We start from the raw sequence: 72089 nt of genomic DNA, 5'->3' as shown, positions 1-72089 counted from the left end.
AGAAACATCTGAGGAGGGCCAGTTTCCAGCAGTTATGCTGACTTGAGCTCATGACATAGCTTGAGTGTGAGACAGAAGCGTGAGTTAATACCCTTGTCGCAGACAGATAAAGCCTGAGACTTGGGTTAACAATTGTTGGAACATTTTATAAAATCACGAGGGATGGAAAATAACAAGGATAAAGTTGATGGGATAAAAATAAGCCATTCTTTAGATGTAAAGTTTGAGCACTAATTTGGTTTGGAAAAGTAAGCATAGCATCAGTATTTAATAGCGACGAGACTGAATTTACAGTGAGAAAAATTCAAGAACGTGGTGATGCAGTTCCCCATAGGGCTTAATGTGGATTACTGGACTTAAGCCTTCTAATTCAGAATTTATTACCTAAGCCAATTCCAGGCAGTGCCTGTCAGGTGCTTGGAGTTTTGTGCAACATACTCAGATAGAATCCATTTCTGTTCATGTTTGGTTCTATAATCTTAAATGTAAGATCACCCAGAGCTCCCTTTCTTGACTAACTTATTTAGTGAGAATTAGGAATATTTTCAGCCTAAGTTTGATAGTGCCCAGCCTAAATGTCAAGGACTGATAGTTGTGTCATTAGCATTCAAACAGAATTTGCACCAGAGAGGCAGAGCGCCTGGTGGAAAGGTCCAGAATTTTGGTCTCAAATGTTCGCCCTGCCACTTCCTAGTGGCCAAAGCTTGAGCAATTTGAACTTTTTATCTAATCATGTGTACAATGAGGGGTCTGCCTAGATGATCCCTAAGGGTTCTAGCTTAAAAACTCTATAACGCTAGCGTTTGGCTATTGGCTCGGAGGAGGCGAGAGGGCGACAGTCTTCGGTTCGGACGAATCCTGGTTCATCCAACACCAACTGCCTCCACCACGCTGCCTTTCACCCCAACGAGATCAAAGTCGCATACCTGAGGTGCACCCTGGCGAAGTCACTGCCACATCTGCCCTGGCCCCGAAGATCAGCCTGCTGGGTCTGTCTCCAAAAAAGGTTGATGGACATCGTCAAGGCAACCGGATATTGGAAGGGTCTGAGGATTACAGTGAAACTGACCCATTCAGAAGAGACAGGCCCAGAGTGACGTGGTACCTTCTGCCTCTGCCGATTATCAAAGCCCTCAAGGAACCACCGAGAGACAAGAAGCAAGATGGTACCTCTTACTACTAGAATAGCTAAATATCTTAAAATTAGCATAATGAGGAAACAATTTACATCTGTGTAGATGACAAAAAAATCAATAGAAAAGTCCAACCTCACATGCTGGCAAAGCTGTAGGAAAATAGTAATACACACGTATTGCAAATGGTACGGATGAAATCTTTTCAGAGGACATTGTGACACCCATATCAAGTATCAGAAACTTATTTCGACTCAGTAAACCCTCTACTCTGATTTTCTATTACAGAATCCTTATGTTTCGCCAATTCTAAGACAGTGTCAATTTTTAAGAGGCAATATCAGTTTAATTGAGGAAATATGAAAATTCAAAAGGAGAAAAATCCCTATGTATGAAGATATTTCCAGCAGAGTTATTCAGAATGTAAAAAAAAACCCAGCATTTGCAGCCAATAATAAGGAAACGGTTAAGTACACATATTAGGTATAAATAAAATGGGATGGTGTATGGTTACTAAAATTTTTGTGATAAAAATATAAAACCGGGGCACAGCGTTTCTAAAATAATGTTACATGACGTATAAAAATTTATGAATTTATAAAACATAGACCGTTTGATGGACATTAGAGGCATATGTCTGTATGGATATATTGAAAGACCTCCAAACAAACGAAAATCATTCTGCTATTGGCATAGTGGAAACGCGTATGTCGTTAGATGTCCCTCATCTATTTCAAAAGCACTTTAATCCCAACTAAAAGTTTCCACAAACACTGCTATCGCGATCGCCAATCTCTGCCCTGTTTCACCTTAGGTCCGGTTTTCTACCTGCCTTGGCAGAGCGGGTAATTTAGATACTCGGTGGGGTGGCCAGGAAGGAGGCACATTGCGATTTTCGGTAATGACATGTCATGTGTTTACACAATCGCTTCCTTCGTGAGGAAAGAGTATAATTATGTAGCCACTGAGGGGCAGAGCCAATAAAGCAATCACTCTCGTCTCTACCCAAGAACCCTGCCCGGGCTTGCAGAGACTAAATATTTTTGAGGGAGGGAACGGGGACTGGGGAGCATTCAGCTCCTGATAGTTGGGGGAACAAGCCGCAGCATCTCAGGGATGCTGGTTCTTTGCTTGCCTCACAGGGGCTACTGCTCTGCCAGAATTCCAGTTTCAGTCCAGTCCAGTTGGACTTTCCCGTTTAAACCAGTGACAGCCCCGGGGGCGTCTGGCTGGCTCAGACGGTAGAGTGCGCAACTCTTGAGCCTGGGGGTGTGAGTTCAAGCCCCAGGTTGGGTGTAGAGATTACTAAAAATAAAGTCGTAGAACGAAAATAGAACAGTCGGAGCCCTGCACCATTGACGTTCCGTTCCGTTATGGCATGGGATAGATGAGCGCGTATTAATCCCCGAATTTACGTATGTGATTTGCCCACGAAAACCAAAACTATGAAAACCCAATACTCAAGCGGGTAAGATGTTTGTATTTCAGGACCAAGGGTTACCTATCATTTGCTGTACTTTCTCATGTCTGGCTCCATAAACGCACTCCAACTGGATTCTGTCCCAACTATCACATCGAAATGGCTCTCACAAGAATATTTGTGACATCCTGATCCCATACTTTTAAAGCGATTTTTAAACGTTGTCTTTTGAAATGGTTTCAAATGTACAGAAGGTGGGCAAGAATAGTACAAAACACTCCCGTGCGCCGTTTACCCGGCGTCACCACTGTTATACCCCATTTGCTGTCTCCCTCTCCCCCTCTCCGTCCCTCTCTGGCTCTCTTCCCCTCCCTCCTTCCTCACTTTCGTGGACCCCCTTACCCAGCGACACTTGACTATTTTCCAAGAACAATGCCGTTCTCTAATGTAACCCCAGTGCAATTCTCAAATTCAGAAAACGTAACAGGGAAACAGGGGACGCCTGAAGTGACTGCCTCTGGATCTCCGCTCAGTTCATGACCTCAGGGTTTGTGAGTTCGAGCCCCCGCGTCGGGCTCTGCGCTGATGACACAGAGCCTGCTAGTTGAGATTCTGTCTCTCCTTCTCTCCGCCCCTCACCTCCTTGGGCTCTCTCTCTCTCAAAAGAAATAAATGAAGATACAATAACATAAAATAGTTTTAGGGAACCAAAACGGGTGAAGAGTTGAATCTTTAAGAACATTTTTGTGCTTCTAGACCACATTTGCAATAATTATTCGGATTTCCTATTTTCCGTGTTTCTCACCCTCGCCATCGAAAGTCTTTCCCTTGATTAAACACTCAGTCCCTTACAGAGTACATCTGTGGGTGAATTTGCTTAGGCTGGAGTCTTTATAGCTCGCATATAAATGAGAGTGACTTCTGCAGCTTTCGCACATGACTTGACATAGAATTATCGAGCCACACACAGCCTTCCTCTTCACGATACTATATAGTCCGTCTCGTGTATCCCGTCGATGCAGGCTGGCTGGGTCCGAGGACCCAGAGGGGGTCCCACAGCACCAGCCAAGAGGGTCTTGGCTTCACAGAGAATGGAACTGAGAGCAGCGTTTACCGAAGACCTAGAGAGAGTGCAGGTACAGACTGGGCAGCTGGAAGACCTGGAAAAAAAAGGAGAGAGTCTCGTCTTTGCTCGGGGTCTGGGGTACGTGTCCCGTCAGGAAAACCAATGGTTATATAAGGCTCAGGTGGCCTCCATAAGTCACTTGTGCTCTGGAGTCAGGGGTCTTGGGGTTCATGAGGAACCCCCCCCCCCCCCCGTCACTCCTTAGATATTATCTGTTGTGCTGGAAGACTCCAAAGAAATCGTTAACTCCTTGACCTTTACGAGGAGGACGTGCGTTAAGGCACGTGTAAGGCCGGGGTGGGGGTGGGGGGTGCAAGTCCCAGCAAGAATAGAAGTGGGGAAAGGAGCAAAACATCACGTGGTTTTCATGGGGCCCCTTCAGTGTCCCTGTCTCACTGTTACTCTGCGACACCCCGGAGAAGCCCGATTTTGTACTTTGTGGGTACTCTTTTTTATTCTAAAAATCCATGGCATTCTTGGGGCGCCTGGGTGGCGCAGTCGGTTAAGCGTCCGACTTCAGCCAGGTCACGATCTCGCGGTCCGTGGGTTCGAGCCCCGCGTCAGGCTCTGGGCTGATGGCTCAGAGCCTGGAGCCTGCTTCCGATTCTGTGTCTCCCTCTCTCTCTGCCCCTCCCCCGTTCATGCTCTGTCTCTCTCTGTCCCAAAAATAAATAAACGTTGAAAAAAAAAAAAATCCATGGCATTCTTTATCTTTGAAATATATCCCGGATATGGGGCAATTTTAGGCAATTTTGCTTTGACTGTGACAGAATCTTCCCGTTTGGAGACGAAACTTTTCTCTTCAGCTCGAGAAAATTGTATTCTTTTCTCCAAATATTGCCAATCTTCCATTTGTTCTGGAATTTTCTTTAAGACATGTCAACAATCCACGTGTTGGATCTCTAGTCTCTGTATCTCATATCTGATTTTCTTAGGCTGCTACTGCACAGGTCTTAGGATAAACCTGTTCTTACTTTTATTATTTTTTTTATTAAATTTTTTTAACGTTTTATTTGTTTTTGAGACAGGGAGAGACACAGCATGAACAGGGGAGGGTGAGAGAGAGGGAGACACAGAATCTGAAACAGGCTCCAGGCTCTGAGCGGTCAGCACAGAGCCCGACGCGGGGCTCGAACTCACGGATCGAGAGATCATGACCTGAGCCGAAGTCGGCCGCTTAACCGACTGAGCCACCCAGGCGCCCCTGTTCTTACTTTTAATTTTAAGTCTCCATGTACAGTTCATCTCCTGGAAAATGCTGGACTGCCCCGTCAGCAGTTAAGATCAGCAGCTATCTTTCCCTCCCTTCGTGAAGGAGGAAAAAATCATTTTCCCTCTACTCTACTGGGTTCTTGACTGAGACACTCCTGTAATCAAAAGACAGACGCACAGGAGAAAAGCAAACAGTTTAATAACATGTGTACCGCCCGTATGCATACGAGAGAGAGAGACTCTCAGAAAGGGCCAAGGCCTCCACCTTAAATGCCATCTTCAGGTGAAGGACAAAAGAAAGATGTCGGGGGTAGGGAGTCAGTTATGGGAGGTTACCCAGCAAAGCCCAGTAAGCCAGCTAAGGTTACGGTGCAGATTTGTCCGCGCCTCGTTCATTGAGAAGGTTTCTAGAGATTTGGTCAATCTCACTCTTCCCGGTACAGTGAGGCAGACACCCTTACCAATGGAGATTTGCCCTTATAAATGTCACTGTCTCTTACAAAGGGTAACTTCTATTCTGTTTTCAGAACGTCGGTGTCTGCTGTCTCTTAAAAACAGCCAGGTCCAGAAATGCCTGGGTGGGTCCGTCGGTTGAGCGTCTTGGTTTTGGCTCAGGTCATGATCTCACACTTTCATGGGTTCGAGCCCTGAGTGGGGCTCTGCACTGCCCTGACAGCGTGGAGCCTGCTTGGGATTCTCCCTCTCTGCCCCTCCCTCGCTTTTCTCTCGGTCTCTCTCAAAATAAATCAACAACAACAACAACAACAACAAAACAAGAACACACCGCAAGCAGCTCAAGACAATTCTTATGCCAAAGCGGCATATTTTGGGGTGACAAATTCTACTCCCCTTCACCTGTTGATGCAGGATCTCAATAAAATATGCAAGGCTGACGGGGAGGCAAAGTTTTTGAGGCTCTATTTTATGCAGTTGGGTGGGGCCAGGGAGGCCCAACCAAATGTCTTTGGATATGGAACGTTTGTTTGCTTCTGATACATGTGGCCACTAGCCGTCCAATCTCCGTCTGATGAGGGAGCATAAGGCGGGCTGAGGGCAGAGCACAAGCTAGCGCCCCCCAGCCCCCCGCGGGGATGTGTGGGACACTCCTCAGGCACTCCTGGCTGCCCAAGAACAGAGGAAAGGACGGAAAACCAATGGTTAACAGGTAGAGATCACAGTCATACAGGCCATGAGTCTCCATCAGTTTACAAATGTCTTAGCAAATTACAAGAAAAAGACAATTTTACCAATAGCCTCCGCTCTAGAAACTCATAGCCCCAACATCACCCTCCCCTCCATGGTGATGTGGGAACAAAGGCAAGAAGGAAATGGCAGGTACAACTACATTTCCATGTCATCTACAGCCCATTGACAAATACTCAAGGCAAATAGAGAGTAGAGCATCTCTCTGGAACCCCCTACTGGCTTAATGTTAACGCCTTCCTCGAGGGAAACCAACCTTAGCTGGACAATAGCAAGTCCTCCTGTATTCTGTAAATCCTCTTTAGCGTACGAAAATCCCTTTGGAAACTTCCCCTTAACTTTACCTCCCCCCACTCCGGAACCACTCACTCCTCACAACCCCAGTGCCACTCTTTCTGTCCACGGGTCCCGTCCCCGGGCTTCAATAAAATCATCTTTTTGTACCGGAGACGTCTCAAGAATTTTTTCTTGGCCGTGGGCTCCAGACCCCACCACCACTCCAGACCCCGAAACTGTATCACAACCACATGTGGGCCAGCAGGTGGGTTCCTGCAGGTGCACAGTAAGAAGACAGTGTCGGCCAGCAACGAGCCCCAAAGTCTAGTCGCGCGGTGCCCAGACGTTGTGCACGTAGTCAAGGTGCGTGCAGGCGCGGGAAGGGGCAAGAGGACCCAGCCCGGGCTTTTTTTGGTCTTGAATGGCGTTGACATTGTTGAAGAGTACAGGGCACCATGCAGCGGGACAAGAGCTCCCGGCTCCAGGGGTCCCAGACAGGCCAGGTGCGGCCACTCACTGCTGACAAAATCCAAAGGCAGAGTATTGAGCGGTGGCGAAACAAGAGGGAGATTTACTTCAGGGAGGCCAGCACCGGGAAGACAGCGGACTAGCGTCTCAAAGGCTGTCTCCAAAGGACTGAAAACACTTCCGGGTTTATATAAGGAAAGTGTGGGGCAAAGGCGGGTGCAGGTGGGCAGTGAAGGTCAAGTTGATCGTTGTCTTGGGGTCCATCACTTGGGGTCTTGCTGGTTTAGGGCAGGGGTTGTTGCTTGAGAGGGTAATTTCGGTTCCCATCAGGGGATGCTCTGCCCTCAGGGTGCTCTGCCTGAGCCAGGAGACTAACTGGAAAGAACCCAACTAGAAAGTCTGGGATCAAAATGCAAGGAGCTGAGGTTTTCTTTCAGTAACGTGTTGGGGGGTGTTTCGTGTTTTCTCAAGACCACAATGAGGTTAGGAAATTTCTGGCAGGAGAATTTCCTAAGTGGTGTTGTGTCCTTATCAGCGTGTTGGATCAGGAGACATGACCTTGGTGCTGACTAATCAGTGGGTTGAGGCAGTGTCTTCCGTGCTTCGTCCCTGCCAGTCACCTTTCTCCTTTTGCAATTAACATGAAGTAGTACATTTTGAGACTGTAATCCACCGTGTAGTTTTTTTAGTTCCTGCTCTGCCTGGATACTCCACAGGCACTTTTATGACCGCATGTCAAGAACCAGTCTCATTAGGGGCGCCTGGGTGGCTCAGTCGGTGAAGCGTCCGGCTTCGGCTCAGGTCACGATCTCACAGTTGGTGGGTTCGAGTCCCGCGTCGGGCTCTGTGCTGACAGCTCAGAGCCTGGAGCCTGCTTCGGATTCCGGGTCTCCCCCTCTCTCTGCCCCTCCCCTGTTCACACTCTGTCTCTGTCTCTCAATAATAAATAAACGTTAAAAAAAAATTTTTTTTTTAAAAATAAAGGAACCAATCTCTTTAGCTTCACCCTGTGCTTGGCTTTTTTAAGTTTCCTCTCTCAGCTAAGAGTGTCCCCATCCACCCAGAGTTCCCAGCTAGAAACCTCAGGCGGCTTGAACTTCTTCTCCGTTATACTTGCAGGGAAGGAAACATTCTTCTCTACTCTTCATAGGTCCTCTAATTGGACAGAATTAGACTGACACGAGATACAGTAACAGGAGGGGAAAAAAATCCATTTTCTTACATGCGCACAGAAGCCCGATCGTGACACTGAGACCCAAAGGAATGACCAAGGCAGGCAGTTTTTATACGCTTTAGACAATGAGACAATTAACGTACGCGGAATTGACAGGGCAAAGAAAGCCGAATTTGGGGAGCTTCAATTAAAAGGAATTCTAAACAGAATTGGGACCGGGGTAGTAAATTAGTAAAAAGTAACAAGGGTTGCGTAGAGGCTGATTTTAGGCAACAGGCTTGAGCAACGGAATGTAAAGGAAGACGAAAGGGCCCACAGCGACCTCCGACCACCGACCACCCACCGCCGAGCTGATACAAACAGGCCCATTAGGGGACCCGCCTCAAAATATCCATAAGCCCTAGCTGAACGATGGGTTACTTACAGCCAGGCACAGGTACCAAAAAAGGGAAAGTTCCGTACGTTTCCCATACCCCCCTCACGCTCCCCATCTAAATAAGGCCCCCAGCCACTGCAACGGGACAGACAGTCTCTCCTCGGCTGTCCCCGCCCGCCGCTCCCTTGTGGTGTAGTCAATAAACTTCTATCTCTCTTCTGCCTCGGGTGAATTCTTTCACCGTCTGTTCCGGCGGGCTTCCATCCGATCGGGTCGCCCCACATTTGGGGGCCCCCACCCAATCGGGAGGAGACACCACGGGTTGTTTATATAGCCTCCTGGGCTCTAAATTTCCCATCTCCGGTGATAAGGATGTCTCTTTACTGCCTGCTATGGGAGGGGACCTCTCGCACGGGAGACTTAGCTCCTGCTTTTGGGGGGGGACAGAGAAGGGTCTGAGTGTCCTTTTTGTGCAGACTGTCCCTTAAGTAACTTCTGCTTAGAACAATCAGTATTCTTGTTATTATCAATGTACTGATGCAACATGCATACAAAGTGGCACATTTGGGGTCAGCCTGCCCTTGGCCCCTACGCCCCCAAACGGCCAACAAGTCCTACTGATTCTGTCTCAGAAACTTCTCCTGAATCAAGCGCCTCATCCACTCTAGTACTCCAACAGCCTCCTAGCCGGCCTCCGTGCTTCCAGAATGTCGTCTCTACTCTAGGCCATCCTCCATGCTGTGCCAGAGACTTTCCCTAAACCTCACATGATTAGGTCACCCACTGCTCTGCTGAACATCTGCCCTCTGCTATTACCTCTGCGTGTTGACCTCTCTTTGCACACAGAAAGGAAATGTTCCGGCTGCATAGCCTGTCACTCAAGGTTCCCTAACTTGACCCCAGTCTACCTCCCCAAGCCCCCATTCTGTGCTCCCGATGTTTCCCCCGCACGCCAGCCAAAACGAACTCCTCGTTCCGCAAATGTTTCGCCTCATTCCGTATCTTCCGTCTTGGTCCCCGGTGTTCTCTCAACGTGGGATGCGTTCCCTTCATTTATCCTTATGCTCTCACTCATCCTTGCCAGACTTCTATCAGGTATAACCTTGTCTTTGAAGATTTTCTCATCCCCTTCCTCACAGGAATTAGTTGCCCTCTGCCCAGACCTAAAAGCTCTTCCGCCATCAAGTCTCCTGCTCGCTCAGCGTCGTGCCCCAAGCATCTAGACAGTTCCTGGTCAGGGCTTCCTGAATGTTTGCTGCCTGAGTGAAAGTACAGTACCGCTCGAGTTGTCTGACAAGAGCACGACCCTGAAAAGGTATAAAGCTCTTCATATAACGGCATGAACATTTCATACCCTCGTGTCCTACGAACCATGATTCAACATATCTAGCCTCGACTGCATGATGGGTTCCACCTCTGCACGTACTGACACACGGTGGGAGAATCTGGGGCAGAGCCAAAGTTGTATCCTAGTTGTAAAGCAGAAATGTCACTGAAATAGTGCAGCATGTCTTGGGGGCCTGAGAAAATTGTAATTCCCAAGGCTGCTTAAGTCACTGTGAGTTAGTTTAGTCATTAGCATAAAACCTTTGTCATTGTTGAGACATTAATTAGAATAAAGCATCTTTAAAAATTTTTGTCTATGTTTATTTTTGAGAGAGAGAGAGAGAGACAGACAGACAGAGCATGAGCAGTGGAGGGGCAGAGGGAGAGGGAGACACAGAATCTGAGCAGGCTCCAGGCTCCGGGCTGTCAGCACAGAGCCCGACGCGGGGCTTGAACTCACGGACCGCGAGATCATGACCTGAGCCAAAGTCGGACGCTTAACCGACTGAGCCTCCCAGGGGCCCCTAGAATAACACATCTTAACCGAGGGAGTCTTTTTTTGCGTGTGTTTTTTGTTTTTACTTTCCATGTTCAGGAAAAAGAAAGGATGTTATGACTGACAAAGTTATTATCAGAGATTTATTTCTAAAAGCATCTTTCAGGTGACATTAATGTGCCAACATGGAGTATTTTCCAATAGTAAACGATGAAAATATATTGCCGTTATTAGGAGGAATATAACACTATTTTTGAGTGTACTATTTTTGAATGTGCTATTTTTGAGTGTATTTTTGAGTATAAATGTGTACTACCTAAGGTAAAACTACGTTGTAACACATGCATCCAAAATCTCAGTGGCCTAGAAAAATGAGAAATTTCTTTCTTTTTCATGGAAGGTCCAAAAGAGGGTATTCCTGACAGGTGGGTGACACTCTTCCCAGTGGTAATTCTGGTACCCAGCTTTCTTCTCTCTTGTGGTTCTGCTGTTTTCAACTTATGGCCTCCAAGGTCATGGGTGATAGGAAAGAAGGACTGAAATGGGCTAGGCCTGAAATTCATCCACATTACCTCTGTCGGCATTTCATTGATTAGAATGTAGGCACATGGCCACACCCAAGTTCAAGGGCAACTGGGAAATGTGGGCACTCAATGAGGCAGAGGAGAGGGGTTTATTCAACATCTGGCCAGTCTATGCCAGGAAGGTCTGGTTTTTGGTGTCTCCTTTAGCAACTCCTGGAGGCCTAGTCAATGAAAAGTTACGATCGTAATTATGAACCCGTACTACAAAACACTTAATTGTCAAAATGAACACATTACTGAATGAGCATGTGGTGCTTACTAAAGCGTAAAACTAAGGACTGAAAACAGAATGCTTTTTTTAAGTTCATCCCGAGTTGGGGTAAAAAGTAAATAACAGTATACTTGTGAAACCGCTTACAAACATAAAGTTGAACAAAAATCAAAATGGCTGCACTAATGCTCCCGCGAGGCCCAGTTTTCAAGCAGCCTTTTCCTCTCTTCCGCACGCCTCCTCTCCTGCCTTCTTAGCCCTTCTGTTTCCAGAACCCGGTGGCACCCTGAAAATGACTGAGGAGGTACAGATGCAATTCCTGTGGAAACCAGCTAGATGCTGTATCTCCCTGTAAACCACTCGGCCCCTTCCTCCGGGAAGACTCGCAGGATTTGAAGGCCACAGCCTGCTTGCGCGGCCAAGCAATAAAGCCATCGTTCCTCTACATCCCAGACTCCGTTTTTGCGTTATCTTTCGGCTCTGAGGCGCAGAGGTCGGTGTTTGACAACAGTTATTTGGTGAGAGTCGCAGTTAATTCAGCTTGTACTGTCATCATAACATGGAAAGCTCTCCCTTTAATTTATGCCTGAAACATCACAAGAGGCGATTTGTACCGCGGATACTAAAATGCTATGGCATAAAAACACGTTGCTTACTGCTTGACAAAGGCAGCCTGCCCCAAGGCAGTCATTCAGGTGGTGGCAATTAACGTGACCGTGTCGGAGTGACTCAGCCGGGGGTGGGGACACACAGAACCCAGGAGAGAAGGGACCGCGTGGACGCGGAGCTGTGTGATTAACCCTGAGACGTAGCCGGCTAGTCCTGGAACAGCCAATTGGAAGGCTTTTTGGGTAGATGTCAAGCCAGCATTTTATGGGAAAAAAGAAGAGTAGAGAAGCAGGCGTTACATAGCGGTAGCCGAATGGAGGGAGAAAACGTGGAACGGAACTTTTTTTTTTTTTTTCTGTGTCATGGGTAGTGTAGGGGCCAGGGCCAGGCCACCCCAGGATGGGCTTTATCTTTGGCATAAAGATTATTTTGAGTTAAAAGCCATCAGAGCCCAGCAGATTCAGGAAAGGATCTTTGCCTCTCTCTCTACTGCCTACAAAGAGTTTCGAAAGAGGACCTGTTCCAGGAAGGGACCTGTCCCCGTAGCTATGCTATGATAGGAACTAGGTACGATAGAGGGGATGAAGCTGGTAAGACCTGTTTGATCGAAGTCCCCTCTGTCCCACTGCTTCTGAGCGGCCCCGCAAACATTTGCTTCCCAATCATTTACTCTTCGTCATCGTCCTGTGAAGCTCATTCCTCCCCTTTGAAGTCCTACACGCCTCCTTCCTTTCCTTAGCTTCGGATGACATACGTATTTCATTTTGCCTGTCTTGGGCATCTTGTGGCTGCGTGGGTTCCCCGTGAGTATGAAGTTAAATGTGATTGTCTCCTGTTAATCTGTCTCATGTCAGTATGATTCTCGGTCTGGCTAGAAGGACCTGGAAGGGCACAGGAAGTTCTCCCTCCCTGGCAGTAGCGTATCCAATGACTTCGTAAAGCTGCGAACGCCTCTCTGTTTACGATGAACGCTCAGGAAATCTCATGGACTGTACTTAAGTGATAAGAAGCGTTTGGCAAGATACCTTGTTTCCTTTTGGAGTGTCGTCGCCAGATGGCTTTGTGTGTGTGAGGTGGGTCATGAAGGCAACCTTTCCTGGGGTGCCGGGGTGGCTCAGTTAAGCGTCTGACTCTTGATTTCGGCTCGGGTCATGATCTCACAGTTCATGAGTTCGAGCCCTGCATCGGGCTGTGCTCTGACAGTGAGGAGCCTGCTTGGGATTCTCTCTCTCCCTCTCTTTCAAAATGAATAAATAAACTAAAAAATAATATAAGGTAGGGGCGCCTGGGTGGCTCAGTCGGTTAAGCGTCGGAGTTCGGCCGAGGTCATGATCTCGCAGTTGATGGGTTTGAGCCTCGCGTGGGGCTCTGTCCTGACAGCTCAGAGCCTGGATCCTGCTTCGGATTCTGTGTCTCCTCCTCTCTCTGCCCCTCCTCTGCTCATGCTCTGTCTCTGTCTCTCAGTAATAAATAAACGTTTATATATATATATATATATATATATGAAAGGTAGCCTTTCCTCAAAGAGGAAACACATAATGATATCAGCCGCCATCACTGAGCATAAGTCAAGGACCAGGTACAATATTGGACACTTACGCACGGTGTCCCCACTGTAGATGGAGATTGTTTTTGAAAGGAACTAACTTGCTAATCTTCTTTTTCATTTTTTTCTGATTGTGCTAAATGAGTGAGATGTGTCAAACCACACTGTACAATAGCAGTTTTGGAATGACAGCCCCCTTCCTTCTCTAAAAGCGAGGGAATGTGGTTTGCAAAAGACAGATATATTCAGAAATACAACAATTAGACCTGTCGATAAGAATATGAAAACAGTTCGATTTGGACAAAGCACTTTTTGCTGCTTCCTAGGGTTATTGTGTAAAGAATTCATTCGTGACTGGAAAACATTTCGAGGAGAGTTACCGCTCCGGCTCTATGTATTTGTCTGGAGTCTTCTATTTGGGAAGAGAAAAACCCCAGTGGCCCTCAAACATTGGAATCGCTTGGAGAGGTTTAAAAAAAAATACTGACATCTCAGGGCACCTGGGCGGCTCAGGAGGTTGGGTAGGTCGGCTTAGGTCATGACCTCATGGTTTTCAGGTTCGAGACCCGTGTTGGGCCCCATGCTGATGGTGCAGAGCCTGCTTGGGATTCTCTCTCCCTCTCTCTCTGCCCCTCTCCCACTCTCTCTCTCAAATTTCAATAAGTAAACTGTAAAAAAAAAAATAAAAAAAATACTGATCTCTGGGTCTCACTTCCGGAGATTGTGATGTAATGAGCCCAGGGCGTGCAGCCAAGGTTGAGAACCTTTGCAGACAGACGTGGAAGAAGCGTCTGGAGCATAGGGGAGAGGATTCGTTGGCCTGGGACGATAGGATATGAAGGTTTGGAGGTTAAGATTTGAAGAATGAATGGGAATTTCGCAGGCACACAAATCAGGGAAGTCATTGTGGGGAAATGGTATGTGTGAGGGTCCAAACAAAGGAGAGAATGGCATTCTGAGGGCATGACTCTCAATGAGTCCCGCTGGCGTGTGCCATGTAATGGGACAGGGCGGGGAACATGACTCAGAAGCCAGAGCACAGAAGCTGTTAAGTCCAGGCTCAAAGGTTGGGGTTTCCCTCATAGGCAGCGGAGAGGTGTTGCATTTTGAGTGAGAGATTTTTCATTTCTGAAGAAATGGGGAGACCACTTGTCTAAATAATCCAACCCCCCCCCCACACCGCGCGCTTTTATACCAGGTTTCATTCTCACAAGGAGGAAAGTCCTGTGAAAACGCTGTCTTGTACAGAAACAAAGGCTAGGACGACGGGTTTGTGTCTATATTGGTTAATCCTGCCGAGCTGAAAATGTGACAACCGTACGGGCACAAATGTCACGGGAGCCCAGAGATCTGTGGGGTGCAGGGGGCACAGGAAGCTCCCGGTGTCTTCGTTGACGAAAGTGTTAAGATGTCTACCCTCAAGTCGTGAACTTCTCCAGGGAACTCTTAACAGCTTTCTTCATCCTTGGCCCCAAGGGAAGACCATTTTAACATCTGTGAAGGTCATCCCGCGCCCTTGCTGCCTGACCAGAGGGGACACGTGGATTTCAAAGTGTTTAGGCCCTGATGGTTACCCAAGAAGCCCATGTGGCATGACCCATGCTTCTGCTTCAAGTGTGGAGGTAGAAGAACGGAGCGAACAATTAAGGATGGTCCTGCCTCTAGGGAGGAGTCATGTATTGTCGCTGTCCCTTTCATAGAGGCAGAGGAATGGAGAACATATTTAAGGATGGCCTGGCTTCCAAATTGGAGTCACTCTCAAGCTGAACAGAGAAGAAAATTACACCCAAGGCATTTGCTAAATAAGGACGAAGAAAAGTATCGTGCCCTGCTTATCCTCTCCCTGGCTGTCGTGTGAGGCCCCTTTCCCACCCAGCCAGTAGATTTGTTATATAGCACGCAGGCAGTACATGGAACTTCGTAAATCAGAACGAGAAGACTTCTTCTGTCACTTTAACATCTTTAAAAATAATGAATATATCACTCTTCTAATTTTTCTCCCTAAGCCTCGAATTTTAAAATTGAAATCGATCTAAGAAAAAAAAAAAAAACCATCACGTTTAAACGGGGGTGGAAAGATTAGAACACGAAGACGTCTCATGGCATCACCCGAGATGAACTCTGGACCCTCTGCCGTGTCCTCTGACGACAGGACACAGGCATGTGGGGCTCCAGCCTACCCAGCGCTATTCTGCATTGGAATATTTTTCCAAAGGCAATTCCTATGTCTGCTGGAAACCACTCTCTCTCTCACATAACAACAAACCCATAGTCAACGACAGTGCGAATTAGTTCTAAACCTCATGGTTGTTATTTACCAGGGTTTGCAAATATTTGAAAACATGACATTGACAAAGAGCTTGCGCTGGCTTCCCCTCCCCCCCCCCCCCCCCCCCCCCCAACCTCAAGGTAAACTCTTCTTCCTGATCATGAATTCATCAAAGTGTTCAGATCCTGGAAGATCCTGGAAGAATCCAATTTGTGGTACGTATGTGTATATTTGAAGGAAATAGAGTTGGTGGAAAACAACTAACTGGAACCGAGGATAGAATTATCCACATCAAATTAAAAAAAAATTTTTTTTTTAATGACTTTGAGGGAGAGAGCGAGAGAGCATGAGCAGAGGAGGGGCAGACAGAGGGGGAGAGGGAGAATCCCAGGCAGGCTCCATGCTGTGAGTGTGGAGCCTGACCCGGGGCTCGATCCCAAGAATCATGAGATCATGACCTGAGCCAAAATCACGAGTCAGATGCTTAACTGACTGAGCCACCCAGGTGCCCCTCAACCGTCTATATTTATCATGCATGGCCTTACTACTGATTAATTTAGTAACATAAAAGATACACTTCATATATCTATATCTGTATGTAGATATATATATATAGAGAGATACAACTGTTTTTTAAGCCTACTTGTTTGTTTTGAGAGACAGAGAGAGACAGAATGTGAGCAGGGGAGGGGCAGAGAGAGAGGGAGAGAGAAAATCCCAAGCAGGGCCCGCACTGTCAGCCCAGAGCCCGATGCTGGGCTCAAACTCACCAACTGTGAGATGATGACCTCAGCCAAAACCAGGAGTCCGACGCTTAACGACGGAGCCACCCAGGTGCTCCCTATCCACATGAAATTTTAAATCTCCAGAATGTTCCAGAGAGAAGAGAGAAACTCACTGGTGTTCCCTTGAGCAGGGGAGTTGGCTTTTTCCTAAACTACCCACCATTCTAATGCCTCAGAATTGTCACAAGGCACCTTCAAACCCTCATGTGATGGACAGATTAGATAAAAAAAGTCAAACTGCTGTACCTGAAGGCCATTTCAGCCTTTCTTTAGCAAGGAGAGCATAAACGAAATTTTCTTTGCACACCTGAGTGATATGAGGTTTGATGCACGCATTATCCTTAGAAGATTCTATTCTTTCTGCCTGCCTGCTCACGTGTGCTTTTAGCTCCGAACCTCCTTCTGAAAAGATGTCATTTTCATCTGTCCCCAGAAATAAAACCTTTCACCCTTGTCTTTCCGGGCTTTAGTGTCTAATGCGTTGACTAGTTTTGTCAGCACACAATGAAGCAGTAAGCAGGTACTGGGGGGCTAGGAAAGATCACAGGGTCCGGAGATCAAGACCGAGATCCTCACGGTGGCTCGGCAGCCCCGGGTGCGATGGAACAATGACTCGTATTTTTGTATTTATGCCACACCTCTCAAAACACACGCGCGCACACCCTAATTTCCAATAAACACACACACGAGATTGGCTGTGTATAATAGGAGCCGTAGACGAAAATTGTAAAGCAGCAGAGAAGTTGAATACGCAAGCTACCAAGGTTAATACAGTTACTCTTAAGAAAAAGAAAATTTAACGTGGCCGAAAATGTAAGCAGGACAGTTACGCGTGAAGCTTCTTAGTTTGCAGAGGCGGTTTCTCTTAATGCTAAAATCTAAATCCTTTATTCGGGAGACTTTGCATGACACGTTACACGATGATTTAAATAGTTTCACAAAAAAATCAAGAATGTTATGGTCAAATGGCTACTTAGCGCGAATATTGGCCAAGAACGGGTTCTAAAATGGAGATTGTTAAGCAATATCATGGATATTTTCTTTTCTTCTTTTTTAATGTTTATTTATTTATTTGGGGGGATGGGGGGAGGAGCGAAGAGAGAGAGAGGGAGAAAATACCAAGCAGGTTCTGTGCTGTCAGCACAGAGCCCGACGTGGCACTTGGTCTCATGAACTATGAGACCATGACCTGAGCTGAAATCAAGAGTCAGATGTTCAACCGACTGAGCCACCCAGGTGCCTTTATAGATATTTTCTTCTTCTTTTTCTTAATGTTTATTTATTTTTGAGAGAAAGACAGAGTCCGAGTGGGGGAGGGGCAGAGAGAGAGAGGGAGACACAGAGTCCGAAGCAGGCTCCAGGCTCCGAGCTGTCAGCACAGAGCCTGACTCGAGGCTCGAACTCATGGACTGTGAGATTGTGACCTGAGCGGAAGTCAGACGCTTAACCGACTGAGCCACCCAGACGCCCCTCATTCTTACTTTGAAAGTACAATTGCTGTTAGAACGCAGGAAGCTCTTGTTTGTAATGCTTTAATTAAGAAGCATACATGTTGCTATATTGAAATATCTGGATAACTGAATTTCAGAGTAAGTGGTTTCTTTGTAACACTCTATGTGTTTTGTTCATGCATTTAAATACTCACTCTGGGCAAGGTCCTATAGACTTCACCAGACCACCGTCGGGCTCCATAGCACAGAAAAAAAAAAAAAAAAAAAAAATCAGACACCTGCTCCAGAGAGGTAAGAAACTAACCTAACATGGTACAGAACTTTCTGATGATCAGGGCGACTGCATGGCTCCGTGGGTTAAGCGTCCGACTTTGGCTCAGGTCATGATCTCACGGTTCATGGGTTCACGCCCCACGGTGCGGAGCCTGCCTGTGATTCTCTCTCTCTCCTTCTCGCTCTCTGCCCTTCTCCCGCTTGCACTTTCTCTCTCTCAAAATAAACAGATAAATGAACTTAAGAAAAAAAAAAAAGAACTTTCTGATGATCTAACTTGGTACAAGTAAAGGCTTAGCAAACCTAGAAGGGAGATGATGACATAGTATGTCTCTTAAATTATAAACCTCTTTCTGGTAAAAAAAAAAAAAAAAAAAAAATCCCATGAGCTTGAGTATTCGCTCAGGTTAGGAAGAGGAGTCAGTGCGTGAAATGAAAGGGGCCCTCCACCCTGCTTTTTAAATCGTATCCTGTTCATTGAGGGACTAAAGCTTGAACATTTTACTTTGCCTGTAAGAGAAGGGCCTTTGCTGTTTTTATCTGGGACCATTTCCTTCTGCATTAATACGTTACGGGGCAACCAATCAGCTGAATAATGGGAAAATGGCCCCAGAGCGGGCCAGATCCTGATATTATCTGTTACAGTTTAATATCAGACATGATATGCCATCGCAGGCCCCCTACTGTGCCCGTAATCCTCTCGAGTATCCTTCCGCGACATTCTGACGCCCGTGTGGAAGGCTGGGATGTACCATTGCTCCCATGTGCATGGCTCTCTTCCCGCAGAACCTCCTTCAACTGCTTCCCCCCCTACCCCCCGACATCTGCTGGGGCCAGAATTCCAGTACTCCGCTCTCTTATCGTTGAGCGTTTTTCTAGCATCAAACACTACTTGTTTCGTAAAGCACGGTAATCCTGGCTCTAGCCTATTTCATGTTCATTGCAGGAAATATTTAAGTACCTTGTTATTAAAGCATGCCACACATCAGGAAGAATGTGGCCGTGATAGGTGGAAGCTTGATGAATTTTTTTTACAAAGTGAACATACCTGCGTAAACGGTACCCAGATGGAGAAACTGCCACCTATACCCCAGAAGCTCTCTTGTGACCCCCTTCCTGGCCCTATACCCTCCAACCTACCGAGAGTGACCACAGGGCTGACTTCTAACAGCACAGGTCAGTTTTCCCTGCTTTTCATACTGTATGGAAATGCAATCGTCAAGTATTGCATTCACGCCTGGCTTCTTTCGCTTAACACTGTTTGTGGGATTCAGGTTAGTGGAAAGTTTTCAACTTGAAAGTTTAATTCTTGTTTATCCCTTTTGAGGGTTCGTGTCTGGTATGGGGAAGAGAACAAAAATATTTCTTTTAGAAATGTTGACTCTCAGAGGCCCTAAGACTCTAACGCTCGTGGTTTAGATAGCACTATTTTTTCCTTGTTCTGGGCGTTCTTTTTCTTAGAAACTGAGCTCTGATTATAATTCTGTTTCCTGTTTTAAGAGTCAGCACTGAGTACAATAAAGCTGTGGGCTTGGGTATGTTGGACGCCTTGCAGAGAAATTGTATCTGAACTCTTGAAAGCGATTCTACTTAGAAGTTAGACTTTACTGCCATTCAAGGCCACCCAGGACAGCACAGTTGCCCGTTTAAAGCCAGCTGGGGTGTACTACGTTATGACTTGTTTAAAATCCTTTTTCGTCCCTGCTTCTCTGTGTTACATGCCTTATAACGGAGACGAGTAGAATCAACACGGGACCGTGGGAAGAACGCTGGGCAAGCGATACAAGACTGGGTTTGGGTTCCAAACACGGGCTCATCCAGCTGTGTCACCCTAGTTCTCGGAGCCTCACCTCTCAGGCTTGACGGAAAGAACGAGGCAACGTATATAAAGTCTTCGCAGACGGTCCTGGGCCGCGCAGTTGCAGGGCACCCTCCATCACCCCAGTCTCTCATTCCGCGCAAGCTGTTCTTATCCACAGATTCCTTCTGTCTACTTACCGCTTCTTTTCCATGACCTTCACTCTGCTCGCCTGCTCGACCTCCTTTCCTCCCTGTACTTCGAGGCCTAGCTCCAAGTCCAACATGTTCTTGAAGTTTCTGCCAGGAGTGCGATCACTCCTTTCTCTGTGTTGGCTGATTTCCATGGTGTACATGTCTTCACCATGGCTGATTTCAAGCTACCAACATGATTTCAGTCAACTCACAACATCCCTGAGTTTTGAACAGTTAGATCTTATGGGCCAGCCTGAGCTGGAAGAAACATTCTAACTTTCTTCCTGATGCGTAAGAACATCTGATATTTGATTTTGTAAAAGTCATCCTGTTACTTCCTAATCTCCCGGAAGAAAGTGGGATATGAATGTTTTGCAAGAATACAGGAACATGGACAGATGCTAGGAGCCAATGCCTACTTTTTCAGAAAGATCTTGCTCAGTCTGTCAAGTGCAGCCAACGGCAGAAATGATTTCATCTCTAGCGTGCGTGTGACCTGGTGTCACCTTAGTTAGAAATGCCACTCTTCTAACCGTAGGGCTGTGCTGCAATTTTAATTTGAAAAATGAAAATGTTCCCACAGTGGAAAATTTCTTCCCCACGTGTTGAAGCTTTGAGTAAAGGCTCTCAACTGGTGAGGTGAAGGACGATGGTCTGCAAGGTGTAGGACACTGGTCAGAGCTCCAGGACGGCATGAGAGGGAGGTCAGACCACCAGAGATATTTCCTGAAGAGAAAGGCACCACAAAGTGACGAGAGACCCTTTATATTTCTTGAGTGCTTTGAGAGATTTTATACCCTAGTCTCACCAATATGCCTAAAATCTCCCAGTAATCTCAGGCTGTCAGAAAAACACAGTCTCTTAAAAAACCGTACGAAGTTCATTTTTAACAATACATGTCTCCGTAGAGAAAGCAGTCTGGTTTAGTGAGGTCAGAAGATTCTCCAAAGTGTCAAATAAGATTCATCCTAAAAGGCAACTGACGGAATGGGAAAAGATATTTGCAAATGACACATCAGACAAAGGGCTAGTATCCAAAATCTATAAAGAACTCACCAAAGTCCACCCCCGAAAACCAAATAATCCAGTGAAGAAATGGGCAGAGGACATGAATAGACCATTCTCTAAAGAAGACACCCGGATGGCCTGCAGGCACATGAAAAGATGCTCAACGTCACTCCTCATCAGGGAAATAAAAATCAAAACCACACTCAGATATCACCTCATGCCGGTCAGAGTGGCTAAAATGAACAAATCAGGAGACTATAGATGCTGGCGAGGATGTGGAGAAACGGGAACCCTCTTGCACTGTCGGTGGGAATGCAAACTGGTGCAGCTGCTCTGGAAAACAGTGTGGAGGTTCCTCAAAAAATTAAAGATAGAACTACACTACAACCCAGCAATAGCATTGCTAGGAATTTACCCAAGGGATACAGGAGTGCTGAGGCATAGGGGCACTTGTACCCCAATGTTTATAGCAGCACTCTCAACAATAGCCAAATTATGGAAAGAGCCTAAATGTCCATCAAGTGATGAATGGATAAAGAAATTGTTGTTTATATACACAATGGAATACTAGTTGGCAATGAGAAAGAATGAAATCTGGCCTTTTGTAGGAACATGGATGGAACTGGAGAGTGTTATGCTAAGTGAAATAAGTCATACAGAGGAAGATACCGTATGTTTTCACTCTTATGTAGATCCTGAGCAACTTAACAGAAGACCATAGGGGAGGGGAAGGAAAAAAAAAAGTTAGGGAGGGAGCCAAATCATAAGAGACTTAAAAACTGAGAATAAACTGGGGGTTGATGGGGGGTGGGAGGGCGGGGAGGGTGGATGACGGGCATTGAGGAGGGCACCTGTTGGGATGAGCACTGGGTGTTGTATGGAAACCGATTTGACAATAAATTTCATATTAAATAAAATAAAGTACCCAAAGTAGAAAAAAAAAAAAAAAAGATTCATCCAAGACGTGAGAAATTTGGACTTTTTACTTAGCCTGAGTCAGACCTTGGGAAATTTATTATCGCTGGGTCACAAGGAAAGAGCCAGGTGAAATGCACATGAGCTGATGTATGAGGGCCATATTAAGGAAGAACCGAACTATGCTATGCTAGCTGGGCCCTGATCCTTTGTTTTCTAACTGAGACAGAACTAGGAAACTGACCTACATGCCAATCATTTATTTTCGTTTTTTCTTGAATTAAAAATGAGCTCACTGTACAAAAGTGGCTGGTTTCCACAGCAGGGGGTGGGGGTGGGAATCAAGGGAATGATACAAATGGTTTGTATTCAAAGGGCCTCTGTAAACAATGAAAAGCAATTCTCTGGAACCACAGAACTCAAAATAAATAAAGCGTGTGGGCACTTTGGGCAGAAATCATAAGGGTTTGAGATGTTGAAGTCACAGCTCGTGGTGGCTGAATGTGCCCTTATTTAGAAATGGGATCATTGCAGATTAATTACTTAAGATGATATCATACTCAAAAATCTTCAACAAAATACCAGCAAACCCAGTTTAAGAGCATATCAAAAGGATTATATTCCACGACCAAGTGGGATTTGTTCCTGGAATATAAGAGTGGTTCAGCATACGAGAATTAATAGAATGTGGGACAAAAGCCACACGATCCTTTCAATCTATGCAGGAAAAGCATTTGGCAAGATCCAACACCCTTTCATGATAAAAAACAGTCAACATACCAAGAGTAGAAGGAAAGTATATCCACATAATAAAAACCACATATGAAAATCCCATAGCTGGGGTGCCTGGAGGGCGCAGTCAGTTAAGTGTCCGACTTCGGTTCAGGTCCTGATCTCACAGTTTGTGGGTTCGAGCCCCGTGTCAGGCTCTGTGCTGACAGTCAGAGCCTGGAGCCTGCTTTGGACTCTGTGTCTCCCTCTCTTTCTGCCCCTCCCCTATGCTCTCTCTCTCAAAAATGAATAAACATTAAAAAAAATTTAAAAAAGAAAAGAAAATCCCATAGCTAACATCCTACTTGGTAGTAAAAGACAAAAAATTTCCCCTAAGATCATGAACAAGAGAAGAATGCCCGCTCTTGCCACTTCTATTCAACATAATATTGGAAGTCCCAACCAGAGAGATCAGGTAAGAGAAAGAAAGAAAAGGCATTCAAATTGGACAGGAAGGAGTAAAATTATCTTTGTTTGCCGAGGACATGAGCTTATACAGGAAAACTAAAAAGATCCCCATAAACAGTGTTAGAACTAATAAATGACTTAGCAAAGTTGCAGGATACAAAGTGAACGTGCTAAGATCAACTGTGTTTCTAATGCACTGACAATGAGCAATCTGAAAAGAAAATGTTAAAATATTTACAATAGCATCACAAACAATACTTAGGAATAAACTTAACCAAGGAGGTGAAAGATTTATATGCTGAAAGCTACAAAACATTGCTGAAAGAAGTTAAAGACTTCAATAAATGGAAAGACATCTGTGCTCATGGATTGGAAAACTTAATATTATTAAGATATCAATACGATTAAAAGCGATCTACAAATTCAATACAAGCCCTATCAAAATCCCAGTTGTACTTTTTGCAGAAAAAAAAATATCCATCCTAAAATTCATGTGAAATCTCAAGGGACCCCACATAGTCAAAACAATCTTGAAAAAGCTGAATAAAGTTGGAGGTCCCACACTTGGTGATTTCAAAGCATATTTTAAAGCTATCGTAATCAAAACAGGGTGGTACTGGCATAAAGACAGACTTGTAGACCAATGGAAGAGGATAGAGAGCCCCCCAGATAAACCCTCATGTATATGGTCAAATGGTCTTCCACATAGGTCCAAGACCATTTGATGGGGAAAGGCTAGTTTTTTCAACTAATAACGTTGGCAAAACTGGATATCCACATGCAAAAGAGGGAAATTGAACCTTTCTCTTATACCGTATACAAAAATTAACTGAAGGGGTACAGGATGAGATGCCCCAAAATGTGCCACTTTGGCCTAAAGATTATTTTGACTTAAAAGTAATCGAAACCCAGCAGACGCAGGAAAAGCTCTCTGCCTCCCCCATAACTGCCCACGCTGCCCTTGGAAAGGAGAGCCCATACCAGGAAGACAGCTATTAACCGACTCCCCTTTACCTAAGAGACTCATATGCACAATAGGGCAACCTTATTTTGCCAAACATCTTTCACCTTCTTGCTAATGAGCTTTCTTCCCTTCGTGTCCTCAGGCCCCCATGTTTTTCCTTAGCTCATATGAGCTTCGTGTTGCCTCATTGTCTTCGGAATCTCCCGTCCCTGTGGACTCCCTGTACCTATGCTATTAAATCTGAGCTTCTCCCGTTAATCTGTCTCATATCAATTTGATTCTAAGCCCAGCTAGAAGACCTGGGAGGGCAGAGGACCGTCTTCCTCCCCAACAAAAACATAAAGGAAGAGCTTTGTGACTTTGGATTTGACAATGATTGCTTGGAAATGACACCAAAAGTACAGAAAACAAAAGTCATAACAGACAAATGGGATTCTCTCAAACTTTGTGTATTGCTCTTTCTCATGGCGCCTTGGAGGCGGTAGGCAGCTTTAGGATGAAGCTGAACATCTCCTTCCCAGCTACCGGTTGCCAGAAACTCATTGGAGTGAATGATGAACGCAAACTTCGTACCTTTGATGAGAAGCATATGGCTACAGAAGTTGCTGTGGATGCTCTGAGTACAAAATGGAAGGGTTACATGGTCCGAATCAGTGGTGACGATGACAAATAAGGCTTCCCCACGAAGCAGGGTGTCTTGACCTGTGGCCGTGTCTGCCTGCACCTGAGTCGGGGCATCCCCAGTCCAGACCAAGGAGGACTGGAGAAAGAAAGCACAAATCTGCCCAGGGATGCATTGGGGATGCCGATCTCAGTGTTCTCAACTTGGTCATTGTGAAAAAAAGAAAAAAAGCGGGGGAGAAGGATATTCTTGGACTCACTAGTACTACCGTGCCTCGTCGCCTGGGGCCCCAAAGAGCTAGTGGAATCCGCAAACTTTTCAGTCTCTCTAAAGAAGATGGTGTCTGCCGATATGTTGTGAAAAAGCCCCTAAACAAAGAAGGGAAGAAACCTAGAACCAAAGCGCCCGAGATTCAGCATCTCTTTCCTCCACGTGTCTTCCAACAGACACGTCGGTGTATCACTCTGAAGAAATAGCATGCTAAGAAAAATAAGGAAGAGACTGCAGAGCACGCTAAACTTTTGGCCAAGAGAATGAAGGAGGCCAAAGAAAACCGCCAGGAACAGATTGCCAAGAGACGGAGACTGTCCTCTGTGTCTTGGGAACTTCTTTTTTTTTTTTTTTTTAATGTTTTTTAACATTCATTCATTTTTGAGAGACAGAGTGAGAGTCCGAAGCAGGCTCCAGGCTCTGAGCTGTCAGCACACAGGCCCAACACGGGGCTCGAACCCACGAACCGTGAGCCTGTGACCTGAGTCGACGTTGGATGCTCAACCGACCGAACCACCCAGGCGCCCCTCATCTCTTGAGAACTACCTCCAGGTCTGAGTCCAGTCAAAAATGAGATTTTCTAAGAGCAACAAATAAGACCAGACATCGACAAGCAAACAAAGTTTGTGTATCAAAGGATGTCATCAACAAAAACTAACTCAAAAGTTAACAAAAAAACCTAAAAACGCAACGTGTGGGATGGGAGAAAATCTTTGTAGATCATCTACCTGATAAAGGGTGAATAATTAGAGCACAGAACCCCTACAACTCAATAACAACTCACAAATAACATGATTTAAAAACGGCCAAAATTCTGGAACAGACATTTCTACAAATGGCCAACAAGCGTATGAAAAGATGCTCAACGTCACTCATCATTAGAGAAATGCACATCAACAACCCCAATGAGATACAACTGCTTCATACCCATTACGATGGCTGAAGGAAAGGAAAGGAAAGGAAAGGAAAGGAAAGGAAAGGAAAGGAAAGGAAAGGAAAGGAAAGGAAAGGAAAGGAAAGGAAAGAAAAAAGAAAACAAGTATTGGTGAAAATGTGAGTGATTGAGACCCTGGTGTACTGTTGACGAGATTGTAAGATGGTGGGACCCCCACGACAGAGTACGACGATTCCACTTCTGGGTATATATCCAAAAGAATGGCAAGAAGGGTCTCAAAGATGGCTTGTTCTAAAGGAAACAAACTGTTGTGTTTTGGTTAGTCCTGTGGAGGACCTGAAGCCATCAGCCCACTGGAACAGGGGCATGCCAATAACCCCGTGGGGGAGCCTGCAAGTTGGTTCTTCCAGCCCCGCTCACATGCTCAGGTGACTGCTGCTGGTCAACAGCTTGACCGCAAGCCCAAAAGAGCCCGAGAGCCATCACCCAGCTGAGATGCTGTTGAATTCCTGCTCCCCAGAAGTGGTGACATAATAAATGTTGGCTGGCTTCAACTACTATGGTTTGGGGTCGTTTGTCATGTAACAATACCAAACTAACAGATAACCGTAGCACTAACGCTGTGAATGGAACGAAGACATTCAAACATCACACAGAGACCCATCCCTGTTTTTCAGCTTGGGCTGTTGTTGTGCATTTATGGGGAAAAGAAAGAGTTCATTGTTAAGAGTGCTTTTTAAATGCACATAAGCATGATTGTTTCCATAGTGGTGGGAATGTCATAATCAAATATGCAAACTAGAACACACGGAAGATTACATGGGATCCCATCAGAATGTGACCATTGGTGTTCAAAGGACCAAAATATTGTAAACTGTTTTTGAATAACTGAAGAATGTTGGCCTCATGCGCCCTAGCAATATTTTCATTTTATATTCAAGATATTCAGATTATATGCTGCATTTCTCGCTGGCATTGCATGCTCCAGATCACAGAACATTGCCTCCCCTCATCATGATTTGAGAACATTCTATTTCACTGCAATTACAATTTTCAGGAATGGCAGCTGATGAATAATCACAGGAAAATTGCTTTAGTGCTGTTCCATAAAATCTACATGTTCCCAAACCTGGCATCTGTGGAGATTGTAGCCTCATGCGTGGCTTGAAGATCCAAATGAAATCTGGGGCGCCTGGGTGGTTCAGTCTGTTAAACCTCTAACTTCAGCTCAGGTCATGATCTTGTGGTTCGTGGGTTCGAGCCCCACGCCATGCTCTGTGTGGACAACTCAGAGCCCGGAGCCCGCTTCGGATTCTGTGTCTCCCTGTCTCTTTGCCCCCTCCCCGTTCATGCTCTCTCTCTCTCTCTCTCTCTCTCTCTGTCAAAAATAAACATCAAAAAATTGTTTTAAAGATCAAAATGAAATCTAAATGTATTTTATAAGATTTCCTTTGAACACCTTGCCTGCTTTACCAGCATCGGGCAAAGGAACATTAGTATTCTTTGTATTATCTATTCAAACAATTTTTTTTTATTTCCCAAAATTGTCATTAAAAAATATAGACCGTATAGATCCTTCTTAAAATGAAAGGTTGGAATAGATTGCAGATAATTTTTAAGGCCCATTTTATAGACTTCAAGTGTATCTAGGAAGTGACTCATGGACCTAAAATGAGGCGTCTTAGGGCTTTTCCAGAAACCCTCTGATCACCTAGTACGTGGCCTTCTGGGGAGGGGCCAGCTCTCCCAAATAGTCAGAATGGAAAGCAGACTGACCCTGAATTAGATACAAGACATTCTGCTGAGGATGGAATCGATGATAAGAATGCCCTAGAACCCAGGCTGTTTGCTGTGGTTCCCTAGCAGGCAGGCTGATTTTTTTTCTGAGTGAAGACAGAACCATCCGTGTGTGGCCAATCCACACAGTGGGTACAAAGCTGCAATAAGGATGTGTATGTGGTGCAGGGGGTGGGGGTGGGGGGGTAAAACAGATCTGAAAAGGAGAAGCCCCCTTTGGGGACCACTTTATATGAGCCCAGAGACCCCAGTGAGGGGACAGTAAACCCCGGATAAGTTGGAAGGGCTGTTTCCAGGCTCCCTTCTACTGACATGGGCCGTGTTTGAGGACTCAGAACCTTAGAAGCCGACAGAGAAGAGTCTTTGCCAAGATGCAAGGAATGACTCTTGATCTCGGGATCGTGAGTTCAAGTCCCCCGTTGGGTGTAGAGAGCACTGAAAAAAATAAATAAATAAAATCACTTAAAAAAAAAAAGAAGCCACTAAATACGGAGGAAATACACCAGTTATTTGAACAGAGAGAATTTAATATAGTCAGTTAGGTAGATGTTGGCGGACTGGGAAGTCGTGGAAGGAAGACCGCCGTGTCACAGAAGTCGTCACTGCTGCTCGAAGTAGAAGTTGGGGCGCTCAGAACCCCAAATCTGTGAGCAGAGGCCCGTCCTCCGTCCTTCGTGCATCTCCCTCGAGCCGGCACCCCTCCCCGGATTGGCCAAACCATGAGACAGGTGGCAGGGGGGCAGTGGGGTTCGCAGAGTCCCAGCCCCAGCACCAGAGGGCAGAGTACAGAAAGCAGGGCTTGCGGGGCACCTGGGTGGCTCAGTCGGTTAAGTGGCCGACCTCTGATTCGGGCTCAGGTCGTGATCTCACGGTTCGTGAGTTTAAGCCCCGTGTCGGCTCCGTGCTGTGACAGTGCCCAGCCTGCTTGGGATTCTCTCTCTTTCTCTCCCTCTCTCTCTGCCCCTCCCGTGCGCTCTAAGTAAATAAGTGAACGTATAAAAAAGAAAAAAAAGGAAAGCAGGGCTCGCGCCGAGAGACTACGGCTTAATAACTAGTCTAAGGAGACCATACAAGAAAGAGGGCCTGTGGTCCCGCATGACCTGGGAGCCCAGCGCAGGGGGATGGACCCTGCTAACAGAGAGTAGCAGGGGGCCATGGAATGCACCCTCCTGTGAAAAATACTGAACCCAGGGATTGGACCCAGGGGGCAGCGGAAGGCACGGGGGTGGGGGTGGGGGCGGGGGCAGGGATAGTTGGGTCGTTATACTCATGTCATGCTTTGTATTTGTGTTCTTTTTTCTTTTTTTTTTTTTTTTAATTTTTTTTTTTTCAACGTTTATTCATTTTGGGGACAGAGAGAGACAGAGCATGAACAGTGGAGGGGCAGAGAGAGAGGGAGACACAGAATCGGAAACAGGCTCCAGGCTCTGAGCCATCAGCCCAGAGCCCGACGCGGGGCTCGAACTCCCGGACCGCGAGATCGTGACCTGGCTGAAGTCGGACGCTTAACCGACTGCGCCACCCAGGCGCCCCTCTTTTTTCTTTTTTTATGTTTCTTTATTTTTGACATAGAGGCAGAGCATGAGCGGGGGAGGGGCAGAGAGAAAGGAAGAGAGAATCCGAAGCAGGCTCCAGGCTCTGAGCTGTCAGCCCAGAGCCCGACGTGGGGCTTGAACTCCCGAACCGTGAGATCATGACCTGAGCCAAAGTTGGACGCTCAACCAACCGAGCCACCCAGGCGCCCGCCCCATGGATTTGTAGTCGAATACACATTTATATACCTTGGGAGAGAGTTGGGGAAGCAATACTTTAACGCTGCCTTCAACTGCCACTGCTCAGACCTTCCATGGCCATCCTCAGTGCGCCCAAATGGACCCTGGTCATTGTTTCCTCACTTAAGATCCCCTGAACCATTCTGAACTCTCCCAGTTTGGGGCTCTAACGCCCCCCGCCCCTTACAACAAAGGAAAGTTTCCACTTAGGGAAAGACACTCATTGCCGCGTTTCTTGTAGAATCGAGATATCGAGCCACTACCGAAATGGGTCTTCCCTCTTTCCCCTTGACCTCATACCACGGAAGGGGTAGGTAGATCCACATAGAGAAAGGCGTGATTATTCCCCAGCGGCCCTGATTCTGCCGAAGTAGATTCCAGAGAGAAGTGCCCATAGCCGTGGTTTCAAAAGACGCAAGACCTTTTGACGCCCAGAAGAAAAGGTGCTTTTATGACCCGAGTAGGATGAGTCCTAAAGATACGAGCACAGCTCCAAACAGGATTAGAACTGGAACAAATTGGTAACAATGAAAAAAAAATTGCAGAAGATTCCAGGTTATCTCCTTGCTTTTGTTTTACTCAAAGACGTCCTCTTTTAAGCTATCAGATCTGCTTTTTAATATTTATGTTTTAACAAGGGTTCCTGGTTTTATAAAGTACAAGTGGAAAACCCTGGTGGTGGGGTACCTCCTCTCGAGGCCAGTTCCTAAGAGAAAATAGCCTTTTGAGTTTTGAGTTTGCAGTCCTATAAAGATTTTAATGAATGATAATGATGCACATAATACAAGCGTGCTGACAATATTGTTCTCTCTTTTTATTCCTGGTTGTTTCCAGAGCAGTCCTGACTAGTAATTTTTTTTTTTTTATTTATAGATCATGGCTTGTTCCAAGTCACGTGTTCTCTTCACAGTGACCCAGGAAGTAATTATAAACTCTGTCACTTTTGAGTAATAAGGTTGGGCTGTGTTTCATTCTAACATCCGGCATTTATCATATCCAGAGGATGTATAAACTTGTACGAAAAACCACCTGCCACGCCTGTGAATAAGCCTTTTTCTCATCTGTTGGGTTGGGACTCTTAACCGGAAGGCAGATTTAGGCTCGCCTGAGCTTAATCCAAAAAAGGGCTATGAAATATTCTCTTGTAATTTTTCCCTTTAAAGTTTTCCAGCGGGGGTCTTTGCCTATTGTGTATGTGCAAAAGCTCCCGAAAGCATTTCCATTTCAAGCTTTTTGCCTTTCAACTGGATCCCGGATTTCCCATGAAAGAAATCTGTCTGAGAGTCTTACGTGAATGGTGACCAACCACCCTGGGCGCCAGGGTCTTAGAACCCCAGTGCTACAACTGGGCGAGTCCCAGGCAAACCAGGACAGGTTGGTCGGCCGTCAGATGGACGGTTGTCCCCCGCAGCCATCGGGTAACAACTTCAACAGGCTTTTTTTTTTTTTTTTTTTAATTTTTTTTTTCAACGTTTATTTATTTTTTGGGGACACAGAGAGACAGAGCATGAACGGGGGAGGGGCAGAGAGAGAGGGAGACACAGAATCGGAAACAGACTCCAGGCTCCGAGCCGTCAGCCCAGAGCCCGACGCGGGGCTCGAACTCACGGACCGCGAGATCGTGACCTGGCTGAAGTCGGACGCCCAACCGACTGCGCCACCCAGGCGCCCCAAGCTTCTTTTTTTGTCTAAATTCAATCTCCATGTAACAACATGCAACAATAGCGTCTAGTAGGTTTTTGCTGTTGTTGTTGTCATAAAGCAAGCGACTTTGTTTTCGTGGAAATATAAATTTTATTGTTTAAAACAAGGATCAACAAGTCTTGCCCAACACCTGTTTTTGACGTGTTGAAATGACTACACAGAAAAGATGATGCAACAGAAATTTTCTGTAGCCTGCCCCTCAAAGCCTAAAATATTTACTATCTGTTCCTTTACAGGAAAATTTGCTGATCTCCAGTCTAAGATATATTTAGCTGTAGAAATATATAGCCAAAACACTAGGCCCATTTTTCTGATGAAATGTGTTTCTTATAAATTGCTCCAAATTCCTTTGTAAACTCTATATTATTTTGCCAGATAATGCTTTCTAAATGTAAAAAACATATAAAATGTTAAATTGTTAATATTTTTTCTAAATTCATTAATTATCACTCATAGTAATTTTTCTTTCTCAATTAAATGAAACAGTAGAAATCACATAACCAGGCCCTCTCATTTTACAGGTGAGTAAACTGAGGCTGGGCAGAATGAGGGGACTTGACGGAGCTCACCCACTGCTAGTCAGAGAAAGAGCCAGAATTAAGAACAGTGCCTCGATTCTAGCATTTTTTTTAATCTTATTTTTAAGGAAGCTCTCCACTCAACGTGGGGCTCAAACCCACAACCCCCAGGATCACACGCTCTCCCGACTGAGCCAGCCGGGCACCTGTCGCATTCTTCACATTCCACCAAGGTGCTGTTCTCATTCAGGCTGGCAATGTAAAAAATGAATCATTGCTAAGTTGTTCACGTAGCAAATACATTCTCCGGAACGATTCCCGCTCCCTACTCTCACTAGACTAAGACGGAGAAATGTCCCTACCGTCTCTATGGGGCAACACTTGCTCAGTTCACCTGCCGATGTGGTGATCTATGGTAGTTGGTGCTTTAGCCCTGGGTTTCTGGTCAGCCTCCCCACTATGGAGGCATGTTAGAATGCCCTGACCCACATGCACGTGTGTGTGTGTGTGTGTGTGTGTGTGTGTGTGTGTGTGTGTATTTTGCTTTAACGTCATCCTCAGTTATTTTAATTCAATCGGTCTGAGTGGAGCCTAAGAAATGAATATGCTTTTAAGGCTCCGTTGACTCTAATATGAACCACTGTGTTTTACAGAAGGTAAAACTATTTTTACAAACGGTGCCATAAGAAATATCTTCACCACAGAGCATGCTCTGATTCTGGAGGTGTCTCAGGCCTGACCGCTTTGCAAACCATAGCATAATTGTAATTGGGAAGTTTCAGGGGGAACAAAACTATCTATTGTGCCAGACGATAGGATTAAGATAATTGGAAGTGGATTAAAGCGATTCCCTTTGGTCTCCATTTTATGTTCTTCTTTCTAAAGTGCATTAGAATCATCTGTAATTTTTTTTTTCTGGCATCTAAAATCTAGGAAGAAGGCAGTTAGCTAAATTGTATACCAATGTATACAATAATCAGTGATCAATAGTCCTTAGAGCTTTGGATCTGGAGTGGTTTGGTCAACAGGTAAGCTACTTGGATAGAAAAACCCGTATCTAAGGAAAACAACACAGGTGGCCCTTGAACAGCACAGGTTTGAACCGAGTCTACTTATACGTGGATTTTTTTTTTCAACAAAAACAGTATACTACTCTAAATGTATTTTCCCTTCCTTATGATTTTCTGAATCACATCTTCTTTTCTCCAGCTCGCTTTATTGCTGGAATACAGTATGCCACGCGTATACAACATACGTATTAATCGACTGTTTATGTTATCAGCAAGGCTTCTGGTCAACAGTAGGCTATTAGTAAAGTTTTGGGGGAGCCCAAAGTTATACCAGAGATTTTTGACTGCGTCGGGGTCAGCGCCCCAACAGCCACATTGTTCAAGGGTCGACTGTGTATGTTTTTCTACACATCTATATCTATTTATACATGTGTATGTATATATGTATATATGAGATTACTGATATTCTGATTCGTAAATATTGAACTGAAAAAAATTTTGATCCGGGAAAACGTGATATTAAATAACACAAACCTACTACAACGGGTGATTTTAAATAAAAATTTAATTTTATACATATATATATATATAATACGCATACACATTTGAACAATGTGTATTTTACCCCAATGTGCCATATTCTAAGAGGTTATAAATATTTCCAAGTGAGGAGGAAGGATTCTTTAATCAGATTTCATGCCATTTGGAGTATATTTAAGACTCCGCTGAGCATAAAGGAAAGTTTTCACCCCTCTGTGCTCAATTTTCTAAAATTTTACACCCACTGCTTCGATGAAATCTTCCAATGATACAGCCAAAGATGAGAAATCATCACGTAGGTCCTGTTTCTTTGTCAAAAACGGTTCCATATTCTAAATTCATACAGCGAGCATGGGAACGCGAGTCCCTCAAGGTGCCCATTTGTCAGGAGCAATTAGTCTTGATAAGAATTTGTCAAGTGTATTCACAAAGGAGGCCACAGAGCAGAGCTTCTCAGCCTCAGCGCTACTGACATTTCGAACCAAAGAAGTCTTCATTTCAGCCAGAGAGAGGTTTGGATCTGGACGCGGCTCTTCCTTGTCCAGGGTCTGGGAACTGCGCCTTCGGAGGGGGAAGGGCAACGTTGAGTACGGAGCAGGTGGAGGGAGGGGGGGCCGCGGAGACATTGGTCACCCAAGAAAAGATGTCAGCATCTGTCCATCACTGCAGCCCCGGCCCGACGATCGTTTTTTCTGCTTCCGTAAGCACCAATGAGATAATGCCACCGAGCCCTGTCCTTTGTTGCCCCTGTCAGTTCCCACCACTGCGCCACCTCTGATATGTTAATGAAGAAACCCAGGGTTTTGTGTGGCTGAAAGGCTTGCAACAATCCCAACTTCTGGACAGCCTGGGCTCAGCAGAGGCTCTGCTCTCCAGGGCCCTTCCTCACCTTTTCTGCGCATGTGCCTGCGCTTAAGGAAGGGCAATGAACCATCTGGTTGCCAGAACGTTCAACAGAAAGAACGCGCACCTTGAGAGCTGCCCGGGGGGTGCCTGACTGCCCAGTCCACTCCCGGGGTGAAGCCATAAACCAGTGGCCTGAATCTGCAAGTGACCCAGGGGCACCGGTTCGCAGCGCAACTTTGACGAGAAAAATCCACGCAAGCTCTGTAAATCTGTTCTTCCTGTAGATCTGCCCCCACGTGACCGCCAAGGTTTAAAAATACCTCATGTAGGCGCTCGGAATCATAAGGTCATAGAATCAGGAAATGTTAAGCGGCAGGAGAATTTTCTTTTTTCTCTCTTGGCTCACCCTGCGTCTTCAACGTTTATTCATTGGATCGAAATCAACAGGTTTAAAGGGAACCTGGCAAGGATTCTTTGGCTAGAATCGTCTCGGCTTTCCAGAATTAGTTAATGATTATTGTGGCTTTATTCAGGCCAAGCAACACCAAAGAGTTTGTGTTTTTTTTTTAATCCAAAGAAATTCACAGCCATAACTTTTTCCCCACTCCTCCTTCCAAATTCTAAAAATTCCTAATACTGTTAACTTTTGCAAAGAAACAGTGCTGTTCTTTAAAGCCTGGATTGCCCACCGCCCAAGGTTTATTTATCTATCAAAGATTTATCGTGGTGCCACATACTCAAATAGGCCATGAAAACTCAAAGAACAGTAAGATATAGTTTCTGACCTCAGGAAAAGCATAGCGACGTTAAAGAGATAGTACGTAATACAGTGTGGCCCGTATGTGATGAAGCAGGTGTACCTGGTATTTCCAGATCACCTAAGAGGGGTAAAACCAGCTGGGAGAAGTCAAGGAAGGCTTCCTGGAGGAGGTGAGTGAACTGAGCACCAGCTGCGTGCTGGACGCCGTGTCAGGTGCCGAGGAAAAAGAAAGGAAGTGTAGGATACGACTGAGCGGATCCTTTGTTGTTGTTTTTGTTTTGTTTTACTATTTAAATGTTCCTCCTCTTGAGATAGTTCTGTTTACCTGAGAGAAGAGATGAAATCCTCATAGGGGAAAACGAAATGTCCTCTTTCTTTTCTGTCTTCCTCTTTGTGACTACGGATGTCTCTTCTGGGCCAGCAAACAGCCCTGGCAGGCCACCAGATATGCTCATTCTGCTCAGAAAAGAAAAGGCAGATGTCCTTAGTCCAGAGACGTGCCGTCAGTTTCAGAGGTGTGGGTGGTGGACCTTCTGTGGTGTTAAATGTGTCTGTCAAGCCGCCTTCATTCATTAGCTAGTTGATTAATTATTTCGCTCGCGATGTGGGCGACTACATCGTGCCAGCCTTTGGTGATGCAAAGAGGACTGAAGCCTTGCTCCTTGACCTTCAGGAGCTCTGCGTTAGGCACAGGAAACACACTCACGGACGATGCCTTAAGATGAAAGGTGACAAGGGTGTGCTAGGTATTCAAGTTACGCAGGGCAACAGAGAACGCATCGGTTGTTTGTAGAGACGTGTCACAGAGACGTGTAAACATGAGAACTTCACCGTAAGCTCTATGGTCAAACAGTGCCGTGCAATAGAACTTCCTGCGTTGATACATGAGAATGTTCTATATCTGGATTAAGATCTTGTAGCCGCTAGCCATACCTGACTATTGAGCAACCGAAATGTGGCTGGTATGACTGAGAAACTGAACTTTTATTTTTATTTCATTTATATGAATGTAAGCCTCACTCGAACAAGCCACATGTGACTACTGGCTAGTGACAACGATGTCGGAGTGCCTACAGCTGGACAGTTTTCCCAGCAGCAGCAGGGAGTGGAGGGGAGGTGGCCTGACTCTGGGAACAGATAGTGCGATTAGAGAGAGAATGATTTGTCTTCTGTTTCTTTCAGAGACAGATCTTTAGTGTCAGATAAACAATTTTGACTCTGGGCTTATGTATTCAGTATATAGACCACAAATTATTACGGGGCCAATTTAGTCGGTACGTCTATAATCAAGAGGAAAGGCATTTCAGTGTAGAGTTATGGAGTCACCACTGGCCCCACCTCTAGGCCGAGGATGGGACATTGAGCAGGTCTTTCAATCCTTAGATTTTTATTTCAGAGAGCTGAACTTCCAACCCCACCCCCCGACCATACCCCCTGTGGAGTCCCCAGTGAACTGTGCCAAGACCGCGATTTTCGATGTGGGGTGGGGGCGGCGATTTGGTCCCTTGGGGGACATTTCACATTTGGTAATATCTGCCGACGTTTTTGGTTGTCTCGCTGGGAGGAGGGGATGTCACTGGCCTCTAGCGGGTAGAGCCCAGAGATGCTGCTAAACATTCTACAGCACACAGGACGATCTGGCCCCCAACTACCACCAGCACGGTGGCGGAGAAATCCTAGCCTAGGGCAGTAGTCCTCTTCTCAACCCTGAATGTCCCTTGGAATCACTTGGGAACCTTGAGAAGTATCCCAATGCCCTGGGCCTTCCCCAGACCAGCTGAACATGAAACTCAAAGAGTGGGGCCCGGCCCAGGCATCGGTGCTTTTACAAAGCTCTCTAGGTGATTCTCTGTCTCTGTCTCAAAATAAAGAAATAAAACTTAAAAAAAAAAGGGGGGGGTGGGCATGCCTGGGTGGCTCAGTCAGTTAAGCATCCAGCTCTTGATTTCGGCTCAGTCATGATCTCACAGTTCGTGTGTTCAAGCCCCGCATCGGGCTCTGAGCTGGCAGCACAGAACCTGCTTGGGATTCTCTCTGTCCCTCTCTCTTTACCCCTCCCCCCCAAAAATAAATAAATAAACTTAAAAAAAACAAAAACAAAAAACTTTCCAGGGGATTCTAACCTGTAGCCAGAATTAAGAACTCCTTCAACATCCTAAACCCCTACATATCCACGTCCTGTAAGCATCCGTTTTGTGTCCCTCCCAGAGTCCTCTGCGTCCCAACCTTCCCCCTGCACTGCCGCCATGTTGCTTCGTTTATCACCGTTGGGGCTCCTGAAGCCCGTGGGACAAAGATAGGGTTGGGTTTTGCCTATCAAGTGAGAGGGGATTCGAGGGCTTCTCTGGTAAACCACCACAGACTGCTTCCTACCCCATCAGGGAAACCCCGAGTTAAAAATGGTTACCAGGAAAGCCAGTGGAGGGAGATAATTAGCAACTATTAGTTCTTCGGTGGCTGTATTCATAGTCCATGGGATTCCTCAGTAGCAGGAAGGGCCAGCCTTCTATCAGGTCTGTTTAGCTTAACGAACTGGAAAAGAACAACACTTGTTGTCGCATTTTCTTTTTTTCCCCCGAGGTGGAAGAAGGCACACATTTTGAAGTTGCCCTTGTTAGCTTGTTGAGATGTCATTGGAAGAGATGTTTCAACAGAAGCAGAAAAATTCCGTAGTTTTCGTGAGAGATCAAAACACTTTGCCTACATCATCCTCGTTTCACTTGAAGCTAACAGCTTGGGGGCCAAAATCAGAGGCCTTTGTTCCCCGCAGCGACTCTGGGCAGCCACGAGCGAGCGAGCGGCCCAGCGGCCTGGGCCTTGAGTGGCTGCCCCCCTCCCGGGACCTTGGGAACCACAACCCTTCAGCGCACAGGGCTCTGGTGTTCAGCTGTTTGCTTCTTTACTCGGGGTTTCATCTGTTCGATGTTATACAAACTCTGAGTGACCGAGTTATGCCTGCTTCCGTGGTGGGAGCACACAAGGCTCTCGGCACAGTGTCTCTGGGTACCACTTACTTCGGGCCAGGGTCTCCCGGCCTCTGCACGACTGACCTCTGGGACCGGACATCCTTTGGCGTCAGTGGGCTATCCCGGTGCCAGTAACCCCCCCCCCCCCGCCCCCCCACCAGTGATGACAACCAAAAATGTCTGCAAACATTGTCTCCGGGCGGGGTGTGGGTAGGTGTGCAAAATCGCCCCCAGTTCAGAATCTGTCACGAACTTACCAGCTTCTAATTCCAACCGGGAACTGTTGCACCGCTTTGAGGAAAAGAGACAAGAAGAGATTCTAGATTTTTTTTTTTTTTTTTTAAATAGGCTTCAGGCCCAGCGCAGAGCCCAATGCGAAGCTTGAACTCGGAACCCCGAGGTCAGGAGTCCAACGCTTAACTGACTGAGCCACTCTGGTGCCCCAAGGAGAGATTGGAGACCAGATAAATCCTGCACTAGTCCCGGCAGGGGGGAAGGGGTGATGGCCTAGACAGGGACTTCAGCAGTGGGAACGAGAGATGTTAAAAGGGAGGCAACAGGTCCAAAATGGAGTCACTTGTGCTAAGCCCACATCACCAAACTGAGATTTAATACCGAGCTTACTTACAGTTTCAACCTGTCCCAGGAGTGGAATCTCAAGCCAGTCATTCTGGAACAACCTGGTCCGTACTAGTAAGGGAACTGCCTGATGGATCCCTGCGGTTCCTCAAAGGAAGGCGATTTGCCCGACACAATCCTCCCTTCCCTAGTAACTTCCTTGTCCCGCCCCTTCTACCTATAAAAGTCTCTCATGTTATATGGCTCTCTCCCGGAGTTCCATTCTATTTGCTAGAAGGGATGCTGCTTATTCGATGAGTCATCAATCAATATCACTGAACGAAGCATAAGGTCTTTAAAATTTACTCTGCTGAATTTCATTTTTTAACAGAGGGACGGGTAGATTGGAGAAATGTTCCGAGAGAGAGAGAGAGAGAGAGAGAGAGAGAGAGAGAGAGCCGCCAGGGCCAGCTGATGGACTGGAAAGGGAGGGGGGTGTGGAAAAGATCACCCAATATGGCTCTTAGGTGGCTGGCCCTTGGTGCCACACGTTGGCACGTAGGCTATCAGAGGACAAACTGGTGGAACGCAAGGAGGGCCCGGAGGGGGTGGGTCAAGAGTCCTGCTTTGAGCGTGTTAGGTTTGAGATCCCGCTCAACAGCCTGGCAGCCGTGGTGAGGGGGCAACTGGGTGGCAGAGTCTTAGAACTCGGGAGTGAGGAGTTGGGAGACCAGATTTGATCCGAACAGGGATGGCGGGAGACGCTATGGGGAAGCAAGTGTAGGCGGAAGAAAAATCGAGGGCTTCTTCTCTCGGCAGCTCTAATTTCAGACTCTGTTTTCAACCCCCAACGGATTAGAGGCGGCAGGTCACAAATGGGAGGAGGCCAGTGGGGCTTAGCGTGGCCGGATTTCGATGCTTAGTGCTTTCGTTGTAGAAGAAGCTTCGGAATCACCCGTGATGCTCAAAACACAGAAATGGAGGATCTCGGGCTGCACGCGGATCTACTGACTCGGGATCGACATTTTAATAGGAGCCCCGGGGGTGGGGTTGGCATGCACGTGATAGTTTGAGAACTGACACGTGGCACCATACAGAAAATGGCCCCAGAAAATCCCAGCGTCGAGCAAGGTTCAAGATGTGCAGGACTGCGGTATGCACGAAAACATAGGAGACTTAGAGTCATTACATCTTCCTTTGTGTAATTCTGTGACTGTTGAAGGGTTTGTGCATACACCAGCTCAAGGCCAGCCAGGAAAGCGTTCGCTCTGTCATGTCACAATTCTACCGGAACCCTTCAGACACAGAGAGGTCCGGGCTTCCCCAACCCTCCCGCCTAGCCCAAGGTGTGGGTTCCTCTCCGGGGTCTGGCATGGCCAAGCCAGAATGTGACAAAACATCAATCCCCTCTGTGCATCAGAGGTCCCTGCAAAGGTCCTGCCAACCCCCCTAGATGAGTGATCCCCATCCTGGACTGCCCATTGCAATCATCGGGGGAGATGTGAATCTCGTTGCCGGGCCACACCGCAGATCGATGATCAAAATCTTTGGAAGGTGACTCTAGGGGTGAGAAGCATTTCTTTCCATTCTACCGTCAGTGGCATCCTCCAGCCTAAGGCCAAATAGACAGCTTTCTTCTTCCAGTCTGCACTCGGCCGAAGTGAGGCAGCCAGGCTGGAGGAAGGCAATCTATGACTATTTTATTTTTAATGTTTATTTATTTTTGAGAGAGAGAGAGACAGAGCGTGAGCGGGGGAGGAGCAGAGAGAGAGGGAGACACAGAATCCGAAGCAGGTTCCAGGCTCTGAGCCGTCAGCGCAGAGCCCCACGCGGGGCTCGAACTCACGAACCGCGAGATCATGACCTGGGCCGAAGTCGGACGCTCAACCGACTGAGCCACCCAGGCGCCCCTGAATTTACACCATGATCTTGTGATTTTACATGAGACGAAGAGACCAGCTTTTTTTCCCTAAGCAGCCGAATCCCACCCCCACCGCTTTTCAAGAGGCAAGACAGTAGCCTGAGTTTCTCTTTCTAGAGGGACGTCAGACCGGAACTCACTGTCCCAGTGCAGCTGTCAGAACCCCATGTGTGTGCTTCTATTTAAAAGTTGTCTGCCTACAAATGCTCGAGGGAGCAGACAATCTGGCTTCTCCTTCGCTCTTAGTCAGTTTGTGCTGGAAATAATTGTCCATGTTTTATGTGACAGGCGGAAACAGGACCTTGCAGGAAGGCGGCCTGGGACGAGACCGGGTGGGAACAACGTTGCTCTCGGCCCACATGCACCAGTACGTCTGATCCGACACTTGAGGGCCCGAGGGCAGAACTGCAGGGCCGGGTAGTGTATAAGCACATAGTCAGTGAACAGGGCCCTGAGCAACTGTGGTGTTCCCCTCCCTCGGTCACTGTGCTAGCCTCTTGTGAGACAGCTGGCCTCGCCTGGCAAGGGTCTGCAGGACGGCTCCGCTCAAGGGCCATCACGTTCTGACCGCTCTTACCTTGTGCTGCTCCGTTGTTCCGTCTTCTGAATACATCCACGGGTAGAGGTTATGCTTAGGAATCGCATGGCCTGGGTTTCATCTGGCTCCCCCGTCTACACACCTTGTCGTGAGGGCTCGGTCCCTTCCCCTGTGAAACAAGAAGTTTAAGGAAACCGTAAACTCTTTTGTGCCATGATCAGTATGTGGTACTATGGTTTTTGAGGGTTTTATTTATTTATGTTTCTGTCCAGTGACAAAGAATAGACTCTCACATCCTTGACGCTCCCCTTCTTCCATCAGTGCTTTCTTGTCCTTGGGGCCTACGGAATGGTCCAGAAAAATCCAGGCTGGGTTAGTCACCCAGAGGGCTGGGGGGCCGAGGCCGCTTCTTTCGTGGGGGTTGGGGTTGTGGTTGTTGTTAGGAACGTTTCACTCTTTATCACACGTCACATTGTGGAAATATATTTTTAAACATGCTTCACAATTCCCCTGAGACCACAAATGCCATTTCATCCCATGGCTCCCTGGGGCTCGTCAAACCCTGGATCCTGTTCTTTCTGGCGTCCCTTCCCCGCTGTGCAATGGACACCTCGGCTGGTATTCACATCACCACCCTTTGGGTTTGGGTTTTCTCCCGCCTACCCCGCTTGGGCGGACTGTATCCACTTGGGTCTTGTTTTGTGGCTAGAAATGGTGACCTTCCCGTCTCCATGGCACGGGTAGGTTCTCTTTCACTTCTCAGCAGCCTTCAATTCTGTGTGTCATGATCAGCTGTGGTCCTCCCACCTCAGGGCCCCCCCTCTACCCGTCAGGAGCTGGAGTTCAAGTTGAATCGTTTTGTTTTGTCTCCATAGCTGTGTGTTGCCCACATCTGATCGTGTGATGTTATGCCACTGATCTCTGTGCCGAACGACCTTAGGAGGAGGTAAGGGTAAGGTCCGAACTCAGGTTAACTGGAGGTTGAATTAACATCCCTACCAAACAAAAGATGCTCAATTCTCCCTGAACAGGGAAATAAGTAATCATTAACCCTAACTCAGAGTTTCAACCTTGGCGCCGACGAGATTTGGGGCTGGATAGCTCTTTGCTGTGAGGGCTGTCCTGTGCATTGTAGGATATTTAACAGCATCTCTGTGTTCACCTTTCTACGTTGGTATGCCCGGTATCTTGCTCCTGGGTAGTCCCCGTATGCCCAAGTCCTGCTGCGATACAGCTGAGAACCTGAGCTCTCAGAACTCGCACCAGGATCCTGCCTCTGATTCACAGGCAGTGGGAGCCCAGGCTGATGTCTTTCCTGCTCTTTCTGTCCAACCTCCTCCTCATCGCTGACTGGCTCCCGCACATCACCCAACCCTTGCCCCACATTCCTGTTATTTGCTCCAATTTTTTTTTTACTGTTTTTTTTTTTTTAATTTTAGTTTTGTGTGTGAGAGAGAGAGAGACAGAGCGCAAGCAGGGGAAGGGCAGAGAGAGAGGGAGACACAGAATCCGAAGCAGGCTCCAGGCTCTGAGCCATCAGCACAGAGCCCGAGGCGGGGCTGGAACTCACGAACCACAAGATCATGACCCGAGCCGAAGTCGGACGCTAAACCAACTGAGCCCCCCAGGGGCCCGTATTTGCTCTAATTTCTGATGCCATCTGTCTGAGGTCTCCCACATGTTCTATGGTCCAGCTTTCTGGACACAGTTGTCCAGCTCTCTGAACTTCCCCTCGTATAGTTAAGCGTGGTCTGGTCCAAACTTCTGCTCTTTCCCAGTCCAGAAGTCTAGTGTCTAATACCTTGCTTGTCCTAGTCTAGTCCTTCCTATTGCCTGATGACCTCTTGTTCCGACTCATGAGATAGATCCAGATATGAGTTATGCCTGAATAACCAATCAAATCATAGAAAATAAATTTAACAAATGGAGGATGACTGATTTTATGTAGGTAAAATAGCAATGGCTAAGTTTTTTTAATTTTCCAAGGTTTTTTTTGATTGGGTTTTTAAAATTGTTGTTGTTTGTTGTTTATTTGTTTTTTGAATTATAGTATAGAGGATCAGAATATGCCTCCTCAAAATATACCACTTCAGCATAAGATTATTATTTTTTCTCTCTCTCTCTCATACCAGGAAGAGGAGGACAATTCTTAGACTCCTAATAACTGGGGACAACTCTACACTCCTTTCAGCCCAGAGATGAGAGGAATCTATATGTAACAAACTTCACTAAGTAACCATTTTCATCCATTAGTTCCCCCCATATATTTGCTTTGCCATGGCGTGACACCCTGAGAAGCCCAAGACCGTTTTATTTTTGTCTTGTCACTTTGCTACAAATCTATTGCTCTCGTTAAGGTGTTATACCAGCTCGAGTCCTAACCACCACTTTGAGTTCTCACTGAATTTCTTCCTCGTATATTCACTCTGCTCACGTTAATAACCTCGGTGTTTCTCTTGTTAATCTGTCTTTTCTCGGTTTCATTTCCAGGGACCCAACTGCTGAACCTGGGGGGTAAAGGTGTTTTTGTTCTTCCTTACAATAGACACAATTGAAATGTTGGCCCTGGTAAGTTTAGAAGGACTTCTTAAGAGCCTATTTTGCAACTTATGGTCTCAAGCCAAGAAGGAAGAGGAGAAGAACTAAAGGACTAAATGCAATTTAGTGTCCTGGATGGGATCCTGGAATAGAGAGAAGACATTACAGAAAAAAACGCAATTCAAATAAAGTCTGGGGTTTGATTAAATTATAATGTGCCAATTTTGGTTTCTGCCTTTTGACAAAAAATGCCGCAGTCATGAAAGATACTAACCATGGGGAAACTGTGTAAGGAGTTAAAAAAATAAACACGCAGAGGATATTTGGGGAATTTTTATGCTATGAAGAAACGCTTTAAAAAGCATAGGGACAAGGCTTTTGTTTTCTTTTGTGTTGTTTTTAAAAGGATGCAATTCCAAGGCCACTTCTGTTTCCTCCTCTGTCCAGACACCATCTCTTAGGTCAAGATTGCGAGGTAAGCGTTTTCCATGAGAACCATATGGTTGGTCCCCACATTCTTCCTAGCTCAGAAAGGTTTGGAGCAGATGTTTCCATGCTGAGAAGCTCACACCCACCCTTGTGTGTGTTTGTTAATTTCTTTCAAATACATCACTTCCTATTGTAGCAATCGTCTCCTAATCACAAACATATGAAGTCTTGGCCTCAGCGGCCTCATGGACGTGTGCACTGTTATCAGAAAGGGTTAGCCAGACCCGAAGATAAAGAAAAATGTGAATTTGACTTCATGCCATTTTCAGTATGAGTGAATTCGCATAAGCAAGCACCCGCTGTCCTCAAACATGATTTTTCCATTTATTCTGGATGGCCTCACACCACGGGGGCGGGTACAGATGCATTTGGCAAACTCATTATAGAGCAACTATATCATGAACCCCTCCCCTATGTGACCTCCAAATTGTCAAACGACGTGTTCAACATGATGTCTCCTAGTTGTGACATTTTTCTGCAGCTAGGGAGAGACCAAGCACAATTTTTCAGCGAGGAAATCTTCCAGCAAGTAAATAATTACTGAAGGTTTTCCCTGAGGTATTTTCTAAAGTAATGTAAGTACGGTTAAGGGTGTTTGGGAGCACGTCGTCTCTCCGCAGGATAATAAGGAGAATATTTAAGGATCCGTTGCTGTCTTATGCAAGCGTGTGTGTGTCCCCTTCAGGAAAGACAGTCACAAAGTTTTTTAGATGGAGGGTCTTATTTCCATTCGAGATCATGCCTGTTATAAAAGCATTTGTTTTTACCCATGTTAGAATATTATTAAAGACACTGAAATGGATCCAACAGAGCCAGTGTCTTCCTTGCAAGATGAAAGGACCAACCTTCTATGGGTTAATGTAAAACATCAAGAAATAAACCCGGGTTCAGAATGAAATCACCGATGATGCAATTATTAGTGAGAGTAAATGAAATGTAAAGAAAAAGGAGACAAATGTGCTCGTCTCTTTCCTTTATAGATCGCGTTGTTCTTATGCTGTGAAAAACACTCTAATTCTGTACCTGCTCGTCCTTGCCAGGCAGGCTAGCGTGCAGATACCATGGGGCCAGACACGGAGGGGTTCACTTCCATTTTATAGTTCCGTGACACGTACATGCCCGGGGACCTTATGGGATATAGCCTCTGTGGCATAAGTTACAAGGCTGAGGTCTTTGATTTCCCTATAGAGTTCCAGAACCCTCTCCTTGGGGCTGGCTGTTTCAGCATTTGACATCACAAGCCACGGAGACCAAGAGAATGGGAGCTGTCTGCATGAGTAGTTATTGGCGTTTTCAGTCCTATGGCATCAATACTATAATCCTGAGCTTCTCGACCTCAGCAACTATGGACATTTGAGCTCCGATCACTCTTTGCCGTGAGGGCTGTCCTGTGCGTCGTAGGACATTTAACAGCATCCGTGGCCTCTGTCTATGGAGACTCAGCTGTCTCCAGACGTTGCTGAAGGCCCACCGGGAGGTCACAACAACCCACTCCCACCTCCCTGCCCCCACCTTTGAGAACCGCTGCTGTCGTCAACAAGGTAGAAATAACAGACCCAGAGCAGCTAAGGGAAGAACATTCAAAGAACATTCAAAGAACGGTGTGTAGGATTTAAAGTCTTTAAAAAGCCCTTATATTACTGTCTACTTTTCAAGATTCATCCATGTTGTAGCACGCATCAGGACCTCATTCCCTTTTACTGCCAAACCCTTTCACCGTATGACTAGACCGCCATTTGTTTCTCCATTCATCCATCGACGGACATTTGGGTCGTTTCCACTGTTTGGCTATCGTGACCAGCGCTGCTCCGAACACGCGTGGACAAGTTTTTGTTTCAATGCCTGTTTTCAATTCTTTTGGACACACACCTGGGGGGGGGGCGGGGAATTCCTGGGTTACATGGTAATTCTATGAAGAGCAACCAATTTTTAGTCTGGAAATCTGCAGTGGTTATTTCGCTGATTATTAAAAAATCCACCAGTGGCCAGACTTAATGCCGGTAAGAGCTTTGAAAGGCCTGAGGATAAGCCTAGTTAACCTTGGGTTTCAAATGATCTTGAGCAATCTCTGGGTGGGTTTCAAAAGACCTGAAAAGCCTCTAGAAATGGGGTCTCAATTCTGTGTGTGTACAAACTAGGGAGAAGGACAGGAGCTGTCGGCAGAATCCCAGAAGGGTCCATGACCCCGCCACCCCCCCAAACTTGGAAGCCTCTGTATCAGAAATATCATTCAGTTCTTGAAGAAAAAAATAGTGTGGCTCAATATATTGTCATTTTATTTGTCAGTCGTACCTCAATAAAGCTGGAAAAAAATAAAGGAAAAGACAGTGTGGAAATCCCAGTTTTGAGATCGGGAGTAGTGTGATTTTTGGCAAACGTCAATATTTCCTCATCTGAAAAATGGTTCCCTGCATTCATCGGCCTAACCCTCCAACATCATCCATTGATTCTCAGCACTGCTTGCCCAGGTGATCTTTTTATACTGCCAAGTTGATTAAGCCACCCTTTCTAGAAACACATCCGTGGCACCTTTTTGTTCTCTGCACAAAAGCCACAATGTTTGTCGAGACTATGATATATTCTGGTCTATACTTTCCATGCTGGCATTATTTCCCATCATCCTCCTGTTCAGAGCTGTTTCCGGAACATGTCAAGCTCCCTCCTGCCTCAGGACCTTTGCACATGCGGGTCCTTCTGCCAAAACACTCTCTATCACCCCCTCTCCCACCTGCTCACACCTATTGAGCCTTGACGTTTTAAGGCGAACATTATGTCCTCAGGAATACTGTGTCTTAACCTCCCACCCACAGATTAAGCCAACTGCCCCTCGTGTGGATCTCATGGCACTTATGACAATCACACATTTACAGTTAGCAGGTGTTGGATTACAGTTTGTCTCACCCAGAATAGAAATTCCCTAAGGACAAAGGCTTTGTGTTTGCTTACTATTGCATTGCATCTCAACCCTCGAGTACTTATCTTCTAAAATTCTGTGAGACAAAATGAGAAGCGTGTCTAAATCATCCATCGTCTCAAGGAAAAGCGCTCAGTGACTGTTTCAAGTGCCAAGTTGGAGTTGCAGGGTCAATAAGCTGCTTTCGCGCGGTACCGTTGTAACTTGAGAGTCTAACTGAAAGCCAGTGACTTTTCAGAGCTGAGGAGTAGTGTGATTTTATTTTACATTGCATTAGGAAGACCTGCATAGCTCAGTGAGACAGGATTTCCCTAATGATCAACACACGATGCTACAAAACCATGCATGGGAAAAATATTCATTCAAAACGTAAGATAACCCAATGAACTTTAATGGAAGAGCACGAAAACTTCATTATTATGGTCTCAAATCTCATGATGCATATTTTCTTCAAGGAACGACCACTTTTCAAACTTTGGTAAAGTACCAAAAAGGAATATCTACAACTACCTGAAAAAGCTATTAATATACTCCTCCCGGGGTGCCTGCGTGGCTCAGTCGGTTAAGCATCCAACTTTTGATTTCGGCTCAGGTCATGATCTCACCACTCGTGAGATCAAGCCCCACGTTGGGCTCTACGCTGACGCCTGGAGCCTGCTTGGGATTCTCTCTGTCTGCCCCTCCCTTGCTCTCTCTCTCAAAATAAATAAATAAACTTTATATATATATTCCTCCCATTTCCAAATACATATATGTGTGAGGCTGAGTTTTCTCCATATTTCCTAATCAAAACAATGTTTCTGAATATATTGAATACAGAAGCAAGTATGAGAATCCAGTTGCTTCTAATAAGGCAGACATTAAAGAGATTGCAAAAATGTATAATGGTGTCATTTTCACAAGAAATTTATTTTTTTATTTTATTTTATTTTTTTTAAATTTTTTTTTCCAACGTTTATTTATTTTTGGGACAGAGAGAGACAGAGCATGAACGGGGGAGGGGCAGAGAGAGAGGGAGACACAGAATCGGAAACAGGCTCCAGGCTCCGAGCCGTCAGCCCAGAGCCCGACGCGGGGCTCGAACTCCCGGACCGCGAGATCGTGACCTGGCTGAAGTCGGACGCTTAACCGACTGCGCCACCCAGGCGCCCCACATTTATTTATTTTTGAGAGACAGAGCATGAGCAGGGGAGGGGCAGAGAGAGAAGGAGACACAGAATCAGAAGCAGGCTCCAGGCTCCGAGCTGTCAGCCCAGAGTCTGATGCGGGGCTCGAACCCACAAACCGTGAGATCATGACCTGAGCTGAAGTCGGACGCTCAACTGACTGAGCCACCCAGGCGCCCCATGGAGTCCTCAAGCATTCTTAAGACTAAATGACTCCCAGGACCAAAATGTTTGCGAATCACTGACTTATACCACAAATAAAGATTTCCATTTTCAAATTTTGAAATTGCTGATAGTCTCATGAGGTTGATATCCAAAACTTATAAGGAACTCCTACAACTCAAGAGCAAAACACAAACAGTCCCATCAAAAAAACGAAGAGAGGACCCGAATAGTCATGTTTCCAAAGGACACATACAAACGGCCGACAGAGGCTCAACATCAGTAATCATTGGGAGAAATACAAATCAAAACCACACTGAGATATCACTTGACACGAGTTAGAAGGGCTACTATCAAAAAGACAAGAGATGGGGTGCCAGGGTGGCTCAGTTGGTTAAGCGTCCAACTCTTGATTTTGGCCCAGGTCATGATCTCACAATCAGGAGATTGAGCCCCACACTGGGCTCAGCAGGGGGTGCGGAACCTGCTTGGGATTCACTCCCTCTCTCTGCCCCTTCCTGGCTCATGCTCTCTCTCTCTCAAACAAATAAACTTAAAAAATAAATAAAGTGACAACGGATAACAAGTGTTGGGGAGGATGTGGAGGAAAGAGAACCCTCGTGGACTGTTGGTGGGCATGTAAGTTGGGAGGTTCCTCAAAAAATGAAATATGGAACTACCATGTGACCCAACAATTCCGCTGCTGGGTGTATATCCAAAGGAAATGAAATCAGGATTTCAAAGAGAGATCTGAGCTTCTATGGTCACCGCAGCACCATTCATAATAGCCAAGGTACAGAAACAGCTTAAGTACTTAAGTTTCCCTGGATGGATGAACGGATAAACAAGATGTTTCTCTATGGACATATAATATAAAAAAAAATAATAATACACACACACACGTACCCATATATCCACATGGATATATGATATATATATATACACGCACAATGGAATATTCGGCCATGAGAAAGAAGGAAATCCTGCCATTTGTGACCACATGGATGGACCTTGAGGTCATCATATTAAGGACAATATGTCAGATAGAGAAAAACAAATATTGTATGATCTCACGTGTGGAATCTAAAAACGTCAAACTCAGAAACAGAGAGGAGAGTGGTGGTTCCCAGGGGTGAGGGGGTGCAGAAAATGGGAAGATGTTGGTCAAAGGGTACACACTTACAGTTACAAGATGAAAAAGTTCTGGGGATCTAACGTACCGCATGGTGAGTGTAGTTAACAACACTGCATTACATATTTGAAAGATATAAGAGAGTCGATCTTGAGTGTTCTCATCACAAGAACAACAACAAAAAGTAATTATGTGAAGCGACTGAGGTGTTAACTACCATTACCGGGGTAATCACTTCACAATATTATGGGGTATTCACTTCACATAATATTACTTCACTTCACTCCTACAACGTTATACGTCAATTACATCTCCATAAAGCTGAAAAAAAAAATACACTATAAAGCAACTGGACTGTAGAGTCTATAGAGACAGAAAAGCAGATATATCTCAATTATTTTAATGACAACGCTCTTACGTAAAAAATCGGTATAAATTATAAATCACAAAAGCTAAGAGCAGTCACTCATACAGATACGTGCACCTGTTTAGGAAGGTAAGAGTGGTATCTAATTACCATTTATCCTGTCCAAATGCCTATTTCCAAGTACATACAGCGTAAAGGTGAGGAAAAACTCAGAAGGGCAAACATTCATAGGAGGATTCATTGATTCATCAGTTATTAATAATCACTGATCACAAAGCAACACACATTTGCAATCTTGAGAAAGAAGTGATCTGGGGCACCCGGCTGAGTCACAGTGGCGCCCGCGACTCTCGATGTTGAGACTGTAAGTTCGAGCTCCAGGTTGGGGGTAGAAATTAGTTTAAAAAACAAAAAAGAAGAAGAAGTAATCTGCCAAAGACTTGAAATATTGCATGATAATAAAAGAAGCAAACCACACTGGTAAACTGGGGAAGGAGAGGGATGGTCAAACAGAAGGGTAACGACTCTCAAAGGAAACAATTTTAATAACGTTTATTCTTTACCCACGTGCTTTTATAATTCTCCCCCAACCCATAATGTAATGGATTTTGTCTTGAAGCAGGCCCCCCCGCCCCCACCGCCAGGGTTTGACCCATTTCTACATTGACTTAGGGGAAGGCAGCCGAGACCGGGAGATGCGTGGGGTCTCCTCCAGGAGAGTCACGACCGAGTTCCTACAAGTCCTCCACATACAACCACAACCCTAGCGGCTATTTTTCCACGAGGCTTGACTGCCGAAGGAAAGCTTCTCCATCCAGGGCAAAGATCTGGTTTCCCGGCAGTTCCAGCAGAAAGACAATTGCCCCAGAACATACATCCTCTACTTGAGATACATGTACGTTTTGGCTTCTAAGAACTTCCACCCGACCCCCTCTTGGTTGGTGAAGATAATGACAGAGCTGAAAACGGCAAAACTTAACAGCTTTTAGCTCTTAACCCTATCACTGTCCCAAATGTTTTCCCAGGGAGTCTGTTTCATGAGCCAAGGTTTTATTACAGGTAGAATGAACATATAAGGAAACACAAAAATCTTCAATGTACCATTCCACGAGCGTTGACAAATGCATACCAAACCTCCGTGAAAAGGGTGCTTACTTTCACTCCAGAAAATTCCGCCTGGCTCCTTCCTTCCCAGCCCCAAATCGCTACCCTCTCCTGCTTAGAGGTGGTCACCGTTTGAGTGTCCCACTGCACTGAATTTTGACACGGATCTGGGGGTTGGAGCAGGAGGAGGCAAATTTCTGAGATCCGTCATTCGTTAAATGAGATGAGTTGTGGACTCGTCCGAAGGGGCTCTGCCCGGTCTTGAACTGGACGCCTAATTCTCACAAGTGGGGCTTTTGATTAAGGCCTGAGATCCACTTCCCCCAAAGTTGTTTCTGTTTTCATGGACATAATGCCGCTATATCCAGATGTCAGTGCTTGGGGGCCAGGGAGGAGAACATACAGCCAGAGAAAGGAATCAAGTCTCAAAGTGTAAAATCTAGCTCTTCCTTGGAACTCATCATTTTTATGTCTCTCTTTCCTATCAAGAGGCTTCAGACTGGGGATCGAAATTTTAAGCATATCCCCAACCCGGACAGGCTATGACTTTGGATAAATTACTCCCCATCTCTGAACTTCTTCCAGCTATAAAGTGAGTATCGCCGTATTGATTGCCACGATAACGGGCAGTGTAAATCTTGCAGCCACAGTACTTGGGATGATGGCTTGTTTATGGGAATCCAGCCTTCCTCGGCTTCAAGGAAAGAACAAGGTGACCAAGAGAAAGCTCAACGACAAAATTAGCCATAAACTTAAGGGGGAGGGATGGCGTTCAGGAGAATGTTCAGGAAGGATCCATTTGGTCCGCACAATAAAAGAACTACAAATGGGAAGGATTCTCAAACAGTACTCTGTTCGCAAAGAACCCGGCACCGGAACATTGAGGGGGCTGCCTTCTGCGGTGGGAGCTCGGCTGGGCCATGCGTTCTCACAGAACCCAGTTCTCCCTGTTGGACTCTCTATCCCCTGCGTGGCTTTTGCTTTCATCCCTTCTCTGCCGTAGTCCTCTCCTGCCCCCCACCCCCCCCCCCCCGAGAATTCAAGTAGAACCTCGGCGTGAATATCCAAAACAATGACAAAGTCAGGTAAGCAAGCCCTCAGGTCTAGGAACCCTTTCTCTCCTCTCGCGCCGTGTCTATTTCCCCGTGAACCCTGGGTTGGGAGGCAAGTTCACTGTGAATGCACGTTCTGGGCACTTGGTGCCCCCCAGGACTCTGCAAACCCGTGGGCTCTCAGAGAGGAAGCCTCGTTCCCCGGTCAATGAGGAGAACGAGTTACAGCAGTGCTACTCAAGGGTGCGCCCCTCGCAGCACCAGCCTCGCCTACGGACCTGCCTGAAACGCAAGCTCTCCGGGCCCCATCTCAGACCTCCTCGCTTCCAGAAGCCCGGGGCTGCGCCCTGCAGCCCGCAGCCTAACAGATCGCTTTTCTGATTCTGCTGAACGTCCAACTTTGAGAACCACCGGATGAGAACACTGCTTCTCAGACTTCGGTGCGCGCACGAGTCTCCCGCGAATCCTTACCTGCACCCCGGAGAACATGCCGTTTCCTCGAGTTCCAAGTTCAGGTTCGTTGCCCACGGAGGCACAGAGGAGGAACCGCAGTCGAACTTGCAGCGGGATTCCCGGCTCTACGGAGGAACACGCTCAGGCCGGTGTAACCTGACTTGACTTCTTGTCCTCACCGGCGCGCGAACCAACGGCACCAGAATCAGCGTCCTGCTTTCCTTCGAGGAAGGCCTTTGTCCGTCACGGGGATAAGGGTGCCTTGTTCTAGCCATCTCAGCTGAGCCTCTAGCCTTTTTCTAGCCCACGTTGGATTTTCCTTGGCAACCCCAAGCCCCACGCTTCGCAAAGCAGATACATCAAATAAGAAAAACCTGCGTTACTGTGACCAATCCTCCCCCCACCCCCCCCTTGAAACATTAGTCACTGCTTCCCTTGAATTTTCTCTGTGCTCTTATGGCTGCCCAATGGCTTGTGTCTACTGAACATTCTGGGAGGCGACAGAGAAGGAGAGAGATCCTTCATTTGGGGTAGATTTTCTAGGCGAAAACATCGCCAATCCAGTGGGCTAGCCTGCTGGGGAGGGCATCAGCTGAAAGCCATTAGGAGGCAACACTCCCAACAGCCGGGGGTGGGGGGGGGTGGGGGTGGTGGTAACGCCCCGTTCCTGAGAAGGGGTCCAGAGAACCTGTGCACACCTGGAGGGTCTCCTGTGTGGTATCGATCAATCATATTGCCCACCTGTATCTCTTCGTTTGACTTTGACCTTCTTTAGGTCTGTTTGACACCAGGAGGCTAGCGTGTACGTCTCTTCGGTTTTGAATGCATACCTTGCACGGTATCGAGTATGGGGAAGAGCCAGGCATTTTTGTTGAGTACATTTTCAAACTTTGGAAAAATATCCTCTAAGTTCTATCATTAGATGCAGCCTTCACCTCCCGATTTGTTTTCTCTCAGCCGCCAGAACATTCTGTTTCGTTTCTAAGATGTCGTATAATTGAAAGCACTTAAAAGCTTGTCTGTTATTTCAAGCAATGTTTCTGAAACCATACCATTAATCTTGATCAATTTTTCTCACTGGCTCTGCACTTAGAACAGCCTCGTCCGACAGAACCCGTGGCTATGATGAAAATGTTCTAGAGTACACCGTCCAGTGTGTGCCTTGGTCTGGCGGGATCTGGCATCACGGTCGGGTGCCCCGGAACCAAGAGCACAGTCCTTGGTTTAATAGACCGAGTAGGAATGCAGGATCCGTTTAATCAGGAGCTTGACTGATGTGATTCCTCATGAGGAAAGTCAGACGCTCGTTGTCTATGCGTAGGGCAGTTTTCTCTGACTACACTGCCTATCCATTCTAGAAATTCACTAGGTCAGCAGTTTCCTCGACAGTGGACTGACTGGGGATTGCTGTGGCTTCGTTCAGTTCTCTATGGTCTCTAGGTTGGGATATTTCCCTAACGAGGCCTCTGAGGAGCCGGAGTTTGCTTAAGGTATCCGAATTGAAGCAAAATAAATCCAATGACATGCTCCCCTCCACCCTATCTGACTTTCTGGCTCAAGGACATTTTAATTCGTTTGACCTTTATTTTTATCTCCATTTCCAAAGTTAGAAATTTGATCCTGGGACTGTTTGGTGATGAAGAGAAAAATCTTTCCTCCCTCTCAAGCTGTATTCTAACAAGATTGTCCAGTTGATTGGAATGGCCTTTCCATGAAAAGAATAATAAGGCAAAGACGTTGCAACTGGTGAATTATCTCCAATATTGAAAAAGCAGATTTCAAACTCCAAAGCCTTGAGTTGGTTACGAATTCTTAGCAATATAGTCTAGTCTTGGCAATGAGTGTATTTGAATAGCATTAATATGGAAAAAAAGCCGTTAGGTTTGCATCTAAGAAATGTTTGCAAAAATTCACATCAGGTCAGCAATTTACTCGACTGGGTTTTGCTGTGCGCTACTTCCATTTGTTATGGTATTTTCGATTATACAATCTTTCCCCTAGAGAAAGAGGAATAATGCCGTGAGTTGAATGTGTCAGATAAATGGATGTGGGTCTTTCTCTTGATATGAACGCTTAATGCAAAATTCTTTCCAGGAGGCATCCTTGGTAGTCCCTGAATTGGGTTATTGAAAGTTGTTTTTTTTTTTTTTAAATCAGTTTTAGCGCTCTGTATTTAACTATAATCTAGAGCCTTCTCCCCATTATTTGAGGGCCAGCAATTCTGATAACAGCAGTGTGTTATTCCACTACCGAAGTAGCGATAAGTAGCTAGTCGCTGTTCTGAAAGGAGCAGCCAGTTTTCATTCAAGAAGCCTCTGACTTTTCCATATGAGTTAAACAGAACAGCATGTGAATTTCAACACTCTGTTCCCTGTGGAATGGATGCAAAAACGTCACTCCTCATTTGAAATCTCCCCACGTTGTCTCTCTGCGGTTCGGAATCCGAAGGCGAGTTCTGCTCGTGGTGTCGATTCGCTTCATTTTTGAAAGAACTTCTGATTGTTGGAAATGTGTTCAATCCGTGTGATGGGGAATTGCTATTATGGTCACAGAAGCTAGTTCGGAACCCCAGAGTGGGAGAAATAGGTATTTATGATTTTGAAAGCTCAGGTCGATGTCTCATGTTGGCTTGCTACGTGAAACCATGGAAAAAGAACTCGGGGAAAATGTGAAAAATGTATGCTTTTGTGCTTCTGGTGCATTTCAATACCAGATTTTGGTGTGATATACAGCGATGGTTGCCATGACAACAGAGCAATCCAGCGGCTACGATTATGCATATATGGAGACAGCAGCCAGGGAGAGCTGCTCTCTGGTCAGAAGTGACTGGCTTGTTCACTGCCATCTAGTTCTTTCACCTTGTACATCGAATGTCTAGATGTGGGCTCTTAAAATTGCTGATCATCTACCTAAACGTTAGAGTCTCTTTCTCTTGATCATTCCGAGGATATTAGAGCAGAAGAGAGTGATAAAGTGGGTGTCAGATCCCCTTGTCTCAATGGCTTAAGCAATTGATATCATTGGGGCGCCCGGGTGGCTCAGTCGGTTAAGTGTCCCACTTGGGCTCAGGGCATGGTGTCACGGTTCGTGAGCTCGAGCCCCACGTCGGGCTCTGTGCTGCCAGCTCGGAGCCTGGAGCCTGCTTCCGATTCTGTGTCTCCCTCTCCCTCTCTGCTCCTCCCCTGCTCACACCTGTCTCTTTCTCAAAAACAAATAAAGATTAAAAAAAAATTTTTTTTAATAAAAAAAATCGATATCATTGATGAGATGGAGTGGAAGCTATAACATAATTAAGGAAAAGAGGAACCTATGTAATTTTGGAGTAAATAGTGTGCTGGTGGATACTCACTTATCTAAAAGATGACAGAATTGCTTTGGAATGAAATATCACACACATGGCCCGGCCAAAGAAATATTACTCTACCTTTCCTCAAAATGGCTGATGGCATTTAGTGTGTCGGCCCATCAGAGTGAAAAGTCAGCTTATCTATTATTCTCAACGATTAGTAACGAAAAGATGTATTCACCACTAGCTTATGGTGGGCATGGAGTCAAACCTAAACCATGGCGCCATCATTTCCCTGAGAGCTGTTGGAACCAATGGTTTTGAGAAAGACAGTGGAGAGCTTTTCCTAGTGAAGTTACGAACTTTTCCGAACTAGTGGCGAAAACGCTGCCTTCCACACACAGGCAAGTGGTTAGACATTTTTGGCACAACTCAGGGGCTCTCACTTGAAGGCTGGAAAGAAGAAAAGAAACGAGCTGGTGGTGAAAACCCACCTCTGTAGTAAGAAAAGCAAGCGCTCGTGAGTAACAACCCATTGTAGGTACTTTAACGTTATTTCTCAACCTCGTAACAACGCGAAGTAAATGTGATTCTCGATTTCATAAATCAAGGGTGTGTGATATTAAGTAACGTCCTCAGGGTCACAAACGTTTGGCTCCTTTTCTTTCGTTCCATGTTTGTGGAATTCAATTATAAGCTGCCCGAAGGCAGATTCTGGGTGTGTTTTCCTCGCCACACGGGACCTACCATGCAGTTCAGACCCTACTTATGGGAGGCACTGCGTGGTCTGGATATAAAAGCTTTCAAGGCAGTTTTCCAGCAGTAAAGTCATGTGATAAGCTGTGTTATTCATCTGTTGCTGCTAACAAACTACTCCAAAACAGTGGCTCCAAGCAATCAGCATTTATCACCCTCACAGATCCTGTGGAATAGGAAGCCGGGAGCACCTTACCCGGGGGAGTCAGACTCAGGGTGTCTTGAGGTTTTGTAGTTAAGACATCAGTGAGGCTGCAGTCACCTGAAGGCTCGACCGAGGCTGGTGGATGTGCTTCCAAGATGGCGTGTGCGCGCGTCTGTGGGCAGGAGGCCTCTGTGCCTTGCCACATGGGCCTCTCCATAGGGCTATTGGAGTGCTCCCACAACATGGCGGCTGGCTTCCCTGAGAATGAGCAATCAAAGAAAGCAAGCGAGGAGAGGCCACACTTTTATCTCCTAGTCTTGGAGGTCACCTCCCATTACTTTAGGGGAGAGGAATTTGACTCAACCTCTTAAGGAAGCAATCTCAGAGAATGTGCAGACATATCTTCGAGCCCCCACATAAGCAGACTTTGGGTTTCAGAAAACACTGGTCTGGAAGTCCAAGAACGTAAAAAACACAATCCAATTTATCTAATGGAGCTAAAAATATGCCCACAGTCAACCTGTCTACACTAAATGTGATGAAGGTCGGGAAAGTTTGCATTTGTCAAAGATCTGGAGTCCCGGACATAATACGATATGTCTGAATAATATCAAGGTGACTTTTTAAATAATGTATCTCTAAAATATAATTATAGGAGTGTAGCATTTTTCTAAAAGGGTCAGGCTCACAGTCCGTACCATTATTCATGAGGACTCGAGAGAAAGCAAATAATTAAAACAGAAAAATAATGTAAAGATAACCTATTAATATTTATAGATATCTCCCCTAGCATGTACCAGGAGCAATTTTGTTATGACCCGAAACATCATCTCCTTGCATTCTTAAGCTTATAGCACCCCCAACCTCTGCTGTGTATTTTTCCAATCATGGAAAACATCTCACTTAACCTTTGAAAGGGTCCAAAGCCAGATGTGAAAGGGAAGGAACTGGATATTTGAAAAACTGAACAATGAAACTGAAGGCGAAAGGCAGAGGTTAAAAATTACCCCCAAACACAAAACAAAGAATTAATGGCTGGGATCAGATGCTCATATACTGGCTCAAACCCTAGATCTCTTTTTGTTTTTAACAACGTTTTTCAAACTGTTATTAGAGAAAAACACATTTTATTATAGAACACTGGGAAACAGGGAAAACTACAAAGAAGAAAACAATCGCCGCCCAGAATCAATTTACTGATTGGTGTGTTTCCTTCACATCTTTGCCTCGTACGTGTTTTTTTCTTAAATGTATTTGCCAGGCACTGTTCCAAGTGCTATAATCCTTACAATTCTAGGAGGTAGACGTTTCTGTTTTTTGTTACGTTTTAGTATATGTGCTGCCAAAGCGAGCACTGTTACGTTTTAAAAATAGGAGAATCAAGTCACAGACATAAATGGTCACTGTCTTGAATTCTCCCCGCTCCCCTGTGCCACGTGACCTAGCACTGCAATAAAGTAGGCTGAGCCTGCGTCCCTGCCCCCTGAGTCTGGGCTTGGCCAGCGGAAAGCTTGCAAACCTGACTGGGGCTTTAAAGCTTTAAGGGCACGTGCGGGGCTGGGCTTGACCTCTTAGGCTCCTGTGATTCACCAGGAGAAAAATACGCCTCAAGCAGCCGCTGCTTCGGGGAAAATGGAAAAACAGGGAGATGTAAAATCGTCCTGCCGGCCGGAGCCAAGCCCTCCTAATCCCAGTTGAGGACAACCAAGCTGTAGCTGACCCAAAGACCGGTGCCTGAAAAAAACAGACATTTGTTGTCGTCAGCTCCTGAGAATTGGGGGGTTATTTGATGTGAATACAGTCAGATTGTACTTTCCTTGGGCGATCTTCACGGATATTACACCACGCTTTTTATCAGAACTGTACCATGACTAGTTACTAGTCTTCATTGTGGTATTTATAAGCAAAGTGAATCAAATCGAAAAACTCGATTTTGCATGGTTGAAGGCGATAACAAAACCAATCGCTTATGTCAAATCGCGAAATATGTACAGGCGAGGGGAAATGTTAATCCAGTTATATGCAAGTTTCAAGTCAACAGCAGGTGGCTTGGGAACAAGAATAACTCACCTTCAGGCGTACCTTTTGCCTACAGCCTGCCTCGCTTAGGATTTCGGATGAAAACCAGTAGAAAAACTGAAACCAGTTCTAGCTGATGTTAAAGTAGGACAGAAAAAAAAAGACAGTGAGAAAGGAAGTGAAAAGAGGATGAGGAAGAGAGAAAGGAAACAGGTTTTTTTTTTAAATTTTTTAATGTTTATTTATTTTTGAGAGGGAGAGAGAGAGTGAGCAAGTGAGCGCCGGGGAGGGGCAGAGAGAGAGGGAGACACAGAACCCGAAGCAGACTTCAGGCTCTGAGCTGTCGGCACGGAGCCTATTGTGGGGGCTCGAACCCACCAACCGTGAGATCATGACCTGGGCCAAAGCCGGCCGCTTAACCAACTGAGCCACCCAGGTGCCCCAGGAAACAGGGTTTTATCAAGGCCTTGTTGCTGAACCGTTAACGCTAGGGTTTTATCCTTTGGCTAGGACGGAAGTCGACTTCAATCAGACTTAGTTATCCTCATTTCCAAAGCATTTTTCATGTTTTTAACATTTTCTGCATCTTTTATGGTATTTCAAAATGGATCTGATGTGAAACCCCACTGTTTTCTCAGCAGTAACTGAAAACATACTGACTCCATAGCATTGAAATTATTTTTAGAGTGCTGGAAAGTCCCCCAGCACAACAGAGATAACGATAATCATAATATTTGCAAAAGGAAGTGTTTGGTTGGGATGTGTGTAAGAGAAAGACACACACACGGACCAGAAAGAATTCACTAAGAACCAGAAGGACACAGATTTATTTTTGTCCCAGTATGAATCTACACAAAGAGTCTTTATTCTTTCAGTGGATCTTCTAATGCCAGTAGAGTCTGTATTAAGATTTTTCGGGCCACTGATGAAAGATACAGGAATGATTAATAAATCCAGATTCATCTCATAAAGCTTTGTAGATGAGATTTAAAAAGAAAACGTTAATCTTATTCAAACGGGCGCGCATTGTTATTCAAAAGAATAAAGCCTTTTAAGCAACTTTCTGGTGACTTGTTTTACACTTTATTCGAATTTTTGTTTTCATAATAGGCAGAAACTTTTGTCATTGTGGTAGTGAAGAAATAATTTTATTTCCTTTAAAGTCTCTGATGCTTCTGGCAAAGTGTTAGCGGTATTGAAATCATGGAATAAAAATGTCTTTGTCAACTTGAAAGTAACATTCGTGCTTCAATTCGGGAAAAATAAGTCCTGAAAATTGTTTCTGTTTATAATAGACTGCTTCAAACTATGGTTCTAACATAGCTGTTTCCACCGGAAATGTTGGGACAATGAGTGAAAGAGGTATGGCGTGTATGAGTGTGTATGAAAATGTACGCATCTGCAAAAACACAGGTGGCTTCAACACTAGAGAAAAGAGAAGGTTCTAGTAGAACGCATCATCCAGTTACCTACTTTTACTCCCGGAAGTAGATGGATCAGGAAGCTAATTAAAGGCTCCACAGCAAACCTGGGTTCCTTCCAAGGCAATGTCTTCACACGGTCATGTTTTTTTTTTTTGTTTTTTTTTTTTTTTTAATTTTTTTTTAATGTTTATTTATTTTCGAGACAGAGAGAGACAGAGCATGAACGGGGGAGGGGCAGAGAGAGAGGGAGACACAGAATCGGAAGCAGGCTCCAGGCTCCGAGCCATCAGCCCAGAGCCCGACACGGGGCTCGAACTCACGGACCGCGAGATCGTGACCTGAGCTGAAGTCGGACGCTTAACCGACTGAGCCACCCAGGCGCCCCACATGGTCATGTGTTTGTAAAACTTGCAAAGGCAATACATTTCACCCACAGTTAAATCTCTTGTCTCTTTCCATCACAGCTCCCCTTCCTTACATGGGGCGGTGCTGGCGACAGCCATGACATCTTTGAAATCTAAGGTGAAATCGAATTAGGCTGCGTGGGTTTGGTGGGATATATTTGTATTTTAGTCTTAAGTTATGACCCGCCGTCCTGGTGTAGGGATGGCTTTCAGGAATACTTCTATCTTCTCCTGGGGTGACTTACCCAGAATCATGACATTTAGGGCCGGAGACAAAAAAAAAAAAACAACATTAATGTGTGCTGTCATGCCTAGAAGCACCAGAAGTAGGGGGTAGTGGAGGAGACAGAACGTTTGAAATACAGAAAGCCAGAAGCTGGGCTGTGGAAAATCTTCCCATCACGAAATTAGTAGAATTATAGGTAGAAAGATTTAGTTCTCGACACCCTCAAGTCAAAATGGAAGTTCTCTCCCATCAGGAAGAGACCATGATAGCTCAGCGTATGCAATTATAAACTTACTATATGGTGAAATTACATATGTGTGTGTATGAAATATATTTCATATGATATTTATTTTCAAATACATGAGAACTATTTTCATATGATATGGATTTCACCACATAGGATATATATTTCATATATCATTTTACTATATGTAAAAAATACATATTACATCAATAGGAAGATGTATCATGTGTGTGATATATATTTGAAATCAACAGAAGTGATAGTGATACGGAGAAAGGAATTACGATTGAAGGATTCCTTTGGATCACAACAAAATCAATTTCCTTTGGATCACAACAAAATCCTTTCCTGAAAAGGAAGAAATAAATTTTGAATAGAAGTAATGAATAGGCACTTGGGTTGTTTGCTAATCCAGCTAATGAAAAGAAGTGAATCACATAAGCACAGATGAAGAAAATGAAATTTCTTGCCAATCCGATACGAAATCCTAACACCGACCACGATTAACACAGAAGCGGTATACCGCTAAGCAAGGACATTAATGCCAAATCGTTCAATGAGGGTCATCAGTTCAAAGAATGTTTAAGATCAGTTTCTGTACAAGGAAACTTGAAATGCCCTGAAATCTGAGAGCTCATACATGCAAGAAATTGGATAGGTTTTCCACGTTTGGGAACAGATTCTAAAAATGTATGCGACGTTTTTGGCAGTGAATGTCATGTCAACTTGAAAATGAATTGGGAAGCTGAAAATCAATTTCTCAACTATCAAGAGTTTTAAAAAATTAACCAAGCGTGCTAGACAGAGGAAAGACTTTCAATTTCTGTGACAGAAAACATGACAAAAGCATTGTCATTTGAACAACTGGTCACAGGAAACGCAGTTTAAAAATGCAGGAAAAAATGTTGTAGAGGTGCGCCAGGGAGTTAACCAACGTATGCTATTTTTCCAGATTTTGTGATGCTTTTGGAATTTGCGAGCTTTTATTCTATTTGTAATTTGTTGCAGTCTTTTTTTTTTTTCTCATTCCAAATCTGTATTTGAATTTTTACAACTAATTTTGAACTCGGAATGTCGTGTTCCTTTTTCTAACAAGGGGCCCTCAACGGGCGCCTGGGTGGCTCATTCGGTGAAGTGTCCGACTGCGGCTCAGGGCATGTTCTCACGGTTCGCGAGTTCGAGCCCCGTGTCGGGCTCTGTGCTGACAGCTTGGAGCCCGGAGCCTGCTTCGGATTCTGTGTCTCCCTGTCTCTCTCTGCCCCTCCCCTGATTGCACTCTGTTTCTCTCTCTCTCAAAAACAAATACACATTAAAAAATTTTAAAAAGGGGGGGGCCCTCAAAATCACGTTAGGCCCACAAAATCTGTATCCACTCCTACCTGCCCAACAGGCACGAGTGCATACATATGTGCACACGTGAGCACCCGTGCGTGTGCGCTTGCACGCACACACAGGCTCACGTCACCATTGCTCCTTCCCCAACAAGTTTTGGCAACAAGTTTTGCCGCCCACTGCAGACACTAGACCCCTAGGATATCATCTGACCCTGAGGGAGCTCGGATTCATCGAGCCCGGAGAACACCACCTAAGAAGCTATTGCCACTCTGGACAGACCACTGTGAATGAAGTTGGCTCTGACCCAGAAGATCTCTGGGGAAGCCTCCTTGTTTTCGATCCCAGGCACCTTGGGAGTTCTGAATGGTTTCTGGAGCGTCTGGGGGGAGTTAAGCTTGTTCAGCTCTCCAGAGCACCCTGGGGGCTACGGAATCCTCGATGGGTTCTCTTAACAAGCTCTCCTTCCCGGCATCTTCTGGGCTCGTGGGGACAGCCCGAGTGCCTCGACTCCTCTGAAGAGCTGCAGGTCCCCGGCTCAGAAACCACCTCACCCTGGGGAATGAGTAGCTGCTGGGTGCCCGGGGAACATCAGCGGCGAGGAGCTTTCCAGAGGCTCTCAGCGTTTAGCGGTTGCTTTGCAACAAGCTGGCAAAGCCCCAAGTAACCCAAGGGCGGGCTTCTAGGCCGGCTGTATACATGGAACGCAACTCGAGGTAGCGAAATGGCCCTGGGAACGTTTGCTATTTTGTAAGGCACCCCGCGGTACGTGGGAGCCAGGACTCACCCTGGGAAGGAGAGAGGGCCAGCAGGGCAGTGAACGTCCCCCTGAGTGGCGCTGGCGACAGAGCAAAGTTGAAGGGACGCGCGATCCAGATCTCGGCTCTCCTTCCCCATCTACACGGGCTATGCACCTCTCGTCCCGTTTCTTCGTGTGGCCCATGAAACCCACTCAAACGTGGATACGTTGCGGTTTCGCTGAAGATGTAGGGTAACAGGGACTCACCCGATCTGCGACGTGCCGAAGTCCTTTGAAAGCGTGCCTTGGGTGTGTGCTTTCCTTCAAAAGTCTTCGTCCGACCCCCACCTCCTTCTGCCCCGGCCCCAGGCAGCCTCGGTCCCCCAGCTGCCTCTCCCATATGCAATCCGAGCCTCTCCCCACAGATGTCGCGATGGCTGGTGTTCCGTCCAGGCACCACGTATCATTACAGTTCTCCGAATGGGATTTTTACCCTCGCAAGTCAACCTAAAACTTAATTTTCATATTCACTCCATACCGGCCCATAAAGGAAGTTTGAAAGAATTTATAGAAGGCGAAAGAAAAAAACAAAGAACCCGCATCATCATATCACTCACACTCCCCGTTGTTCACCTTGTCGCGAATCTTCCCCCAGATTGGATATCCACCAAAGTTTTTGTCTCTTTGTTTTTCACACGTGGTTTTAACCCCTCCGTGTATACGTGTCTATGTAGCGCTTTTTAAACGTGGATCCTAAAAGTTTTCCATGTTACCACATGGGCCTCATACACATTTATTTATTTAATGTTTTTAAACGTTTATTTTTGAGAGAGAGCGTGCGTAGGGGGGAGGGGCAGAGAGAGAGGGAGACACAGAATCCGAAGCGGGCTCCAGGCTCCGAGCTGGCAGCACGGAGCCCGACGCTGGGCTTGAACCCACGAACTGCGAGATCACGGCCTGGGCCGAAGTCGGACACTTAACCGACTGAGCCACCCGGGCGCCCCACGCCTCGTACACATTTAAAGGCCCGCATGGCACACCCTTAAGTACCCAGTCCATATTGATTTACCATATTAGTTTTCCACTGCTGCTATAACAAATCAGCACAGATTGAAGAGCTGAAAACAAAACGGATTTATTACGTGACCATTCTGGAGGGCAGCCATCCGACGTGGGTCTCACTGGACCAAAGCCCAGGTGTCTGTAAGGCTGCGTTCCTTCTGGAGGCTCCAGAAAGAATATTTCCTTGCCCTCTGCAGCTTCTGAAAGCCACCTGCGTTCCTCAGCTGGTGGCCCTTCCTCTACCTTCGAAGCCAAAAACATTGCTTCTCTCTGTGCCTTTCTTCGACTTCTACTTTTAAGAACCCTTACGATTGCGGGAGCATCGGGGTGGGAGGGGGGCGCTCAGTAATCTCCCTGACTAGCAATCTTAATTCCACCTGCAACCTTCATCCCACGCAGCCCCACCTCCCCCACCCCCCAGTCATGTCAGGTGACATATTCGCAGGCCCCAGGAATTAGGACGCAGACCTCAGGGTGACCATTATCTTGCCTTCCATACATAACCACTTCTTATTATTGGACTTCGAGGTTGTTCCTCACTTTTGACGAGACCATTGAAATAAATGTCATTGTTCAGTTTGCTTTTTCCCTATTTGGTAAACCAATCTTTTCAGAGGCGCCTGGGTGGCTCAGTCGGTTAAGCGTCCGACTTTTGATTTCGGCTCAGGTCATGATCTCATGGTTTGTGAGTTCGATTTCATGGTTTGTGAGTTGGGCTCGGCGCTGACAGTGCGGAGCCTGCTTGGGATTCTCCCCCCCCCCCCCCCCCCCCAGAGAAATGAATAAACTTCAGGGAAAAAACCCGCAACCTTTTCTAGCTACTAATCTTTCTTCTTAAAAGGAAACATGACGGACGTGTGAGCGTACAGCTGACACCTCAAATCGCATATGTTGCCTGGATGGCGAAGTGGAGAAGGAAAAAATCAGAAAATTAATTTTGTTACGAATCACGTTGAGAAAGAACACTTTTTTGAAAAATCTTTCAAGTGTCTTTGTTTTGAGAGAGAAAGCACGACTAGGGGAGGGGCAGAGAGAGAGAGAGAGAGAGGGAGAGAGAGAGAGAGGGAGAGAGAGAGAGATTCCAAGCAGGCTCTGCACGGTCGGTGCAGGGGCCAACGCGGGGCTCGAACTCATGAACCGTGAGATCTCGACCTGAGCCGAAACCAAGAGTCAGTCGCTTAACCGACTGAGCCCCCCAGGCACCCTGTGAAATTTTAATTATGGTTTCAAACTGTAATTTGCCTCCTCCCTCACTCCTGCAGGCCCCTGGCCTCCATGCCCTCTGCCATCGCACAGGCAGGCTCTTACTGCGCGGCCTTTATACCGGCTACTTCATTCCCCAGGAGTATGCCGCCCCACACATCCACCGTTTTCCTTCTTCTCCTCCAGTTTTTTGCTCAAACACCTCTGCGAACATCACCCCCGGGGACCGACCTCTATAAAATTGCACGATCGCCGTGACCGCTGGAGTTCCCTACCCCCGTCCCATTTTCTCCCCTATCACCACTAGAATATAAACTTCAAGAGAAGGGATTTCTATTTTATTTGCTGCCTTGTGCCCGGCGATTAGGATGGGGTCTAGTATGTATTATGGACTCAATAATTTTATTAAATGATCGAACTGTTTTAATGCAGTCCAAGCATGTTATCCGTTGGGTGGTGAAAAAGACTTACCAAAAGACTCTTTTTTTAGTAGAATGTTCCCCATTAAGGCATACTCTTGACACATGATTTGGACAGCGACAGGCCCCGGGAGGAAAGCAAATCAACACAAAAGAGAAAGACGTCTGTATTCAAAGAGCAAAAGTCTAAGGTGAGTGTGTCGCCTTTACTCTGATTCTTTTTTTGTACATTTATTCATTTTTGAGAGATAGAGACAGAGCATGAGCGGGGAAGGGGCAGACAGAGAAGGAGACACAGAATCCGAAGCAGGCTCCAGGCTCGGAGCTGTCAGCACAGAGCCCGACGCGGGGCTCGAACCCACGAACCACGAGATCATGACCCAAGCCGGAGTCGGACGCTCAACCGACTGAGCCACCCAGGCGCCCCGCCTTTACTCTGATTCTTAACTTTTTTTTTTCATGTTTATTTATTTTTGAGAGAGAGGGAGAGAATACGAACGGAGGAGGAGCAGAGAGAGGGGGAGACAGAGGGCCCGAAGCCGGCTCCCTGCTTGTCCGCACAGAGCCCAACGCGGGGCTCGAACTCTCGAACCGTGAGATCGTGCCCTGATGGATTCGTCTTCGTGAAGTTTCCACGAACGACTTTTGATTGTCCTTCCCACACAAGCAGTGTGGACTCAGCACCGCCCCGCTCTGCTCGGACACGCTGTGATTTTACACTCGTGTGTGTGTAACTGTTGTCTAATTGTATTCCCCTGCTCGGCAGCTGCTAGCCCCCAGCTTCCTGGCTGTTTTCTCAGCTTCCTCTTCCTTCTGCTCCTTCCACTCTGGGCCCATGTTATTTCTCTTAAAGCAAGCTTTCAAAACATCGAGACAGATAAAGATCTGAGGACCATAACTCTTGTATACTCCTTAAGGACAATCGCTTTTTTGTCTTGGATCCTGTATCCCTAACAATGAAACTGTGCCAAGAATCTATTTCAAAAGCCAAGCCAGGATATATCCCTGTGCGACTCGCGGCAGATAAACAGCTTTCAGCTTAATCCCAACAAGAATAAGCAAATGGACACCGATACTCGGTTTAGCATTTCACTAACGTAATCCCTTTCCTGTGCAGTGATACTGTTCTGTGACTTACGTGTGTGTGTGTGTGTGTGTGTGTGTGTGTGTGTGAAGGACTGTGGTTGTGGGTAGATACATATTTATTCTCCTGGGATATGAGGCTTTTGGTTCTGGGGGCATTCAAGGGCTTTTAGAAAATGCATGTGAATGTTCTAGCGAAAAAAATCATAGGTCATGCTTATCTTTGGTGAAAGCCACATGTGCACTGGATGATTTCTCACTCACAAAGATAAATCGTCTCCTTCAAGTCGAGCCCACTGCCAGGGAAGTGTGGGGGGAAGTTATTCCAGGTGGTTTCAGCCCAGGCCTATCTTGTTGCACTCCCAGCTTGCGTGCCAGCTGGGGTTGAGATGAGAGGAGACACAAAGGGTCCGCTTGAGGTCAATGCCAGCCCAGGACATCCGATTTGGCCCCGGGTTAATTACTGGTGGGGAGAAGTTGGCCAGTGCCAAGAGAGTTCTCCGATTAAATGTGAATCTGTACGTTGGGCAGTTTGTGTGGAGACCAGAATATGGAACTGGGAATCAGGGTCACAGTTGTCCAGTTAACGGTTCTAGATGTGAGACTCCTCCGGTAGATCCAAACCAAGGTTGGCAAGACCAAGGACAATCTATGGGATTGATAGTATTTCAGTTTGAGGATAAATTTAGAAGACTCACAACCCCAGATATTTGGAAAATGGGTTTGATTCCTCTCCAAATGATACAATTAGCTTGAAGGGAGGAGGAGTGACAGTGAATGATTCGAGAGAATACCAAGAATTCACCATAAATTACTGGTGAATTACTGGAAATTCTAGAAAGTTTATTTTAGGGTGACAACTAAGGAGGGAGCATTTCTTAATTCCGGGTCTACATCTCTCCCTGGGTTCCTGGTGTGCGGTAGGAAAAGGATGGTTTAGGCAGCAAAGGGTTCATAGGAAGGAGAAATTGGCCGCACAGATTTTGAGGGGAAGAATGGAGTGGGGCATCTTTCCAGTCAGTACAGGCTACAGAGAGACGGACAAATCCTGAAAGCAAAGCTACAAGAATAAGGAACATAAAGTAGATGAAGAATTACCCTTCTCTCCTCCAGCTAGTCTGACTTCTATTGGCCTCTCATTAAGCAGCAGCAAATCTTGGTTGTTGGCATTTTCGGGAAGATGAGCATTTTTTCCATTGAATTCTTTCGTGTTATCCCAAAGTCCCCAGGAAAGAAAACTAATATACTTTCATGAGCTTTATATGAAAGAATTCAGAAAGTCCAGTAAAAATATCTTCAGAATGCAGAGCTTTCCATGACATTCCAGATTTATCTCAGACCCGCCAGGGGAAAACTTGTACGTATAGAAAAAGTGATGGGCGTGGCCCGGCGATGGGCAGTTTTTAAGAGACTGTATTTACTCGGCTTCTTTTTTTGTAAGGAAACAGGTTGAGTGGATGGTGAGGTCGTGCATGGGATGACCCTAGAGAGCAAACACTGTCAGGACAGAGAAACTCTAGGGATGTCCCCTGATCTGCAAAGTGTCAGACCCGCCAGTGGTAGAAATTGCTAGCAAAAAGAATCCCCATTGATCCATCCTGGCTGGCCCCATCCTAGGGCTTCAGGTATCTTGTTGGCACGAATACCATTGGCAACAATTAGCGTGGGTGCCTGTTGACTGGGTTCCCTCCAGCTGGCCCTTTTGGGACCCCAAACTAGGGGTTACCGTCAGCTGTTCAAACTCATTCAGTTTCATTCCCGGCTTCAGGGACCCTGATACAATGGGAGGCCTGGGGGCTATTCATATTCCCCCCTCATTCCTACCCTATGGCCTGGCTGTCATTTGGGGAAACCGGAAGTGGCAGAACGGGGGTGGGGGGGGAGGGGGGGACCTTGTCTCCAAATGAATTTCAAATTGTGGCCCCAAGCCCACGTAAGACCTCAATAAAAATAATTTTAAAAACAAACTTAAAAAAAATTCTAGCAAATTCGTAGAGCATCTGCCCCAAGTAAGGAAGGTCTGACGTCCCCGTCCCTTGCTGCAGATGTCTGTCCTTTCTTCCATTCTGGGGTAGTTGTTCACCCTGCAGCCTCAGACATTTGATAGATCCAAGGAAAGTAGAAACTTGTAGTTTCGCTGTGTTTTTGGTATCGCAAGGGTGTGAGCCATGCTTTTACTAGCCCCGTCCACCTCCGAGAAGAAACTGGAAGTCCCCTGCCTTCCGGGGACCAGCAGCATCAACATCACCTGGGATCTGGTTGGAAATGCAAGTTTTCTGGCCTCACCAGCAATTCTGGGGGTGGGACCGAGCAATCAGCACTCGATCAAGCCCTTCCAAGGTGATCCTCACTGGGAACAACCCGCTCTAGAGAAATTGATCAATTTCTTTTTGGCTGCAAACTGAAACCACGTGGGACTGCTCAACCCTCCCCCCCCCCCCCCCGCCCCCAAACAGGCCAATTAAATCAGACTCTACGGAGGGGGGGGGTGCAGCTCTTTGCTGTGGGTGTTTTTTTTGTTTTTTGCTTTTTTTTTTGAGCTCCCCATGTAATTGTGAGCTGAAAAATCTCTAAGTAATGCTCTGGCCTTGGCTCGGTGGGGAGAATCTGCCTTAATTTTTTAATATTTTTTTATAATTTTTTTTTTTTTTACATTTATGTATTTTTGAGAGACAGAGCACAAGTGGGGGAGGAGCAGAGAGAGAAGGAGACGCAGAATCCTGAGCAGGCTCCAGGCTCCGAGCTGTCAGCGCAGAGCCCGATGCGGGGCTCGAACCCCCAAACCGCGAGATCCTGACCTGAGCCGAAGTCGGACGCTCAACCGACTGGGCCGCCCAGGCGCCCCTCTGCCTTAACTTTCTTTGTAAACTAAACTTCATCCCGGTGCTGATTTTTCTTTTTTGGAGTGAGGCATTTCTCCTCTCGGAGCGTCCCCTCCGCATGTGGCCGTGAAAGGCAACAGGGGTGGGTGTGCTAGTCCCGGGCACACGGGCACGGAGCCGCCTGCCGTCTAAACGACAGGTCCCGGGTGCCCCCCAAAGGTCTGCAGCATCCCTGAGCTGAGAGGGTCCTCCCCCCCATTTTGTCTTTGGGTTCCAGGAGCAAAGAAAATACACGGGCTCTGTAACTGCTCGTTACCCTGGATTTCTTGTCACCGAAAGGTGGAGAGAAGGTTCTGACAAGCAAGGCGTTTACTGGAAAGTGAGCTTTCCCTTTTAATAAACGTCCAGCGTTTTGCCCTGGCAAGCCAGCCGGCCTGGAGGCAGGTGACGTGGGTCATTGTTCCCGCTCAAGTTTTTCAGGCGAAAGCAGCTCACCCGTCAAGGAGCAGACGTGCAGACCTTTGCAGAAGCTGGGACCCATTAGCAAGTTCTCCGGCCCCGCGCCCCTGCCGGTGCCCAGGGGGTGCTCCTAGAGACGCGTGACCAGGGTCAGGACTGACCCAGCTTGGGGGCTGAGACCACTAAGCACCCCGCCCCCCTCCTGTCACAGCCCCGGTGCCCTATCTTCGCCCCCAAGATCCTACTCCTGCCTCTGAGGCTGGCAGGACTGCAGCCTTTTTATTTTTTTTAATGTAAAGTGTTTTTTTTAATGTTTGTTTATTTATTTATTTATTTATTTATTTATTTATTTATTTAGAGAGAGAGCGTGAGCAGAGGAGGGACAGCGAGAGGAGACAGATGATCCCAAGCCGACTCGGAGCTGTCGGCACAGAGCCGGATGCGGGGCTCGAACTCACGAACCGCGAGATCCTGACCTGAGCCGAAAACAAGAGTCGGACGCTTAACCCACTGAACCCCCCCCAGGGACCCCGGGGGGCTGCAGCCTTATCTCCCAGGACCCCTGTAGCCGCATCATCGGCGCATCCTCGTTTCCCACCACGATCCGGTCCTCCGCAGCGCGCTCAGTGTCCGTCACCCCTCCACAGCCTCGCCACCCTGGCCTCCTGCAGCTCTGTCATCTGGTCCTAAAAGGCACCTTCCACCTCCACCTGCCCTGGACTGCTGCCCCCTGGCCTCCTCGCATTGCGCCCAAGGGTCCTGGCCGTGGGTTTGGAAAGGGGTTGGAGAAGAGCGGTCCTCTCAGCCCAGAGGCCGACCGAGGAGCGTCCGGGAGCCGTTGCGGGTGGAAAAAGGCCTCGCACCCAATGGCGCGACCTGCAAAGGCAGAGAAATGCCGAGTGAGGGGACCGTCGCTGCCCAACGGGAATAGAAAGGGGCCACAGACACAAGCCACGTATACAGTGTTACATTTCTAGCGGCCACGTTAAAAGAAAAAGTGCGAGGAAAACGGTGGTTAATTTTAATAATGCATTTTGTTTAAGCCAGTATGCACCCAATATTGTCATTTCAACATATAACCCGTAAACCGTATTGAGGTATTTGGCCACGTTTGGAGGGCTCAATAGTTACCGTGTGGTACGTGGCTGCCACGCTGGCGAGCGGTGTAGACGCTGACGGTGTAGACGCTGACACGCAGTGCCCCGGAAGGAAGGAGGTCAACCTTTCCTCTAGGCCTCAGGGGAGAGGGAGAAAACCAGGTCTCCCCCGAAAGACCCAGAGGCTTGGGAGAAGGGAGAGCAGGGTGGGGGGGGGCGCGGGGGAGCGGGGGAGACTCCACTAAACCAGCAAGGAGATTGGGCCACGCCCACCCCGAACCCCGGGGAGCAAGCAGCTTGCTCTGAGGAAGGGGGAGGGCCCCGGTGGGGGGGGGGGCCAGGGCAGGGGTGCCTCCAAACTGGAGGCAGCAGAGCCAAGATGCCAAGGGCTCAAAACAAACACAACAAAGCAAGCTATTCTAATGAACTTGACCCACCCGCTGCTGATTTATTTGCTACCACTCGCTTCCATCACCTGTGTTATGGGGTCAGAACTTCCAGACAGTGCAGATAAAGGAACAGAGCTGCAATTTACGTGGGGCCATTAATCTTAGCTTGGTGGCGGGGCAACTGGGAAAAACAGACGAGTTCCTCGTCTTTGGTGAATAACAGCCCTGACGAATCGAATCCAATTCGAAGCGGTAAGTGAAGGTCTTTGTGCAGCACAACAAGTAATTTGAGTATCAAAAGCAGCAGGAAACCCAGAGGGGACCCGGAACTTGATAGAGGGAGCGTGAGTGTTCAATTCTTTGAAGATGGAAGTTTCTGGAAAATGCAAGGGAAAAAAGCCTGGACCAATACGTCCAGGAGGAAGCAGCAATTTGGGGGGGGGGGGGGAGATTTTCTCAACCTATTGCAAAATAACCAGCATTAAAGGCAGTTAAGGAAAACACTGCAAGTTTAAGGTCTTGACATTCTTCTGTTTCTTTCCTGACAAATAGCACTACGATGGGGGAAGAGGGGGAGCCAGAGAAAGCCAGGGGGAAAGAGACTAGCCTGTCACCATCTCAGAAGGCAGTGAGTGTCCAGTGAACACATCTCTGAGCGGGGGACTGCCCGCAGGGGTAAGAGACCTCTGATCAAAACGCCTCTTTCGGGGACAAGGTTGGAAGGAGGTACAGCTTGGTCCCGCAGAACGGTCTCAGTAAAATCCTTGACCTCCATGCCTCAGCTCTGCTTTCTACATTTATTCTGGCATAGGCATTCTTAGACTAAGGCAAAATGAATTATGTATCTATAAATGGGCCATTTCAGTTGCTTTTATTATTTAAGAAAATTC

General features: G+C 46.4%; 1 long non-coding RNA gene, 1 other non-coding gene and 1 pseudogene across 3 annotated transcripts; 2 read left to right on the top strand and 1 right to left on the bottom strand.

Moving 5' to 3' along the window:
* The first annotated feature begins 24467 nt into the window (after positions 1-24467).
* Positions 24468-25462, top strand: LOC115507314 (annotated as a pseudogene).
* Positions 25463-41249: 15787 nt separating this feature from the next.
* On the top strand, positions 41250-43525 carry LOC115507502. Of its 2 annotated transcripts, none has more exons than XR_003966674.1 (3): positions 41250-41331; positions 41589-41659; positions 43204-43525. It is a non-coding gene; the product is annotated as an uncharacterized LOC115507502 (long non-coding RNA). The 2 variants fall into 2 exon arrangements; XR_003966673.1 differs by having other exon boundaries at positions 41250-41453.
* A 22161-nt stretch (positions 43526-65686) lies between these two features.
* Positions 65687-65771, bottom strand: TRNAR-CCG. The gene has a single exon. It is a non-coding gene; the product is annotated as a tRNA-Arg (tRNA).
* Positions 65772-72089: the final 6318 nt, after the last annotated feature.

The sequence above is a fragment of the Lynx canadensis genome, chromosome X, assembly GCF_007474595.2.
Source record: "Lynx canadensis isolate LIC74 chromosome X, mLynCan4.pri.v2, whole genome shotgun sequence".
Taxonomy (NCBI): domain Eukaryota; kingdom Metazoa; phylum Chordata; class Mammalia; order Carnivora; family Felidae; genus Lynx; species Lynx canadensis.
The sequence above is the reverse complement of the archived record's forward strand: the minus strand, read 5'-3'. Positions and strand labels throughout refer to the sequence as shown.